At 42.7% G+C, this 61,225-nt stretch overlaps 3 protein-coding genes and 1 long non-coding RNA gene across 7 annotated transcripts in view; all 4 read left to right on the forward strand.

Moving 5' to 3' along the window:
* The window catches only part of runx1 (RUNX family transcription factor 1), a 51,042-nt gene extending 37,044 nt beyond the window's left edge, over positions 1 to 13,998 (forward strand). For all 3 annotated transcript variants that reach the window (XM_034612075.1, XM_034612094.1, XM_034612086.1), the window contains 4 exons: positions 4,081 to 4,185; positions 5,943 to 6,140; positions 11,518 to 11,664; positions 11,753 to 13,998. In XM_034612075.1, the coding sequence (XP_034467966.1) occupies positions 4,081 to 4,185; positions 5,943 to 6,140; positions 11,518 to 11,664; positions 11,753 to 12,300 (998 nt within the window). In that variant the 3' untranslated portion in view covers positions 12,301 to 13,998. The remainder of the gene's footprint in view (positions 1 to 4,080; positions 4,186 to 5,942; positions 6,141 to 11,517; positions 11,665 to 11,752) is intronic.
* A 3,252-nt stretch (positions 13,999 to 17,250) lies between these two features.
* LOC117778036 (protein downstream neighbor of son homolog) lies at positions 17,251 to 24,268 on the forward strand. The gene is made up of 13 exons (XM_034613239.1): positions 17,251 to 17,799; positions 18,695 to 18,769; positions 18,887 to 19,087; positions 19,224 to 19,402; positions 19,985 to 20,060; positions 20,153 to 20,255; positions 21,375 to 21,462; positions 21,979 to 22,131; positions 22,260 to 22,458; positions 22,720 to 22,789; positions 23,214 to 23,341; positions 23,592 to 23,817; positions 23,849 to 24,268. The coding sequence occupies exons 1-12, from the start codon at positions 17,374 to 17,376 to the stop codon at positions 23,730 to 23,732; spliced, it is 1,839 nt and encodes a 612-aa protein (XP_034469130.1). The 5' UTR covers positions 17,251 to 17,373; the 3' UTR covers positions 23,733 to 23,817; positions 23,849 to 24,268.
* A 2,909-nt stretch (positions 24,269 to 27,177) lies between these two features.
* On the forward strand, positions 27,178 to 29,462 carry LOC117778129. Its single transcript, XR_004616743.1, has 4 exons — positions 27,178 to 27,276; positions 27,725 to 27,781; positions 28,765 to 28,876; positions 29,413 to 29,462. It is a non-coding gene; the product is annotated as an uncharacterized LOC117778129 (long non-coding RNA).
* Positions 29,463 to 37,337: 7,875 nt separating this feature from the next.
* anos1a (anosmin 1a) lies at positions 37,338 to 60,509 on the forward strand. Of its 2 annotated transcripts, none has more exons than XM_034613434.1 (14): positions 37,338 to 37,579; positions 42,408 to 42,455; positions 51,073 to 51,138; positions 51,738 to 51,960; positions 52,611 to 52,795; positions 53,405 to 53,534; positions 54,644 to 54,849; positions 55,641 to 55,767; positions 56,607 to 56,714; positions 57,353 to 57,441; positions 57,703 to 57,874; positions 57,962 to 58,188; positions 59,589 to 59,730; positions 60,003 to 60,509. In XM_034613434.1, the coding sequence occupies exons 1-14, from the start codon at positions 37,487 to 37,489 to the stop codon at positions 60,053 to 60,055; spliced, it is 1,869 nt and encodes a 622-aa protein (XP_034469325.1). In that variant the 5' UTR covers positions 37,338 to 37,486; the 3' UTR covers positions 60,056 to 60,509. The 2 variants fall into 2 exon arrangements, with proteins under 2 accessions (XP_034469325.1, XP_034469335.1); XM_034613444.1 differs by having other exon boundaries at positions 57,965 to 58,188.
* Positions 60,510 to 61,225: the final 716 nt, after the last annotated feature.

The following is a 61,225-nucleotide window of genomic DNA, read 5'->3' on the forward strand; positions in this document are numbered from 1 at the left end:
AAGATAAATAAAGGTTCTGGAAACACACATAGCTCCTGTACGATTTGGTTTGGGGTCCTGCACGTGGGATTTATTGATTACAGAAAAATACAGACCCTCATCAGACCTATCTTTTATCTATTGGCCTGATGTGATGGGTGTGATGACATTTTATTTATGGCCACGTTTTTTTGTTTCAAGCGCTTTTCCACCACGATTTGTGTAGCAAACTGTCAATACATTAAAAGTTTATGGTGCTGAGTGATAACCACTCACATCGGCCCTCATGTTGTGCAGAGATTCTACAACCCCGAACTGTCATCAACTGTCCGTGCAGGAAGTGGTTAGTTCAGCAGCCGACACCAATGAGGTGGTTTAGTGGTTTGACTAGTGGTTTCCCTATGTGTTTCTGTGTGTGTGGGTGGGAGTTCTCAAACTTTGTCAGTGTTCCCTTTTTGCAGAGGCACTTGGTTACAACTCTCTCACACACAGGTAGTGAGACACTCGTGATTTGTGCAGTATTTACACAGGGCTGACATGGACGTAGAGCCGCTCTGTGGATTTGCATGTGACTAGCAGTCATTTCAAAGAGTGAGGGTGAATTAATCCAGTGGATTTTTATGAAGTTTACAGGATTAGTACACTACCTGAACTAGTTAACAGCACTAATTAACACCTACATTCCTAAACCCACATAGTCTAGTTTCAAAATATTAACAGTGTGTGTCTCAAACACAAAAGTTAAGCTTTTCTCAGTCTCCAGTCTTTGGACTTAATTGCATGACACAAAGAGGTGTGTCTGTTGTTTCGCCCACACCCTCACTGATTTGAATGAGGTGGACACTGAAACCCACCTGCAGTCTTTTTCAATGCAAACATGCACCAGTCACCAGCTATTTTGTATGTAAATGCAGCTATTTTACTCATCCTTTGGTTGAACATTACTTGTACATTATTTATATTTATTATTTACCCAACTGATTAGAGATAAAAGGCGTTTCAGTCCTGCCTATGTCCCATATATATGGCAGAATTGACAATGAAGTTATATATATACACAATAGGAACACGTGTACATAATGTAGCATCTATCTGTCACATGAAAACATATTTTTATAGTTGTTTTCATGCAAATGTAACAGCAGAGTTGTTGAATAAGAAAAATCAATAATAGCAAATGTGAAGTAAAGGTGATCAAAGGTTTAACCTGAGATTGTGTACACCAGTAGGGACTCGTGTGAGGGTAATAAATCTGCACAGCAGCTGAAAGACAACCTGCCAATGGCCAGTGTAATATGATGGTTCAACCTTTCACATCCATATGCCTGTGCTGTGTCTCTGTGTGTGTGTGTGTGTGTGTGTGTGTGTGTGTGTGTGTGTGTGTGTGTGTGTGTGTGTGTGTGTGTGTGCGTGTGTGTGTGTGTGTGCGTGTGTGTGCAATTTGCAACCGGTTTTCAGTCTCTCTTTTAGTTCCTCTTTTAAACACAGGACCATCATTTTTCTCTTTCACAATATTGTACATGCACATGCACACACGCATACACACACACAAATATACAAACACTAACGTATTGTTCTGGGAACACACACACACACCCACACACACACACACATCGCTTTGTTGAAGAAGTTGTACCCCAATCCAGCAAGCCCTGACATGATGCACACTCTCTCTCTATAACACACACACACACACATACATACAATTCACCTCATGTGTGAAATGCACTCTTATCTACAGGGAGGAAGGGAGACATGGGGGTGACTAGAAAGAAAGTCCCAGGCATATGCCTTGGAGAATTAGTCATCGTGTTTGTGTGTGTATCTGTGTGTGTGCGGGTGTAGGATGCGACCGGCTGGCTGATAGACACAACAGACACAAAGACCTCAGCTGTTCCTTCCCCCCTCTCCCTATCAGCCAAATCTCTCTTACTGTAAACTCTCCGAGTAAACAACCTACACAAAAACACAATCCATCTTCCTCAGCACTATGTGGTATTATACAGTAATGGTTACAAAGTAGTAGTAGTAGTGTATGGAGCAGAATATACAGTATATGGTGGGTATGCATATGTTGAGAAGAATAGAAAGAAAGAAGGACTGAGACAAGAAGGAAGGTTTGAGGTGACCACACACCCTCTAGTGGCTGTCAGTATGGTAGATGGACTTGTCAACTATCAATAACCAGCAGGCACAGTGCCAGTGTCAGTAAAGTGTGGTTTACATTTAATTTTAAGGCAACACCTCATGCCCCAGTTGTGTAAATCTAATATGAGGAAAGTATACAAAGTCACACATGGACCAACAACTGCCAAACAACAGAGAGTAGACTTTCTTGTCAAGGCTCAGTTCAGACTGAAAAGATGGATCTATAATCCAAAGCACTCACAGATTTAACATAACAAATATAAAACTCAAGATTTACCTGTTTCTTAACATCTACCAGCACAGTAATTGGGAATGACACGTGGGATTAGCTGAAAATACAGATGTGGGTTTTGCACTTCAGTGTAGTGCTTGGTAAAACTGGACACTGTTGTATAAAGGTGGCAAAGGTTGAGCAAAAGCAGAATTTATATATTTTCCAATCCTCACCTTGCCAGTGGACTCACCACTGAGTGAGAGAGATGTTTTAATGATCTTCCAAAAAACACCCTCATGCATTTTGATCTGTGTACCGATGGAGGTCATGGAGAGCAGACAGTTTGCAGTGGAGGTGGTGTTTTTGCCAAGTGCCTAAAGGTGCTCTTTGTAAGTTTCTCGTATTGCACAGCAGAGGTAACGCTGCTCAGATTTGCATATAATAACCTCTTGGAGAATGAAAAGTAACATATGGCTTCTTTAAATATTATACTGTCACACTTTTAATTTGGGTTATTACTTGAAAAGGTTTGCACGCTCCAATTTCAGAAAACACTTTCTCAAGCCTCTCAAGCAGTGTTTTCTCTTGGGTTCCTTTTTAAAGGGAACTTCAGGCTTTTATAAATTTGCAGTCTTTTAATGTACAAAAATCTTTCTCACTAGCGGAAAGGGAAACACTAAAAAGCATAAGAACATCATTTTCACTTGCAACAATCTCCACCAGTACTGTGAACTTCACACAAGCAGCCTCTCACATATGTTGTGGTGTCCACATGGTTTCTCCAGAGCCACTATAGCCATGAGCTGTACACGGTAACAGAGGCCAACATCAACTGCATCATAGCCACCGACACACTCTTTTAACTGATGCTAAATGTAGCTCTACCACAATCTGTCCCTTCAGTAGGTAGCCTGCATTCAATTTAAGCAAGTTTCCTTGCCCTTATGTTACAGCTAAGTGGAGCCCAGTTAGTAGTACAGTACAAGCTGTCACAGTCCAAATGCAGTTTGTGGTTATGGTCAGAGAGAGAGAAAAAAGGGAGCAGGGTTAAAGAGAAGTAAGTAACACCTGGCATTACCCCCATATTATGTGTCTGAATCAGACTGTCTGCACGTGGTAACTTCCCTTCAGCCCCGGCAGACAACAGTGGTGGTCTGCAAGTGTGTGTTTACAGCAAGCGCTGTGTTGAGTGAGCGCTACTTCCAAAACTGAGGCTGGCAGTGACCCCCCCCCCCACCAGGGGATAAACGCACACACACGCAACCACACACACCCACATAGTCCAAAACACTTGATACAGTGACCATACATTCTAAGGTGTTGCATTAATATATTAGTATGTACTACTCTACTGCAAAAACTGTTTAATACTACTTTTTTAAGGGCATGTAGCCATTAAAATCATATACTAGGACAACATAATCAAAGCTATGGTCAGGAGAGAGCGATAGAAAGAGTAGTTCCTGGTTTATTCTTGTCTGGGGGTCCATGACTTAGATGACTTAATGCATTAAGCAGACCCAGGGGATATTTAGGGAGCACAGGGGGAGCAGAGGAGAGGATATAGGATAGCAAGAGGAGAGTATGTAGCTCACAAAAGGTTCTCAATACCATCAACCTCTGTTTTTGATTAGGTTTTATTCCCTTGCCTTTTTTATTTGCTCATCATCTCTTTTATTCTGTTCCCATCTCTCTGTCCTCCTCCACTTTCACTCTTTTCCTGTCCTCTCTTCTCTTAGGGAAGAGTTTCAACCTGACCATCACAGTGTTCACCAACCCTCCTCAAGTGGCCACATACCAAAGAGCTATTAAAATTACAGTGGACGGTCCGAGAGAGCCACGACGTGAGTTACACTGACACACACACACACACACACACACACACACACACACACACACACACACACACAAATGTTGACATCTTCCTTCTCAGATGAAAATAACATCTGGAGTTCCACAGGGTCAAGTTGTGGGTCCCGTCTAATTCCCTATTTAAATGGATTGCCACAAACACAGCTACCTACATCCACAGTTTACATTGTCAATGTTACTCCAGAGCTAACCAAAACCGGAACACTGTGATACACCAATGATTAAGGTTTAGGACACCTTCAAAATGAAAGACTGTCATGCTATATGTCCATCTACCACCCCAACCTGTATACCATAACTTTTTACCTGGTTACATAAGGGACACACTAATTGTTGCACTGACGAAGATGTTGTAATTGGAAATACATCACAAGGTGCAGACTTACGTACAGTGGGTCAGAAATAATGACCTGTTGGAGGCAGCTGCTTACTGCAGCCTTTTATCCCTAATGAGTTACACTAATGTTTATATGCACAAGTTATTCTTGCCTCTTTTCATTTGTTCTTTGACTGACCATGAGTTACAGGCTCCTGCATCTAGAATGGATGATACTCAATGTCACTGTTGTGTATTTACTTGTCTGCACAGGCAAATAGGAAGATACCAAATTGAGAATATTTGGGATTGCGGTGATTGCCACCACCACAATCTTTCCCCCGCCTTAACCAGAGCTTATTATCGTTCTCTAACCTTAACCACGCGTGTTATCATGCTCAATGGTATTGTTGCCATTGATATTAATAGTGTTTACAACCTTACCAGCAGAGAAGCTGATAAGGTTGTCAACAATATACATTTTTAAGGACAGTTAAACAGTTTCATCAAGGTCAGCAGTTTGATCTTAATTCACTTTTTATAAGCACAGATAAGAACATGTTATGGCACATACCTGCTTGAGAAAGTCAGAGTATGATAGTTGTTTTTTGGACCTATAAGTTAATAAAGTAACCAACAACATACACAATGAGGACATGAGCTCAAATCCCTACAGACAAAGACTCAGCTGAGTGAGTCAATGAGGAACCTGATGCAACACTGAGTTCCTCTCCCACTCCGTGTGTGATGAAACAAGGGGATTTCTAATGGCAGAATAAAGCGCAGTAAAAAAAGGCACACCGATTTTGTTTTGCTAAAACCCATGTATGTCATACGCATAAAAGTCCTCTTAAATGGAGGTGAAGTGAAGTGAACGACACTGGTCAGCACAGTGAGGAGAGACGGGAGGTGACAGAAAGAGAAGAAGACTCCTGCCAGCTCTGCTCAGCTGTTAATAACCATCACTCGTCTCTAACTCGCCCACACACACACACACACACAAACACACACACACACACACACAGTATAAATACACATTCACGCACACTTCCCCCATTGGGAGGAAGTGCCTGTAACTGGAGCTCAGTCTTAGTGCTTTGAAGTGCAGCCAACACCACAGACAGCGTGACAGACCGCCACACACACACATGTGGGCCTATGCGGCGCCCATCGCCAGATTCACAGCCAGAGCGTGTTATAGTCTGGACATTTATACCCTATTTTGAGTTATAACTGTTGCTGAAATCCTTGGATTATGTAATCAGATTACAAGCAGGGAGTAATCTGCAGGCAAAATATCTCTCCGTTGCTTCGTGTTACACACAAACAGCTCTGGATTGAGTTTGCAGAACTTTGGTGTTGGGGCTGTATATTCAAAGGTGTTGATCAGTCATCATGACAATTTCAACTCAGGTCATCGTCAGAAGATGGACGAGGTCAAACCAGGCACACTGGCGTTCTCTGAGAGGCTAACTGAGCTGGAGCAGCTGAGGCGGAGCTCGATGAGGGTGACGCCGCCTCACCATCATCACCATCAACCCTCCACCAACCCCCGCCAAGCACTCAACTCTGCCACATTCTCCAGTCCCACGCACACGCAGTTAACTGCTGGTAAGAGCCAAAAAAACAATGGTTACATTTATGTCTAATCAGCCTTAATCAGTACAACAAGAGTAGAAACGGCAAAGAAGAAAAGTGTGTCTTCTTTCCTGTCAAACACTTCCTGTATTCTCGGTACAGTCACTTACATTCAACAGGGAAGCTGAAACAAAGAGTCACATTGTTCGGCTCAGTTAACCAAATTCAAACTGTCCATTACCCAAATTAAAGTGAGATGGACATGTTGTATTTATCAGTGTCACTTTAACCCAGTTAGGTTTTAGACATTCCCTTTGACTGTAATAGCTCTGTCAAAGAGCAAATGCCCCTTTTTCTGATTATTCTTTGTAGTGTAATCTTTTTGTTTCTTCATAGTAACACAAAAATCTGAATTTAAGTTAAAAAAAAGGTAAACTGCGATTAAAATGTTGATTCCCATCATTTATAATCTTTCAGCCACATTAGTATTTGTGGCATTTTATCCTAAGCAGCTGTTATACGACAATCAATTTTGGACTTAGTGTCTTTCTCTAGGACACTTCAGCATCTAGACACCCCAGCCACAGCCCTTACTTTCATACTGAGGAACTACTGCTTCAGTTTCACTATGAGCTCAAACGTGATCTAATGCGGCAATCATTCTAGACTACCAAGAACCGTGATACATGTCCTTTCAGAGAACAGGAAAGTCACAGGTCTGTGGTTCTTCAATAGCCATGACATGCTGCAAATGAAAAGTGTAAAGGTACCACTGTAGTCTATGCATGGCCCTACATGGTGGAAATCCTTATTTTAATGAAGTCTGGGCAGGTTTTCTGGTTAGGTTTTACCAACATAAGTCCGAAAGAACAGATCAAACAGGTCTTTTTATCGTCTAATGAGAAACTTCTGTCTGTGGCTCCTGCTCAGAAATGACTTCTGAACTCATTTCGAGGACTAAGGATTACTACATGTACGATGACGCCAGACTACATGTCTACTCAGTGTGTGATTGGGTGGTTGTTGGTGAATCAGTTCAGCCCTAGTCTGAAAGCAGCTTGGTCACAGAGGCCAGAGACGTTTTGGGGTTTGTGTCTTTTATTTGTCACTTCCTGTAGTGAAACAAGATCTCATAGGTGTTGACATTACCAAGTCATTTTACCAAATGATTCAGCAGTGTCTCACATCGTACGAGCTTGTTCCTGTCAGTGCACGGACCGATTTTTACCGAACTTGGTGGGGAGGTCACTTGGGAGAGTGTCTCCTAGTGATTAACTATTGGAGCTGATTAGTCAAAGATCGAGGTTGACCAAAAATACGATCCAGAAAAACACATTTGCCAAGATGTCTCTGTAAATAATAGAGAGACATATGATGTCATGTGATAAGTGACTATGAGACCTAAAGCCTGAATAGATCATCATATAGTCGGATTAACCAATCATTTGTCATCAGATGGTATAGATGATGCCATGATGACGTCATTTTGAAATGGATTTTATACAATGTAAAACTGCAGGTATATAAGGGTATGCATCACCCCTGTGACGCTTTTCATGTTGCTATAGAAACCGAAAGCACTCCCATGCCCTGAAATCTTCTCCCTTTATATTTACATTCATTCATTCATACAGTGGCAATTTGAGTGAGCAACTTTCACCTTTTTAGAAGTGTTTAATGCAGAAGTAGGAATTCAGCCGCACGCTAAACACAATGGGATGAAGCGCTCCTCTTTTATATTCTGTGGAGAAGGACGATTTTTCCGTTTCACCACATTTCTGGAGCTTCAATGCAGATTCATTGTAGTGCAGTGCAGCACACACCATCATCTACTAACAGGCAGAAACAAAAACTGTGTTCCCAAACTTGTGCATTCAGCTTGCATCCAACCTCATTGTTCCTCCTTGTGGTTTTAGTGAGATCTGTTGTGGTCTGTGTGTGTGGGTGTGTATGTGTACATGTGTGCGCGCGCTTGTGTGTTGTACCCGTGAGAGTTTGTGTAACCGTGGATACTCTATTTGGCACCAGAAGACAGTATCTGTTCCTCTTCGGCCTTCAGTGGTAGTGACGATGTGAGTGTTTATGCGTGCAAGTGCGTCTGTTGTAGTACACCTTCGTATCTGTGCATGTGTGTGTCTGTAAGTGAGGAAGCAAGATAGGAGGAAATGAGAGTCACCTGGCAGGAAGTGCTACTATAAGAAAAAAAAAATGTAAATGTCAGAATTTGAAACCAAATCCTTCCTCACAAGACTTCTCGATTGATGTTCATCCGCCATTGGATGATGCATAAATACTATTAATTATACTCTTGTATAAAATATCCCATTTTGGACTGGACGAGGGAATCGAACCACCAACAACCATCTGGTTAGTGGACTACCCGCCCTCTAATTTTCAGAAATGGTATAGAGGCCATTGAAGTTTATTTTTTCATTGGATGTCAATACTAGTCAATATATTGTAATTTTAGTTGTATGAAGTTTTCTTTTGCAGTTTTATAATAAGTCTGAGGAACAGGACTGCGTGGCATCCATGTTGCCGTTGCCTAGCAACATTGTTCACTGGAACAGCAAGCATGACTTCCCATGTTGTAACCACAAGCTCAAAAGTTCCATGTGAAGGCAGCGCAGACTGCTGTGCAGCCAAACCACAGCCTTGGAACACTGTCATTGTTAAGATTCACTGCGTACTGACGCTAACACATGCTACTTTTGAGAAGAGCTGCCACTCTGTCTTCCAGAAATGCTGAGTCTAAACTAAAGGCTAAGATCAACATCAATTTAAACTGAAGCTGGACAGATCCAGATCCAGACAAGTATTGCTATTGCAGTTAGAAAACAGAGTTCTGGAACATAAAATGAACATTTTTATAATTATTTTAGTAATGGAAATGGTAATGTGAGCACATAATTACTGCATAACAGTGCAGAATATCTACAGATCTGTAACTCAAACTGAAACTCTGAGTTCTTACCTATTCCTTATCATAGATGTGAATCTATCAGTGCAATCGTGGATAATATTTTGGTCTATTTTAACTCAGTCTTCAGTCTCTTTCACTGGATGTTGCATGAACTGGATAGCAACCGAACTGTGACTAATATTAAGGCTGTGAAAACAAATACATACCTGATGGAAAGATAAATAGAGAGGTAGCTCTCAGCGCTTCCTGATTTCTGTTTTTTTCAGATGCCTCTCAAAATGAAAACAGCAACAGGAAGCCGTTATGAAGCCATTCAAGACCTTACTATCTTTTTCTTTCTCTTCCTCCCTTGTTACCTTTACTCTAGATAGCTCTCCCCAATCATCAGGCCCTGCTGAACTTTCAATTCTCTTTTAATTCTCGTCACCGCTCACTTCACTTCTCTGGTTATAAATACTGCACATATAGTTTCCGCTGTGCGTGTGTGTAAAGGGCAACTTCGCCAAGTCTTTGTAGACGTAACTAGCAACAGGAGCTGTTACCTCCTTCCATCTTGTGATTCAGTGTCAAGTCCTCTTGAGTCTGAGATTTGTCTTTCGCTTTTGTCTCATCCATAGACCCTCCCTGTACTATTTGATTTGAGTCTTGCTCCGTCTGTGATTTTTTGAGTTTGCTGTGAGGTCTGCAGCATAATTTGCAAAGCACAGTTTCCTGGTTCATGTCCATGCAGCAGAAGTATAGCTCCTACTGTGAGCACCTACTCCTCATTTTGTCTTTAGCTGGTCGGAGTCCTTCTCCTCTGGGTCACGTTCACTCTCCCCATGTTTGTTTGTGTTGAGCTCATGCAAATTCCCCATCTCCATACATGTGTGACATACAATAATAGGTGTTTTTCTGTGTAGCCACATTATATATTGTTATAGCATACAGCCTATGTAAAGCTAAACCCTAATATATACCGACATGATCATTTCCTATACGGTGGATCTGGCTTCATCACCTGATCTGGCACCCCTGACTTTAGGATGGATCTTTTGTAAAAAAAATCTAGCATTAAGAACTTCAAATGCATTTTTCTGAGTTTTAGATTTTACAGTAAACCTGATACCATGCAGTGCAACACAATCCACAAAGAAGGGAGAAACATTAAAGAGGCCCCCCCCCCCAGAAGCTGATTGTTTCATGGTGGTTATGTTCTAAAGTGCGGAGGAGAAAGATGGAGGTGGTTGCTTTTATAGTGTCCCGCCATTGCACACTGTGAGCTGCTATTGGCTGGGGGCTACACACCCACTGTTTTCAGCCCTGATACATCCCCAACATGGCAAAATAAGCATGCATGAATCATATCAGACTTCAGTGATATGGAATGAATGAGTTTTAATAACATTTTTTTGACATCTATGTAGCCGGCTATATGTTTTACTTCAATTTCCACACAGCCCGCCATCTACTGGATGACTTCTGGCCCACATTAGTGCTCTCAGCTTGGGGAGAGGAGCCAGGAAAGGAAGGGGGCCTGGCACGGGGCCTAGGCCTTACCACCACCCAGATACACCACACACACACACACACACACACACACACACCCACACACACACAACACCACATACTTACGTCAGTGCTTGGGAGAGCTCTTGGCAAGACTTGAAAAGCCTTCACTGGCGTCTCGGCTGCTGCGTACAATTTGCTTCCTCGTCTATCCACACATACATACTCACACAAACACACATACATATGCACGCTTGTCTGCAAGTCTGTGGATGATCAGTGCCATTTATTAGACTGTGGGGAAAAAGGCTGGATTGAATGAAAGAACTCACACACACATACACGCACACACACACACACACACACACACACACGCACACAGCCCTCCCCTTCATCCATCCACCCCCACACCAAGTTAATTGCTTCCTCTCCTCCATCTCTCTTTTTTCTTTTTTCTTTCACCGTCAACAGCTTCTGTCTCAAGACCAAGTTCATGTGAATCAGCCTTTTATTTAAACAACATACTCTCCACAAATCGTGTTATCAATAGTTTGTCACTAAGCATACAAAGTTAAAAGCCAAAACGTGGCTTTTTATTTGTCATAAAATATTTTAAAGTTAAGGTTTAATAGCCCATATATTAAAGTTTGTCAAAGTAGAATCAAATAACCAGGACCATTCCAACAATTTGACACACGCCCATCACCTAGCCTGCAAGAACAATTAAATAACGTCTTCTGTGATTTTGGAGACGAGCCTGATGATGTCATCTGCATTATTACCTCACATGTTATAATTCCCCATAAAAACTGACGAGTCCCCCAATTTTATAGGGGTGTGATACTAAACCTCTGAGCTTCCCCATTAGGAAATAAAGATGGTGGATCAACACTACAGTCCAGGCGCCACTGGAAACAGCTATCTCATGAAATGACGGACTGCTCTAAGACTTTAAAAGTGTCAGTTATTAAGCTCTCTCTCCCTCTCTCTCTCTCTCAGATTCCAGACAGATGCAGTCGTCTCCATCTTGGTCCTACGACCAGTCTTATCCCTACCTTGGCCAAATAACCGCACCCACTGTCCATACGGCCAACCCCCTTTCGCCTGGCCGCTCTTCACTCAGCGACTTGTCCTCTCGACTCACAGGTAACACACATGCACACGCCCACAAACGGACAGCAGAACTAAGTGAGTAGATTGGTGGATTGTAACCGTTTCCTCTGCCCTCTCTCAGGCCCTGACCTCACAGCCTTTGGAGACCCCAGGATGACCTTGGAACGATCTTTCTCTTCTCTTCCCTCCTTGCCTGACTCCCGCTTCTCCGACCCCCGCGTGCACTACCCTCCCACAGCGGCTGCCTTCACCTACGCCCCCTCCCACAACTCTGTCTCCAACAGCGCCCTTGGCATCAGCATGGCGACAGCCATGGCGACCACCCCAGCAGGGAGGTACCACACCTACCTGCCTCCTCCCTATCCTGCGAACACGCCGCACCAGGCTCAGAATGGGCATTTCCAGTCCACCTCCTCACCGTACCACCTGTACTACTCCACCGCTGCTGGATCGTACCAGTTCTCCATGATGGCCGGAGGAGGAGGCAGCAGCGACTCACGCTCCCCTCCAAGGATCCTGCCACCGTGCACCAACGCCTCCACAGGCTCCTCCCTCCTGCACCCGTCATTGCCCAATCAGAATGAAGGCGTGGGCGTTGAGGTGGAGTCTAGCCATAGTAGCTCCCCGACAAACATGGCGGCTGCTGAAGCTGTCTGGAGACCGTACTGAAACAGCCAAGGGAGGATGCTCTTAATAAAGTGCAACGGATATCACCCCCTGGTCATGTGATGGCAGACGCTGAACAACACTGAACACATAAATACACACCAATCTGATTACATTACGTGGTTTTCATCTACACATGGGATTTGTTGACAGTAACAAAAATATTGAATATCAACAGACTTATACTCACGGCACATCAGTAGAATTAACAAATTCAAACTTGGGCTTGCTGAGCTCAATTGAAAACACTTTTTGAGTTCTGTTCGAAACTGGGACAGTGGTTACTGGTTTCTATTTATGTGGGAAAACCACATTACTGTGCGTCATCACATGACCAGGTGCCATATGCAGGGTGCGCCCACTTTAACAAAAAAGGCTACTGACAAACACTGTTAGTTCAATGAAGAACAAGCAGGGCGACTGACAGATTTAGCAGTGAGGGGACTGATCACAACCCCAGCCTCACTGCAGGATACAAAGAGAGACACGGGACTGCAGGAGAGAAGAGTTTCTATGAAACGAAAGGATCTAACCATGGACATGAAAAGCAGCAGGGAAACATTTTGGTTCAACACTGACAAGGTGCATGCAGCAGCACTGGACTGATCTCAATTCAGCTTCCCCTTGTACATTAACAGGACTTTCCCCTCATAAATGTTGTTGTTGTGACTCGATGATTTGCTCATCCCGAATATTGTAGTGGCCTGTTTGTGTTTTCCTTCACCCCTCCGTCCATTTTTCTTTCTCCCCCATGCTGTTACCACTCCTCTTTGGTTTATGGTTGAAGAACTGAGCCCATCGCCTTTCAAAGAAAATAATGAAACATGATTACTTCACTCGCTAAAGTAGCTCAAATGGCCTCTGAATCAAATCTGGACAAAAAACAACTGTGACAGTATGCTTCAGCCTCACCCATCAAAACAACTAGTAACTCCGATCTTTAAGACAAGGCTTTGATTATTATGTTTAGCAACTGTAGTCAATTTGAGATTTTCCACATTTTCATTACATTTATTCGGCAGATCCTTTCTTACTCAAGGACTAAAGACCCCGGGTGAAACTGGCAACATTGCGCAAAACTGGCTGAACTGCCCAACGTTGGTTAAGGAGCTTGATTGATTCCATATTTATCATAGATGGCCCCCGGATTCCAGGGAGATTTTTCATCTTCCGAAGGTCTAAATGACGACTCAGATGTTTTTACAGGGGCAACACTTGGTATGAAAATAAAATTTAAACTGTGTTTGTGTTTCATCAGCAGCTTCACTCCGAGATGACTTGTATTCTGGCCTGCAGACCAGTCTCTGCTCGATGTTGAATGACTCATTTCCTCACTGCACTGAGAAGTCATTACAGTATGAAGTTTTGCAATGTGTTAATTTATTCCCACAATGCCATTTTTGGTAGCGTTTCACGTCTTTGTTCTTGTGTGTGAGTATGTGTGTGTGTGTATGTGTGGGTGTGTGTGTGGGTGAGTATGTGTATGTTACTTTTACCCATGATCCACAGCTAATTTGTACTGTATATAGCCATGGCTGTAAATTACACTGCATTTTTAATATGGTTTCGTCATCCCTTGCTCGCTCTGTTTCTCTCTTACACACACACAGACACACACACACACACACGTGTTTTATTTTGAAACTGTTGATAGTTCACATTTGGTTGTGATTTATATAAATATTCTTGAGGAAAATGCAACTGTTGTCCTGTGGTTATTTGTCAGATAATTTGTCTCGTAATTATCTTTCTCTTTATTTCACACACACACACACACACACACACACACACACACACACACACACACACACACACACACACACACACACACACACACACACACACACACACACACACACACACTTCCTGCTCCTGAACAAATTCTACACACAAGCCCCAGCTTGTTCTCTCTGCCAGTTCACACAGACACCGTCATAGAAACCTTCTCCAAAAACTCAGGTGACGCACATGATAAAACATTTTATACAACTCCTGTGGCACCAGTTTAAATAAATAAAGGGTGAGTATGTGGATGACTTGGTGGTGACTGTAAATTTTAACCATCTGAGACAGACAACCTGAGACCAAATTGCATGGAGGTGAGACAGTGGGCTGGCCTTTAACATCCTCTCAAACTGTCTCCATTGTCCTTCACACAACTACAGAGGACTCTAAGTGCAACACTGGGAATTCCTTTCATGCGAGACTGTAATGATGACCCTCCACCCTGAATGAGTCTCTGAATGAGAGCAGGTCTGATGCTGTTTGCCAATCGAATGATCCTTTGTTTGAAGTAGACTGTCACCTTGGTATAAACTAAAAACAGATTGGATTGACGGTCACTGGTTGCTTTGTTTGGATGTGTGCAACCACGATAAACAAAAGATGGTTTATTTACTTCAGTCAGACAAACCGAAGTACACCCATCTTCTGTAATGGGTATGTTTTACTAATATAAAACAACAAAATCTTCAAATCAGCACCCCTCCCCTCAAACGGAGGGAGGCTCCCAAAACCAAAATGGCTCTCACACAGATGTCAGTTCATATTTTCACTAAAATAAGAAAGAGGTGGCTCAGTGTGATGGCCCCTGACATGGACTCTTCTGACCAGCTGCTGAAAGAGGACCATGGCGTCCATGTCCTTGTGTCCCACAGGACGAATGAGGTTAAATAAGTTAAAAACCTTTCCTAAATAGGAAAAAAATTCAAAAAATCAAATCATCTACCCATGTACCCATAGGACTGATAAATGTTAACTGTTTCCTCACAACATCATTGACACTCTGTCAGAAAAGCCATCAGGGGCAGTGATGATTCACAAGGACACTTTGGCATGCCTAGCAACCAGTGACCCAGTGTGTTGATACATTTGTGACTGTTTATGGGATTAAACACCCACGGGCCAGCTGGAATTTTATCAAGCTCTCAAACAGAGATTGAGATTGTCATTATTCTAATATTTTAACCTTGACAGAAAGTGTAGCTCATGGGAAAAACCAAATCCCCTTTGTTTTCTTGGAAATAAATAACTGGGAAATTTATAAATTAATGAAAATGTCTGGAAATTAGGGGGAATTGTGGTAATCAGTCGATTAACTTTGTCCTTAAGGTGACAGCTGCTGACGTTCATTTGCTTTTAAAAGTAAAGAAAATCTTCTTGACATTTCAGTGCATGGTTGTTTGGAGAGGAGAACGGAACAGTCAGTTTGAACGGGACAGCCATGCAGCCTTAGATTGCACTGACATCTAGAGGTCAAACGGCATTCTGGCATCCCAGTGCTTCAAATACCTTTAAATCTTTTTATTCTAGATAAAAAGGTAAAACTGAGAGTTTACACAGATCTCTAATTCAACGTGTGGTCTCGTTTTTTAATTCAGATTTTTAAATGAATTAGTTTTTCGTTCCCATTCTGACAAATCTGGTTAAACCGGCAGTTAAAGAAAATGAATTTGCATTCCTCCGACTAAGTCTTATTAATTGACGGTTCATGAGCTATGATGCAGGTCCATTTGGGGGTCAAAATACTTTCATTCAAACTCATCAGCAATCAAACCGGTCACCGTTTTGATGCTTAAGGCGCTAGTTTTCTGCCTCCAGCCAACCAACGGAGACAGCAATTGATTTCCCAACAGCAGCCACCGTTTGGTGCCTGGCTGAGCTTCAGATGTGATTGATGACCCAGATTATTGACAAATGTGGAAGAAATTAACAGGGAGCAAGAATTTACATAATATCCTATTAATCAATGTGACAGCAGGACAGAGGTGGTGATGGCAAGAAAAGGGGGGCGGCAGCAAACCAGGCCAGTTGTTCAAAAATGATTTATTTATATGTGTGTGATGGTTAAACCGAAGACCTTTGTGTGCAGTCGTGAATCAGGGTGTCCCTGGAGTCTGCAATGGTATGACAAGTTTAGCTGTATTACAAACTTTTTAAGGTTCAGTGTGTAGAATTTAGTGACATCTAGTGATGAAGTTGCATGTTGCAGCTGAATACCCCTCACCTCACCCTCCCCTTCCAAACTCTAAAGTTGTTTAGTTTGTCCAGTCTGGGCTACTGTAAAAAACATGGCGACCTCCGTAGAGAGGACCGGCTCCCGATGTAAATATAAAGTATTTAAATATAAAGGGCCCATTGTCAATCAATCAATCAATCAAATTTTATTTGTATAACCCATATTCACAAATCACAATTTGTCTCATAGGGCTTTAACAAGGTGTGACATCCTCTGCCCTTAACCTTCAACAAGAACGTAGAAACCTCAGAGAGAGCCACATGTGAGGGATCCCTCTCCCAGGACGGACAGAAGTGCAATAGATGCCACATTGTAGGGTAAAGAAAACAACAATTCATACAATTTAGATGATTAGACACAAGTGAAACATCACTAGGATTATTTTATATTCAATTTCTGCAAATAGATCCCTTTCCCCTAAATCTTACTGAGCTTTTATAGTGAACTCTCTCAGCCTCTACTCCAATCACCAGCCACGACCTGAAACTCCACACACAGAACACGGTGAACAGCACCACCCTCAGGCAGGGAGGGAGAACAACAGCATAAATCACACACACTTTGCACACATTATGATGTATGAGTCATAACATACCCATAAACCATAGCCTACAGATAAGAAGAAAGAAGAAGTATTAACTTAAATCGGAAAATAATGAATCAATCAATCAATCAATCAAATTTAATTTGTATAGCCCATATTCACAAATCACAATTTGTCTCATAGGGCTTTAACAGGGTGTGACATCCTCTGCCCTTAACCCTCAACAAGAGTAAGGAAAAACTAGTAAAAAAAAACATTTTAACAGGGTAAAAAGAAGGTAGAAACCTCAGAAACGAAAAAATGATGGCATTTTATTTTTATGTCTGAGGTCTTAAACAGGAAGTTCCGTTTTCCTACGAGCCAATCCGCATCACGCGCGGCTCCTTACGTCAGCACGCTACGCGCCAAATTTGTTTGAGTGCGGAAGGCGCAATAACAAAACGGCAGCTGCTGCCGTCTTCTTCCCGATCAGCCTTTCAGTTTGAGCTACCTTGCTAAACAGCTCCTCGTCAGTATGTCTCAGCAGGCAGGATATTCCCCCAACTTCAAACGACCCGCGGACATTATGCGGAAGAGGTGGAGGAGATCCCGAAGTGACGCCGGTGCCCTGTCCAGCCCGAGCGGACAGGAGTCCACTGGCAGCCCGGGACAAAGCGGCTCATCCGCGGCGTGTGTCCGGCCGTTTTCCCCCGGACCGCTGTTCAGCAACCAGAGCCACTCCGGAGGTGGAACCAAACGCAGAAACCCGTTCTCAAGTATCGAAAACACGTACAGCCCCAAGAAGAAAATACACATTTTTAACGACGACGTGAAAAGCGCCGCTGCAGACGATCACCAGGAGGAGGACGTGTCAACAAAAAGAGAGTGTCGAGGAGTGTCATCCTTCAGTGCAATCCTGACCGAGGCAGAGAGACAGGAGCACCGAGATGTCCCCTCTAAGGTGTGTGGTTATACTACACTTATAATGCATGTGAAGAACACACACACACACACACACACACACACACACACACACACACACACACACACACACACACACACACACACACACACACACACACACCTGTCTATACATATACATACATCCACTTTCCTCAAGTGCATCTCTCTACAAAGGTGTATATCATATACATATTGTCTGTATTTTTATTCAATTTAAATTGTCTTTATTATGTATTGTCCCTGTCAATTGTCTCCCTCATTCTAACTATCTGCTGCTGTAATGAGTGAATCAACCTCGGCCTGGGATCAATAAAGTAGTAGTTACTATCCAACCAAACTCTATATTCAAATCAGTGGCTGATCTAGTAGTAAATAAATAATTTAAATAAAAAAATCTGTCATTTTAGTATAAGTATTGTTAATAAATTACTAGTTTATTTGAAACACAGAAAGGAAGACCTACTGACTAAGACAGGACATTGACACTGCAGTGGCCAATCCGATTGTTGCACCCCTGGCCCCGCCTCTGATTCAAACATATAAAGGTGACCCATTGGTTTGACTATTGACTGATCTACACAGACACACAGCAGAAGTCTCAACCAAAACAATATTGGGGAAACAGTTGTCAAAGTTCATATTTTAATGTTTAATGTACTTCCTCAATCAAATTGAACCATATGTTAAATAGTAATGTGACATTACCTACAATTATCTTAAATTGATCAGTACATTAGATACAATAATCCCATATCCTGTGGTTGTTATTCGACTCCCATATGACAAGACAGATGTGTCTTCACTCTGATTATAGAAACAGGTCATTTGTTTTCTTTATTTCCTGCCATACTTTGTCCCATTTCCCCTTCTCACTCGTCTGTCCTCTGCTCTAGAAGTGTCTCACTGTCTCTGAGGATGTCTCTCTGTTTGAAGAGGAGGAAGAAGATGTTAAAAGTCCACTGCTGAAGGTTGCATATTTTATCCTGCACTTTTCACATTGTTATTTGTAATACATATATACAAAATGTGTGTCTCTTCATCTCTTTGACGTGTTCGTTTAATTGTCCAACCTGTTCTCTCCCCAGAGTCCTCAGGCCATTGCTCCTGCCTCCATAGCGCCCCCCGTCTGCACAGAGTATCCAGCAGACTGGAGCCTGAAGACTCGGCTCCTCTTCACCTCCCCGCTCACCCTGTCGTGGGCCGAGCAGCCCAAAGCCCAGGAGGAAGCTCTGGGGCTCAGCCAGCATTGTAGAGCTCAGTTTACCACCCTGCCTCACACTCTGCAGGTAGCCTTTTTGTGTCATTATTACACGTGACATTACAGTGAGTGACCTTGTGTCTCCCAGGTGATGATTCTCACCCTCTGGTGTCGACGTTTAGTGAGAATCCGTCGCTCAGTGAGTCCCCTCTGTTCCCCCGCAGGATCCCAGGTCCTGCTCGGAGCTTCGCTGTGCCTTCCAGCAGTGTCTGGTCTACTGGCAGCATCCCTCCCTGCCCTGGCTCTCTCTGTTCCCCAGGATCAATGCGGAGAGGCGCTTCACAGGGAAGAGCACCCCCTGGGCACAAAATGCATCACTGCAGCAGAGTCTCATGAGCGAATGGTGAGGCTGGGGATAGTAGTTTTAAGCTCCATCCAAATCACTACTCTAGTGCTTTTTTAGACTTTTTATACAACAGAGAGCAGCTTGGATTACGTTTTTCTTTCTGAACCCGTCCATGCCGATTGTCAGACTCAGAATATGTGCGGGGAGGCTGTTCTCTGACGCCACTGGGCCGTCCCACAAACGGATGATGGAGGACAGTGGCCTCTTAAAGGCTGTTTGTGTCGATTGAGCATTGAGCATGTAATTCATGAACCTTTGATTGCCCCTAAGAAGACTCAAAAGTACAAAATTACAAAACTCACGCAAACATACCCAGACAACCTGGAGGCATTGTTTTTATTCCCTCAAGGAACAGAGACACAGTTGTGTTTTCTGCTTTCCTCAACTATGTGAAAAGTGTTTCAAACAAAAGCCGTTTTGCTCTGCCAACGGCTTCTCTATGATTGACCTTCAACAAGTTCCCAGTGCATGAATAAGAATGAGTGAAAATGTGAACTTGCATATTCTAAATTATACACACACGCACAATTGTCAATCTTTTTTTTCAGTGTTTTCTCTCTGTTCCTCTCTCCTCCACAGGTCAGTCAGTCTGTCATCTCTCTACAGTCTACTGAAGGCCAGACAGTGTCCTTACTTCTACCTCTGCTCCTATCAGGTAGCTCCTTCAGTTTTCGTACGAATCAAATGCTGTCGTTACAAAGGGGTTACAGCAGAACATTTATCCTGTGTTCTTTTCTGTGGTGTCAGTTTACAGTGTTGTTCAGGGCAGCAGGTCTCGGTGGTTCTAGTCCCATCACAGCCTTGATCTCTCCTACAACTCGAGGTCTCAGAGAGGCAATGAAGGCTGAAGGTGAGTCGCTTCTCGACGCACATTAATGCTGTGATACAGTAACTAGGAGCTGCCAGTTAGATATTAGTTAGAAGTGTTCATATCCTACATAAAGGCCCTAAACCTCATATTCACAAAAAATGATTTTTCTACCCTTTTGAAGAATTCATTTTCAGTTTTGTCATCTCATGGCACCCTTGGAAATGTAGGTGGCATCTGTCAAATGTATTCCCTCCTCTTACAACTGTGTCATCGGATATTCATTTATATAAACTACAGATTATAGTGAACAAAATTATCGTTATTAACAGTGTTATTGGGGTATTGTTCAAATGTGCTGAACATTTTCAAAAACTGCTGATACACAAACTAAAGTAATTTCACCAAGTTTTATATTTAAATGATAATTCATATTATATAAATAGAAAGACATAGCAATTAATATCAATACAAATAATATAGCACCAACACCCAATATATAGAGTGATTCTGTAGCCTGCTCTGTAAGATGTTTATTCTACAGTAAAAACTTCCAAATGAATCAAATGTGCATGCAAAAACAACACAACCATTATGAACAAAGTGTGTGTGTGTGTGTGTGTGTGTGTGTGTGTGTGTGTGTGTGTGTGTGTGTGTGTGTGTGTGTGTGTGTGTGTGTGTGTGTGTGTGTGTGTGTGTGTGTGTGTGTGTGTGTGTGTTATAACAATACAACCATATTTGTTAACCTTTGTTAAGCGCATGCAATTTGGTGACAGTGCATGCTAACAAATGCTAACTATGGTCAATGTACCAGAAACCCAGTACCAACCAAATCCCCTCTGTAATTATGGTAATTTAAGATGGAAACGGTACATCGTCATTATACCTCAGTATACTGTGGAACTGTTTCCATCCCTAATGTGGGCATCAGATACACAATCGCATCTGGAGGACACAAATGTGGATATCCAGCTGTCAACACTATCGCCCCATTACTTTTGAAGCCATTCCCCATTATTTATTTAAATAAATACAAACACAAATGTAATAGGAAAAGTACAAGCAAAATGTACTGTTATGCATAATCATGTTTTGTCCTGTATTTTTTTCTTATTTGTTCACTTTTTACTTCAATTTGTCCCTTTTTTAAAATCTGTTTAGGTATAGAGTTCAGTCTCCCTCTAGTGGAGGACAGGAGGAAGAGCAAGGACCCACAGAACCTGGATGGGCAGGATGGGAAATCGGAGGGGTGAGTCTGACTTCCTGTATCTTCTTTATCTCTTCTTAACTCGACACGAATCCAGCTCGACTCTGTTTTCAGCTGTACTGACTTTTAGAATAGGAGCTCACAGACAGGTTTTCATACTGAAACTCAGGAATTTTTATAAGGCTCCATTATTCAGGGAACAGGAAAAACACTGTTTTGGTCTGGACCATACAAAGAATAATGACATGACAGTGCCATAAGTAAACCAAAAAACATCTGTATTGCCCCCTGGTGCTGTAGTAAAGGTCATACACCCCTTCACCTCCATGTTGGCAGATGGGATCTAAAAATAGGGTGTACGGCAACACACCATGACAACAATACTCACTATAGTTGTTAAAACATCTGGTTAATACAATTAAATAAGAGATTGCAAGTGTGGTTTTGATCAATTGAATCAAACTGTATCATATTGGAGTAGGAAAACACCAAATGCATGAGCTGAGGAAGAAGAATATCTGAGTGATTTCAGTATGATTGTGATCATTTCGATTGTAGGTGCTCTGAGCTGAAGGAAGGTGTCGAGTGTCAGGAGGATGAGGAGGGAGGAGAAGACGGATATAACGATGACGAAGACAGCAGCTTCTCCTGGCTGAAGGAGATGGGAATCCAGGACAAAATCAAGAAGCCCGACAGCATCAGCATACAACTGTATCCTCATAGTTTCCCGACACGGACTGTCTGCGTAACTAACGACCCTTAGCGTTGCTCACACCACACTGCACGTCATGTTCAATGTACAGCAATACGAGTCAAAGCTCCTTGACCACTAGTTCTAGCCGTAAGGAGAGTCACACTGTGTCTCTGGACCACAAACCAGAGTCTGTGGTGTGTGTGGAGGGATCTCACACTTTCACCCTCATCAACTTCCTCATCAACTGCAAGAGTGTGGTGGCTGCAGCGGGCTCCCAGGCTGGGTTACCCCCAACCCTGCTGGCCCCCATCGCTTTCAGAGGAGCTACAATGCACACGCTGAAGGTACGGGCAACACACACACACACACACACACACACACACACACACACACACACACACACACACACACACACACACACACACACACACACACACACACACACACACACACACACACACACACACACACACACACACACACACACACACACACACACACACACACACACACACACACACACACACACACACACACACACACACACACACAAACAGATGATGACATATTAACAAGCGTGTGTTTGTGTGTTGTTGTTTTTACAGGCTCGCAGTGTGAACGTGAAGTGCCAGGTTGGTTCCACCTTCCAGAACATCAGCAGTCTGGAGATCACAGGTACACAGCAGCAGTGTCTGATCCATTTATCTAAAATTCATTCCATGGCTTTCAGTTATTTCTTATATTGATACACACAAAAATGAAAAAAAAAGAAAAGAAAGCAAATGTCTCACGGTGAAAAAGCAGAGACTCGCACCTAGAAGACACGGCGAAGAGGTCAAGAGAGTTTGTGGCGATAAAAGCTAACACCGGTGTCTGTGTGCTGTCAAGAAAATGACGCGATCTACGCAGCGGAGTTAATACATCACTTCCTGTCTCTGTCTGCTGCCCCACCTCTCACCCAATTCTTTGGATTTCACTTGCAACGACTGCAAGACTCCAGATCACAAAGAAAATTGTCTTATTCTTATTCTTATTATTATAAGTGATCAAATTTTTATTCTTTAATTGATTGTATTGATTTTTTCTTTGATTCCTCCAGGACCTATCCTCCCCTCGTCTCTCCACACCATCACAAACCTTCTTCGGCCCTCACAGAAAGGAAACTTCTCAGCTACTCTTTACACGCACGCACCTACTGCTGTCATGAACGCATGCACCAAGCAACAGGTAAGACAGCCATATAGTTCTTATGGAGGAATTAAATGAACAACGCCGGTGGTTTGATTCCAGTGCTCCCCATCTACATGAAATGTTCTTGGGCAAAACACTGAACCCTGGATTTCCCCTCATAAATAAAGTATGTATGTAGTGATGCATTATGCCCTTATGAAGCTGAGTGACACTATGTGTCTGCATTCCACCTCCCGGTGGTCACTCACTAAACATCCACTCACTCCAGCTGTCTGTGCGTTCGCAGTGTACCCCCTGCTCCGTGGACCTGTCCGGTTGTGGCCTCCACCCTGCTTCCCTCCAGCAGCTGCAGCGGCCCTCGAGCCTGGGCAAGACCGCCCTGACACACGTCAACTTGAACAACTACAGCTACACCTGGAAAAACTGAAGGGGAGCTGGAATCCCACATGAAATCTGCATCACTAGTGTTGTTTAGTGCTCGTGCTCAGGAAACAATCCTGACTTCTGATCTGCTGCACATGCAAGTTAAACAACTTCTCCCCCATTTTAAGTGTGCTTTTATCTTAAAATGTCTTTTAAAAACAGATTTTATTTCATTACGTTCTTTTAAAGTTGTGTTCTTATGAGTGAATAGTTCGGAATTTATTTTAACGTACATAAATGTATTGTTGTGGCAGCTTATTTTAATTACAATTTTATTTGTGTCTATTATTTGTTTTATTTTAGAGGAAATTGATTGTTCAGCTTGGCTTTTATGAATTAAATACTATTGGTGCACTGTGACATGTCAGGTGTTTGGGTCTGGATTGCTGAGGGAATAAATTCATACTCTGGAATATATTAAATGCTCGGGAATCATTTTTTAGCTTTTTATTCTGAAAACAACCCTAAGAGATGTGTATACTGTTTATGCCTCAGTTGTGTAAGATTCAAACTTTCTGGAAAGCCTGTGTCTGTGAGAATACAACGTAGAAACACCATGCAAAGTTTGAACGATTCAGTTACCGGGTGATGCCTGGCTCGGATCCTCTGTTTTCCTCTTCATGAAATGACAGCACATGTGACAGAATGTTGTAGAACTGTTTTTCAGGAATTGGAAGGAAGGGTCTGGGATGAAAATAATCAAAATATTGAGGGACGACTTATAAATGAATTACTGCTGGACATTTTTGTATGTATACATGTTTCCCAGCAGTGGCTCTGCAGTGCAGCCGATGTCCAGTTGTTGGCAGCTGCACAGTGGAGACCTGCACAAGAGACACACACGTCTGCGCCTGTGTCGTCTCTATATTTCCCCATTTTCAGCTTATTTTGATATATTTTGATAAAGATGAAGCAAACCAGGTTATTGTATTATTGTGGCCATATTGTCTTTTTCAAAGTAATTGTCTCATCATTAAGAAGGACCTGTGCAACTGAGGCGATGATCTGAGACAACATCAAATCTGCAGAAATAATGCCATGACCTCTATTCAAGCCATTGTGATCAAAGTTAAATGCCTGGTGTCTTAGTTCAATAATAGCGTCAGTTATCATATGCGTCAGTTATCATATGGCACATTTGCTTTTTTTGGACAGCAACAAATCCTAACATGCACTAGCTCAAGGCACTTAACATAATGATAGATATAGAGCAACACAACAGTTCTTACAATGAGCAAACACACAGCGGTAAGTAAACGGGGACATTCCTTTCTTGCTTCACTGCAGGAAAGCCAGTGATGTTGCAACCAGTCCTGACCAGTAACTGACAAAAATCACCCTGTAAACAAAGATGTTAAGTATCTGGGCTTTACACAATGGCACAATTTCAATATGTTTACAGAGCTCAGGTGGCATCATTGCATGGCAACAAAACTTAATCTTAAGTAACAGGTTATAAATTAGGATAATTGGTTTGAAAAGGTATGATGTCGGCAACTCGTGTCCCAACATTTACGCAGATTTTCCGAGTTGTTCCCCCGAAAAAAGGCGAATTCAACAGCTGGCTTTGAGAGTGATGACAATGAAATAAGAGTGCAGATTTCCCTGTAGTTCTGAGTGCAGCATATTGACATTAGAGCAAAGCAAACTTATTCTAAAGTGCATTGATCTGTTTAACCAGGTTCGGCTCACAGTGCTGACTCGGGCCGTAGAGAGGAGCGTGTGCAAATACCAAAACTATCCCAGTGGAAGAGACGCCTTCATATCCAGACAGAACAAGAAATAGAACCTTCCTGTAGTATATGTATTACATTTTAAGTACCTTGATTTAAATTAGTGGCAACGTCTGAAGCAATATTGCAACACCTCTGCTGCAAAAGCATGAAAACCTAAAAGGAACTGTAGCTGCAAGTGTCGGTGCAGAAAAAAAGAACCAGCAGCAGTAAAACAGGAACACACAACTTCTTCTTTCAGAGAGATGAGGACATTGACTAGAAATCAAGTTTGTTGAGATCTAAGAGTAGATTCTAAGATTTTTGAGAGGAAGATAATAAAAAAAATACATGTTTACAAAGTGCGTCACAGACATAAAAACAGATCATGCATGCAGTGCAATTACAAGTTCAAACAAGTTATAGCACAAGACGATGGATAAAATAAAGCAAACAAACATCTGGTAAAAAGAAATACAATAACAAAAACTGGTTTGCAGAAGGGAGATTAGGAGCAGAGGTCTGCTAAGTTAATTGGTACAATGCCATTCAGTGATTTGAAAATACGTAATTCAATTTCCAAAATCAATTCTAAGGACCAGTGCAATGAGACGAGAATGGCCGTACTCTCGACTTCTTGTGAGAACCCCAGGTGTCTTTTGCACAAGTTGGCGAATAGTGAATTGCAGTATTTAAAATGGCTGTAGACAAAGGCATGAATGACCATTTGGATATTATTGAATGAAAGGAGTGATCTGATCCGGGCAATACTCCCGATTGGACTGATTGGTGGTTGTAACAATGCCTCTGCGTTACCGTGAGCTCCTCGTCATGAACACAAGGGGAATCAGGGAGGTGTCTTCAATGTCTCTCTTTATTCGCTCCACACACACGTCAACAAACGTACACTTAAATCACACATACAGCAACTAGCTTGGTTACTCTGAGTTTCTAAGTCCGAGGGAGGGATCTCCTGGTTCCTGACATTCACAACTTTATGTCAGTGAGACTAGTTGTCAGTGAGGCAACCGAGGTGAGGCCGGATGGATTTATGGATACGTAGATTTGGGAATAACAATCCAATGGATGGTTTAGCAATGTGCAGCAGGTTCAAAGGTCACCAGTGCTCCGATGGTAAATGGGAGTCTGAGACTCTTTGTTCTTGCGAATGTCGTCGAATTCATATTTTACAATTGGGTATCAAGTTGATGAGGATATATTCGGCCCGATGTGGTGATGTGGATCGGGCGTAAAGGTGGCTTTGGCAAAGCAGGAAGTCCAAGGGCTTCAGGGGGACGGGGAGGGAACTACAAGTCATACAAAGACAGTCAGGGGCTGCCAGATAGAAAACAGTGTGACTAAGGCGGAGAGGAATGTGTCTGCACAAAGTTTATTTCACAACACTCTATTGAACAAAGGTTATATACGAACATTATAATATACACATTTTGAGTTTTGAACGTTTCTTTTTCCTCTCATGCATCAGATGTTACGGCAGTTGGGCCATTGATTTGACTGACAGGCAGATATGACTGCGATTAGCGGTGTGTCGGCTTGTAGTTACACAAATTGACACGGTGTGTGAAAACTGTCCTTTTTATCATTTCATACAAGACACAGCTTGACACAGTAATAAATCAGGCGTGTTTACTCCTCAGATTGGCAAAGGCTCAGTCATGTGATATCAGGCACGTCGCTGCCAGTCCTGACCAATCACAGGAGCAGGTTGTCGTGGTTCCACTTGAGTTAAAAGAAGGAAGAGGAGGGTGTAAAACCAGAACACCTCTGGAGAACACAGGGACAAACCACTAAAGACTGAGCATCTGAGGTAACAAGGTAACAACCCATCTCTGTATGAGTACTGCTTCTGATGTGATGTTTGTGCTGTTTTATTAACTGTCCTTGTTAATGTTGTTTTTACAGTTATGTTCAGCTTCATGCGTCTTTCTGTTTATGTAGAGATGTTTTCACATGTTGAATGCTGGCACCAAAAGGGTTAAGATAAGATAAGATGAGATAAAATAAGATAGACTTTATTAATCCTAAAGAAAGTTCTTGTGCCAGCTTGCTCCAAGATTACAGTAGCACAATATATAATACAGTACAGAGAATAGCACAATAGTATTCAGTCAAAGATATATCAGTAAAAATAAAAGGATCAAGTACATATGGAGTAAACACAGAACCAGTGCCTTCAAAAACCACAATAGAAATAAAAAGTAAAGTAACTGACCCTGATAGACATTTTCCTTCATTGTACATCTGTGCATTGTTTGACTTCCAGATTTCAAAATGAAAGCTGCCGTGTGTGCCGTCCTCCTCTTGCTGACTCTACATCAAGGTATTTCTTATTCTTTCATATATGGAAGAGAAAATACTTCTTTGTCAAGGCAGAAACATGTTACATAAAGAAACATTTAGCGAATAGTATAGTATAGCTGATGTATCAACTGAGAGAGACTTTCCTCTGAGTGTTCAGCTCCGTGTTGACATGACCTCACATCGTCTCTGCACATGCACGCCGCGAATCTCTTGTGCAACCGCGTCGCGAAGCGTCTGGATTCACATCTGGTGACTGCGGAGGTCACCGGAGTTCACCGTCATGCTCATGAAACCAGTGGGAGACTTGTGCTTTGTGACATGGAGAATTATCTTGCTGGGAGTAGCCGTTAGACCAGTGATTCTCTACAAAATTTGAGTCTACTTCTCAGTAGTTGGACTTTTTTATTTCACGTTTGTGCATGACAGCACTGTTGAGTCTGTTAAAAAAAGGCTGAAGTTACTGAATTGTTATGTATGTTGTTTTACCTTGTGTCCTTAAGATGCACTTTTTGGTTTTGAATTAAAATGCAGCTAATTGAGTGTAAAAGGGAATATTTCCCTCTCTAGCATCGCCACCTGCTGGTCGTTTTGGTTTATCATTAAACTTGTTTTTTTGTGTTGGCATACTGTGATATTCTGTACTACCTCAGGTTCAAACTGCACCATCTTTTCATTAAATACATTTGAGAAGTTGAACATTTTCCTCGATTTGGGTCGCGGCTTGTCATTAAGGGGTGATGGTGGGTCCCGAAGCCAGACCAGTTGAGAACCACTGCGTTAGACAATGGTGAGCTGTGGCTATAAATGGATGAACATGATCAGCAGCAATACTCACATAGACTGTGACATTCAAACTATGATTATTCTGTATTAAAGGGTCAAGAAAACCTACTTTAAATAATCAAATCTACTGGTTCTTATAAATTAACTTTTTATGACTTTTTTTTGTGTGCAACTGCTCATAAATATGTGTGTGTGTGTGTGTGTTGTTGTTGTTTCAAGCCGAGGCCCTGAAGTGTAACTAAGGGAAATGATCTCTGCACCACTACCAGCACTCAGACCTGTTCAAGCAGAATGGCCGCGTGTGCTGCCGTCATATTGACGGCCCCACTAAGTGAGTACGCCACTGGATGGATTTTTTTCTGAAGTTGAATTGATTTAAAGTCACTCTCTATGCTTATTAATTTTGATCATATCTGAACTTAAAGGGATAGTTCATCCCCCCCAAAAAAACGAACATGACTCTGTGCAACTTACTTTCTGCCAAAAGCATTTTAGAAGTTTGGAGAAAGACTAAAATGGCTATATGTGTCTATAATGAGAAGCCTGGGATTGTGGTGGGGATTTGCAATTAAAATGTAATACTTTATTACAACTAGAATTGTCTGAAGATCCTAATGATGTGGTTTGGCATTGCGTTCCTACGGGGGGGGGGCTTTGGTTTCCCCAGGTCAGTCTCTTTTGCCTGGGGTCCCCAAAGTCCCTTGAAACGCTCCTGCTCAGAACTTTGTCTTTGGATTTCGTCCCTTCAAGATATTATACTGAAAGTGTATATGAACCATAATGGTATCTCGTTTTAAATACCCGATGAAACATTTAAATGACATCGATACAATATGGACCTAACATAACTTTCTTATATCGTTCCAGACAATTCATTCCGCTCGTGCATGAACATGGCAGTGTGTCAGGGTTACATCTCGACACCGGGCGTGTTCGCCACATGCTGCACCACCGACCTCTGCAACTGAGCCCCTTCACCTCAGCGTGGGGCCATTGGGATGTTGGATGATCCATTTCTACTGTTTATAAAACCAAAAAAGCAGGCGTTGGTCCACAATGTCAGGTCAAATTGAAACCGTTGAGGATCTGTACTGCTTTGCGACACTAGGTGGCAGTAGAGCGCTGTGAAGGTGAGCATACCACTGCCTGTCTGTGTGAGAGTGTTTTTTTTATGTGAATTATTAAAAAAGACAAAGAAATGAAACTAAGTGACATTTTGGTGCATTTTTATCTTCACAATGAATTTGAGTGACAAGTGTTGTGGCTTATCATTTATTAAAGCCAAGTCATTTTCACCTGTGGATTATCTGTGGAGCGGAAACATGTTGTTCCAGTCCCAAGCAAAGATCAGCAGGAACAGAGATAGATGTGTTCTCCTTTGTGCGGGCTGCAGCTCCCTGCTTATGAGCTGATGCTTCGTTTTGTCGCTTGTAAGAGCAATTTAGCATCGTAAGGATATCGTGCGTTAAACCAGATCCGGTGCCAGCCACAGTTAATTAGGGGAAATGCTCTATGCTGTCTGAATGTTTTACAAAGACCGATCCTACTGTGTATTCGAGCATATTAAAGTTGTCAACACATGGGCGTGCATGGAAACACAAATGTTTAACTGAACACATGCAGGTTCTAGACCACCAAGAAACTGTCTAATTAGATCAAATATTAACCAACTGGTTATTCTCAGGAAAAAAATATTCTTAACAATATGTCATTTTAAACATTTTATTTGTTTTTACAATATATATTAGGTAGATACTTGATATTACTTTGTTTGGCCACAGATACATGACTTTAAAATGGAGCTTCACTGCTACCAGCTATAAACGACAACACACTGTTATGTAGATATGTCAACATAGATATGTAAATGAATATAATGCCTGTAAAAAATATTCAACTCAATAATTAATAATGTTATTTATAACAATTATATCTTTTCCACATTTTTTCTCCGCTCGCCCCAACCGGTCGAGGCAGATGGCACATTGAGTCTGGTTCTGCTAATTTAAGCTAATTTAGATTATGAATATTATTACTTGGCGCTATACAAACACTCAATGGTACTGAAGTTTAGAAATGTTGTTTTTAAAGGATAGGGTTGCTCATGATCATTAAGCCAGCTGAGTTTTCTTCTTACCCTGTTCATCTACATGGGACGTTGTTACTGACTGACACAATACGAACACTACAACTACAAGTAGCCACAATGAATCCTCTTTGGCGGGTGAGGGGCCTCATCTTGAGGGACACACTAAGGAGCCTGTTTCGGGAATAGACCGGTTTCTCCTCTAGAATAATAGGAGCCCGTTGCGGTCATTCAAGCATGTGATCAGGACTCTCTGTGCAGGTACACCGAGCACGTCCAGAGGGGGGGGGGGGGGGGGGGGGGGGGGGGGGGGGGGGGGGTGGGGAGACCCCGGGGCAGAGCTGGAGGAGTACATAAATCCCATCTGGCCTGTGAAGGTCTCCCGATTCACCGGGAGCAGACGGAGAGAGTAGCTGGGGAGGATGCACATCTGGAATGTGCTGCTTTGGCTTGCTGCCCCTTGCGACCGGTAGCAGAAGTGAAAGTGTTAGTGGAAAACCTGGAAGCATTTTCACAGAAATTGTAGCCATTTTACCTCTGATGGAGCACATTCAAAGTGCAGTTTTTTTACGTTTTGCTTTTTAAAAGGTGTGAATGGAACAGCTGTTTGTTGTTGACCAGAACGACTCTGTTCAATCTTAAACTTTCCTATCATGTCATGTTAAACTACAGGGGGCACTCGGAGACCAACAATCCTCCGCCAAGGCTGATTGGCCACTTCATCACCATGTCGCATGTTGAGATCAGATCCATGTACAAAGAAATGCTCTGCAAACTACAACATATAAATATAAAATAATGAAATATCAATTCTGATATTCTCTAACAGCTGTAATTGGATTTGCTGTTATCGTACAGTACCTGAAAGATCATCCATTAAAAATCTATTTCGATAATCCGGATCATTATCGGGACCTCACCAAATTGTTCGTAGATATTATCTCTCTACAAATGCCTGACATGTGTCATAAAGATCTCTGCATTATTTGTTGAGAAATTATAAAAAGAATTCAATATAATATGTAAAAGAAGGTGAAAAAAATTGTTCCTCCCTGAATTTGACTGCAACCTCGTACCAACTTTCCACCAGTTTTGTGTGATTGTGCCAACTAAATACAAACAAACAAACCAATGCCAATGGAAATATAACCTCCTTGGTGAAGGTAGTACTTGTCCTAAGGTATTTAATCATGAGCAACCCTAGTAACAGAAAACCACATCATTGTACTGTATACAAACTTCCATGGAGTGTAGCTAGAGAGAAACCCCAGAAGGTGGACTCCCCCCTCCCCGGCACATACTCAGTAAAACCACAGGAAAAATCGCCAACCTCCTCCTTTATGAGGTGCACCCCATTAAGTGGGGCTTCCCTTCAGTAACAAGTGCCTGAGAGCAGTGTGGAAATACCATGCAGCTGTCTGCGTGAAGCCTGGAGGACCCCACACTGAAAAGTGGGATTCCACCAGCACGCATGCAGAGAGGAAGACATGCACGCAAACAAACATGGGCAGAAACAATGGGGGGAAAAAAACGTGATGGGAAATCATGGACACAATCCAATTTTGGGGGTTCAGGAAGAGCAGGAGACGTGCATTCAGTTCACAATGAAAGGTTTATTTAGAAATGGGAGGACATGAATCGAGGCCCCTGCGAAAAGAAAAAAAGATAAGACGCTTATAAGTAAAGCCAGTAACTTTTATTTCCCTAATATTTATAAAAGCTAAAATGATTGAGTTACTGAGGCCACAGAGATACAACACATACCATTACGTGAATAGCGGGGGGCCAGTGTGTCGGCAGCGATCACTACCACTGCAAGGACAAACAACACACTGTTCAAGTGACCACCACCATTCAGGCTTACCACACCGCATGCAAAGTGGTGTGCAACCCACGACTACCCCCCCCCACCCCAGGTCGTCCGGCTGCCTAAAACCAGGGGTCCAGGGTCATAATAAAATATAAAAAGAAACATGCAACACAATAGCGGTAGAGGCAAAGCAGCAGTCTGGCACTTGATCTGCAAAGAGGGGGGTCTATACCTCTCAAGCACGGGGCTGCAGAGAACACTTCAATCTGGGTTGGCACACCCAGCCACAGAACTGAATGTACAAGCAACCTCGTTAGATTTTCACACAGAAAAGTCTAAAACCCGTCTTTTTCTCCCAGTCTCCCTAACCTGCACAAACACAGCAGCATACTATCTACCAGGCGTCAGGCAAAGAGGCAGCAATTGCCTGCACCTGTCCTTATAAAGGCGGGGAGCTCTCTAATCCCTCCCACCAGGCCGGCCCTCACATTGTGTGTCTTTTGTTGATCCATCCTAAAGATAGTTGTCATACAGCATATCAGATGGCTTGTGAATTTTGATTTTTGACACATGTATTGTGTTGTTTGCTGACAATCCGAAGAGTTTAGTACTGGATTACGTTGCTGCACAGAAGAGCTCATTAGCCAGCTACTCGGATACTTTTCCCCAGGCTATATTTATATATGTATATATATATATATATATATATATATCTGATGCAGGTGCCATAAAGCTTGTGTACATTTCCCCCGCATAAACGTCTAATGACTGTGAGTAAAGGAAGTTTGAGTGATTTGTTTATTTCACAGGTCATGTCTGGCAAAACGATAATAATAAAAGCAAAAATATACCAACTCATCACAAATAAAAAGGAGTAACTGATATGAAGCCGGTTTATTACTTTGGGGGTGAACAACAGTCCCAATTTATATACCTGAGGTGTAGATCTTTGATTTCCCCGGTTGACTACCGAAGCACGTGTCGCACTTTAATTATATTCCTCACAGTAACTGGGGGGGGATGTATTATTTAATTTATTTTTTCTATACAAAGGGATATAGTATAAACCATGGGATGTGCTCATATTGGAGTGATAGAGGGCGGTTGTCATGGTGAGCAGGGGGTTTGCAAAGGGTTTCGTAAGATGTGGGTCAGCTGTTGGATAGATAGATAGATAGATAGATAGACAGATAGATAGATAGATAGATAGATAGATAGATAGATAGATAGATAGATGTTTTAATTCCCCTAAATCTAAACAGGGTATTGCACTGTTAATCACTGTTAAACTTCCACGTATAAACTGTAAACAAGCAGTATTGTGTTAGTGCAAGTAGTCAAGTGGAGAGTGGGCCAAGGTCAGTGTCTGCAGCGGCAGTGTTCAGTACACTGACCAATCACAGTTGTTATTGTCCTCATTCAGGAACACCACAGACCTATGGAGCAGGAGTGACCTAACACCACTCTCTCTGTGTTTTCATGAATGGCAGCGGAGAGGTGGAGTCAACACGTCGGTCCAAAACTCTCCTGCAGGGGACCAGTCGATCTGAGGCCCGCTGTGTGTAGGGCTCAGTTTCTTATTGATCTGTCCAAACAACATGGTCAGGGTCAAAGTCATTATCTTATAAAGCTTCTGCATCCATGTAACTCCCGTTGTCTTTGGTAATTGAACTGTATTTGACATTTCGGGGGTGGGGGGGGAGGACGAGTATTAGCCCCAGCAAATTGGCACACGCGGCTGAACACACAATGAGTCAATTACATCGTCATAGTGTGTTGTTTTTATTTGTGAAACAGTAAGTCAAGCTCTCGGCGGGGAGCTCAGAGGGATTTTCTCCTTCCTGTTGTGGGTGGACCACCAGAGCATCAGCTCCCCACAGATCTGAAGAGACTCACTGCATTAACGGCCTATTTTAGGAATACCCCCTCGCAGATGCAAAACAAAACAGAAAACACTTTCGAGATTTGGGTCATTGGCTCCATTTCATTTTTTTTTTTCCTTCCAGTAGGTGTGCTGAGGGGGATTCAGTCAACTGGGTCAAACACAAGACATGCAGTCGACGTCGGAGAACCCTCATTGCCTTTTAGTCTGTGAGATTGTACACATAGCTGGGTAATGAACCTGACTCTCTGGGAATCAGAGGTAAAAACTCTCAGCTGCAAAGGCCCATTAGGCCCATAAAGACACAGTTCTATAAAACCAGGGAGAGAGCACCACAGTAGGAGTGTGTTTGTAAATGCAAAGCGGCTGGGAAATATAGGCATCTTGTTAACACTGCGGGGTTCTCCAGCAGCGCAAGCCGGGGCCCCTTGTGCCAGGCATGAGGGAACCGACAACCCCGAGGTGGATCTCTTCAGAGTTTCCAAAACGTCATGTTTTTCTTCTTTCCCTGGGCGAGGAAACCAGCGGTGCCCTGCCTGCTTACGAGAGATATGTTTGTGGTTACTTTAATAGGGGAGTCCATAAAAATGCTGTTGTTTTGTAGATACCAGTGAACATTACAGCTGGGATTCCCTGGAAAACATATCGCTTGTGTGTCCCCCCCCCCCCCCCCCCTTGGTTGCACTGAGGAGAAAGCACTCTCACTCTCCGGGAAAAGGTTCCACCTGTGTGTAAAATCGCGGATTCTCCAACGTAAATGTTTCCTCTGCATTAAAATAACAGCAAGAGGTGTGAGATAGCTCCAACATCTGGCCCTGCATAAAACCGCTGGAAATATGCCATCAAGCTTACGAAGCATTGTAACATAATAAGTGTCGAGCTAAAATCGTGGCACGCTGTTTTAAATACATTCATATGAATCTTTTGGTTTCATTGTCAAGTTTTTATGGATTTCTAATGGAAACTTTGACTCGGGTTTGGATAAACAACAAAACTGGGAGAAAAGGCTCATGATGCTTGAAATAAATGACCAAACAACAAATCCAATGTGCAGCCAGTCTCAGTCGACGTGGGGCTTGAGGTGGGGTGTACACCCTGGACAGGTTGCCAGCGGTTCGATTCCCAGTCTTCCCCATTCCACGTACCAAAGTGTCCTTGGGCAAGACACTGAGCCATAAATTGCCCCTGACAGCTGTGTGGTGTGTGATAGAGAAAGTGCCGCACATAGATGCACTGTGTGAATTTGTGTGAATGGGTGAATGGCAAAATTGGACTCTAAAGTGCTTTAAGTTGTCATCAGGCTCCATATAAAAACAGACCATTTTCCCATTTAGCCCAGAAACTGAACCACACCAATGCTAACCACTGCACCACCGTCCTGCCCTGAATGTGATGACCTGGTTTTCTGCATCATTAGGTCACAAAATGTGATCTGATCTTCATCGAGTCACAAATGTAGACCAAGTGGGATTTGCTTAAACTAGTAACACACACACACAATGGTGAGGTGTTGTGTCTTTTTTTTGTCTATTAAGCATTTGCAGTGCTGAGGGGGAAATTCATTTCTTGGATATTCTTAAAGATATTCTAAAAGGTCAATCCTCAGTCTGTCGGACTATTCTTCCTTCAGACCTGCTCCAGCTCAGACATATTGTCAGGATGTTTGTCTGAGCTTGTGGGTATGCCGTGTCCTTTTTACACCATGTACAGTGCATCTTGTTTTTCCCAAACCAGTCGTCAAGCTGCTCTTTGGCAAACTTCTGGTGCAAAGCGACATTTGTTTGGGGAGATAATCTGCGTATGTTAGACTCGTAAACACAGACCTTAGCTAGCTTGATTCCTTTAAGCCTTTAGTTGTTGAACTGGGTGTGTTTTCTATCTCGTTGAACAGTCTTTGTTGTGCTTTCGTACTCAGACTGGTGCTCGCGCCCGGGGAGAGTGTAGCCACAGAACTGAGCCGTCTCCGTGCACAGGCAGTTTGTCTGACAGTAGACTGATGCATTTATAAACTCTTCAACAAACAACAACAGTTCCACATCGTACGTCTTCGGGGATCTCGGTCCTGTGAGGCACGGTTCACATCCGCCGATGCTTCATGTTGTGGGTTTTATAAATCACAGCAGCTCTAACACACACGTCTAGTCAGGTTTCATTGATCGGACTCCAGGTTTGCTGACTCCTGACACCAGTTATTGTGTTCTTTTCACAAACAAGATGCTGGAATGGAGGAGGTTGGACTTAAAATAAGGCAAATATAAAATAAGGACATTTTTAACACAAAACTATGGTCACATATAAGATTGTTTCATACTTCACAAATGGTAAATGGACTGTATTGATCTAGCACATTTCTAGATTTCTAGATCACTCTACCCACAAACATACTACTATGCTAATAACGCAAGCCAACCTTCCCTTCATTAGGGAATAAAAGGTGGCACAGATAATGTTAAGATGTAGTGCTATGGATTGGTTTTAGACTACAACTGCATGATTTCAACAAACAACTCTCACGTTAAGCAGTTATAAACTGATCCGTTTAGTTCACTGCTCACCACAAATATGAGCATGTTCATGTGTCATGTAGGTTTTACTGTTATGACATGACAAACCAAAATATACAAACATGGTCACGATATCATGAGATAGCTTCAAAAATCAAGATGAAAACGACCAATTAAAGGATTCGGCTTCCCTTTTGAACTGAATAATTCAAAAGTTAAAATTCTGGCCCAGTATATAAACCCTCATTGGACAGAAAACTGTAACTACAGGTCATGAAACTGAGCAATCTACTCCGTCATATTAGTCTTTGCAGTTCAATTCTGGGTGTTTCACATCAGGTGACATGTATGGCACAGGCTGTGGCTCCAGTGAACTGAGAGCTTCATGCTGGGATGCAAACCGAAGCCTCTCAGCATCCTGACCCCAACTGTGTACGCCTAGATCGTATAGCTCCTCCCTTGGCTATATAATTTCTAGTTTAGCTGGACTTCCATCAGATTGCTTCCCAGCTGCATTCCCTTGTTCCACAGCACCCCCCCTTACTGCAAGCCTGGGACACGAGCAGGAGGGATGCCGGCCAAAAGCAGCGCAGTCCCTGTGGATATTTTCCTCCTGGGCTCCGGTGGTGTGCGCCAGAAGCAGCGCGCCGAGGCGGAGGATGAGGAGTCCTGGCGGAGAGCGTGTCCAGGGCGAGGTGTGCGTCGCGCTGCCTAGCCTGCACAGCGTCGCTGCGCTCTCCACATCGCTCCAGGGTAAGGACGCGGATGGCACCGGAGCGCACGGGGCTTGGAGCTGCCGTGCGCTCCGAAATGACGCGCAAGCAGAGTGACAGGGATTTAGCCAAATATGTATTGTCTTGAAACTCAATAGAAACACAAGGGCCACACAATAAATCTCTGACTATAGTATTTTTAGACAAATGTCATTAGAGCTGTTTTGGAGGGCCACATTCTTTCCTTTTCCTTTTAATTAACTACAAATCTTTAATAAAGACAGGTTCAGTGATATTTTGTGTTTGTGGATGTTGATATGTTCCACTTTTCCTTTTGGTTGGCTGCAAATATCTGGTTTCTGTTCATATGTGTCAAAAGTATGACCTTTGAGACAGGGAAGTGACCAGCATATCGGTACTTGTAGTTACTCTTGTGTACAGTTGTATTACACTGAAATGGTAATTCTCTCCACTTCCATTGTCATACTATATCAATCAATCAATCAATCACATTTTATGTGTATAGCCCATATTCAACAGGTATGACACCAAGCAGGTGACTTCATGTTTGCGTATCTCAAGTAAAAGTGCAGATTTTCGAGTATAACAACACAATGCCTTCAAACGTTAAAGGTTCATTCGGAAGTGAGTGAAATCAATTAATAAGTAAAAGTTCATATATATGTTTGACACGGCAAGAACAATCAGCTTAAACGTGACACTGATTCTGTCGCCCTCCACTCAAATGAACCTGCTACTGCTCGGATCAGACATCACCTCAAGACAATTTTCCTTAAAAATGTGTTTTATGCATGTATGCAAACCTATTTTTAGTTATTCGAGCATCCAGTACTTGACTAGAGATGGCCAATAACGGGCTATGGTAAGGTATTACTGTAGAGCAACAAATATATATCTACTATCATTATATCTTCTTTGTTATGTACCCCAAACCCTGCTCCCTTTTTTAAGGCAATTTAAGTCGTTTCCTTTTAAGATCTTTCTTTATTAGCTCACCTATAGTGGGATGTGGAAACCATGGGCAGCGCGTTGAAGGAAGAAATGCACAGCACGGTGATACAAGTGTTTATCAAAGGAAAGCCTGTTAAAAATAAGATACAATTCTCAGAAGAACGCTGAAATAGTTGCTTAATTTGTGCACTGTCATTACACTCTTTGGATTGTTAGAAAACTAAGACCTAAAAGTCCTATAATTTAAAATAAACAGAGTCTAATGACTTGAATCAAAAACTTCTCATTTCTGAGATCTGCATCCTTAACACGACGCTAACAGTATTTCTGTGAGTGAGTTTACTGCTTTAAAGAGCCAGTTGACTCAAATTAAATTTGAATTAATCAGGCTTTCAGCAGAATCTAAAAATACCTTTTAAAAAGAAGATAAAAAATGCATTATTGGAATATGTAATATTTAGGTCTATACATATTCATAATGGGTAAATTGCACTGCTGCTGCAAAAGTCCTCTAGTGTTATTCAAATTGATAGAGTTGACAGAAACCCTTACATGTTTATAAATAAGACTTGTCATCTTGATTATATTATTCATACAGATCATTTAGTAACAGTCTCTTCTCTGTGCGCACACACACAGGGCAGCACGTCGCTTCTTTTCTCCCGGCTCCCGAGTGATGGTGACAGCATCCCTGCACACACTTAGACCAATGATAACAACACAGAATGATGGTCCAGTCCAGACAACTAGGGGAAATCAGGCTAAATCAGGAACACCCCTGTGATTTTCCGTTGCATTAGAGCTGCATGCTTTTGACTCGACCAAACCCAGAGGTGTACAACTGGCTCAACCCCCAAGTTGTCAAATCGGCACCTCAGATGCAAAAGCGTCTGATGCAACGCTCTTCATTCTTTGCATTCTTTGTCCAACAGTGCCCAGCATTCAGGAGAAGGGAGTCAGTGAGAGGTTCGTTCAGGCCAGATGCCAAATCGATGGCTGCTGGAGTGTGAAACACTCTCACATTGACCTCATGGGTGTGGATGTGTTGGGCTGGGGGGTTGTCTGGGTCAGACCATAACTGGAATCATCCCTCCAACCCTCTGAGTGTTGGGACAGGCAGGGTCAGTGTAGATGTCCAATTGTCCCTCTCTGTCCACTGAACCAACAGGACGGGCTTGTTATGGGCCTTTGCGGCTGTATTTTATTGCTTTGGTCCACTCAGACAAAAGTTGGGACTGTCTCTGTGAGTGTTTTCCAGATTCCGGGGGACCCAGTGCTGGAAAAGGCCCTGAAACATACCACGGCTTATGATTATTTATTGTGTAACAGAGCTGTTGAGCTGTGTGGAGAAACCCCACATTTCCAAAGGCGCCAGAGTCACTATCTAATGCTGCACTTTCAGTTTGAAAGCACATGCTGTTTTTAGGTCCACACAATACCACATTTTTACTGTTGTATCCATCCCAATCCAAAACTCTCGGATTAATGTTGTGATGCCAATCAGCAATTGGTTCCTTTTCTTAAACATTTCTAGTAAGCTCTGCTATAAAAGACCTTGTTAAAGTCACTTCTTATTGGCCGTACTGTTTCCACTTTTAATTCATGAGTCCAATACACACTCTGTGGCCACTTAATACATGGTGTAGTAATTAGTTGTGGTTGTTGGAATTAGGAATCCATTTGGATCCACTGGAGCACTACCCACTCCTGATTTGTGTACATCTTTGTGACTAGCCTTCATCGAAAGTGCATGTCAGGTGGTCAAATGACATTGTAAAGTGTCTCCCTGCCGAATTGACAGTCGACTTATCATTTTTTATACATGATTGCTGTGATTTTACTCCAAGAATTTCAGGAGAGAACATAAAAAGGCGTGAGCCATTATCCACATTTGTTTACGACCGTCACATGGCCCTGCTGGTCTCTACGCGCTCAACACTGGTCTCTAGACGTGGATATACAAACTCATTTGTTTAGTGAAAGTTCAAATCTTAGTGTAACATCAGTGGAATTATTATGATTTATTTCCCTATAATTTGCATCATCATTAGCAAATTAGTCTGCAGTCAGATTGCCACAGACGAACTGCCACACAGGGCACTGGGGGTATAATGAAGTCTTCTGGGCCACAGAGGGAGTTGCCCATTTAATTGGTTGTCAACCAGTCTTGGCTCTTTAGATCACACAGTGAGAAGCCTTTCAGGGTGATATCCACTGGTATTCTTCACCTAATTAGGCCCATGTGGTGTGTTTGGGGATTTTTACAATAAGGAATATTAGCCCACACCAATTGGCGCCCCAATCAGTCACAGTGTCCCGATATAATTATTATTACCGCTGAGAGCTGCCTGGTCAACTTTGTGTGAGCGGCTCCACTGGAGCATCGCGCGGTGATTTGCTGGAGTGCGGCTCAGTCAGACTTGAGGAAGTTGAGCGAGAGGAAGAGACCTTCACTCCACTAATCCCCGGGCCCCAGAGGAGACAATTTAACTCAGCTCTCCATCAATCACGCTCTATTTATTTATTGACAGAGCGAATGTCAGCGTCTGAAAGGCCACATGCTCTCGTGTCCAATCACCAGCACCCGCAGCGGTGTGTAATGCCAGCCTCAGTGTAAGTACATGATGGAGGATGATTCTGTGTTCCCCGTGCACATTTGAGTGCAAACCCAGTAAAGAAAACGGACCAACAATAATTTAACCTTAAATGCAGCTTATTCAGCCCAGTGCCTGGGGAATTACTTTAATATAAGACAATTTTTTGGGGGATTTTTGCCTATATTCATATGTGTATATTTAAGTTAAGTATACTGTTTATAGTTAATGTTTTATGTTTCAACTTCCAATTTGCCTTCGGCATTAATTTGTGTTAGGTTCTGGCTCCGTTTAGGCACCGGGACCGTTTTAATACAGGCCTTGTGTAGGTGTTATAGAGAGAGTTGTTTTCACAGAATATGATGTAGGGTGTTTTTTGGTTCTTTTTGTCCTCCTCCGTTTCTTTCAGCTTTCATTAAAACAAAGCAGTGAGTCGTAGCACCGGATGATATCCTCTTTCATTACCACGGAACACACACACACACACACACACACACACACACACACACACACACACACACACACACTGTTGTTTATTTTGACTGAATCAATTCGACATACGCGATCCTGCTGCCCCCGAACACAATGCAACATTTCTTTATCAACAGCCGGAACCAACAGGCTTGGAAATAAGAGCTACTTCCAGCAAGAATTAAGAACTGGACAAATTGTTGGTCCTGGTTGTGTGTGGGATTTGATGACATTGAATGATATAGAATAATGCCAGTTATATTCTATAATGTGCGAAAACGAATAGATTATATAGAGGATTTAAGACAGGAGGTGAGAGACGGATTTTATATGTATTTTATTAGAATAATATTTTTAGGAATACACTGGTGAGTGTCCATTTCACACACAAACAATCCAAATGATTAGAACACAGCCGTGCTGATGAGACACCAGTTTAGTCATGCTGTAAATAATGAAATAAAATAAAGGAAATCTATTGGGCCACCGTCTCATGTGACCTGATTAATGATCCTGGTTCTGCACTCACTATTTTTTTCAAGCAATGCCCTCCGGCTCGCAGCGGGAGAGCCATGAAGGGCACAGAGTCTCACAAACTGTGCAGGAAAAACAACTCATTTGTCTTTATGCAGAAGAAGAGCACTTCTGTGAACCCTGCAGCTCTGTGATGTTCTCTGAATGAACTGTAATTACGTTGCCTGTCTCTGGGCCCTGACATTGGTAAACTATAATTAAGGAATAATGTATTTCTCTGGCACTTAATTAAACTCCAACAATGTATTTATTTGTGATTCTGTCTTTTGTCTCCCTCTTTTCATTTATCTCTTTAGAATAATGGATCCTTGGGCTGGTGTCAAAATCATAAACAGTGTGCAAAGGTAGGCAACTTGGTTCCTCAAACGTTTTTTGAACTGCAGCATCACTTCCGTCCGGCAGCCGTAGTACTCAATGACTCGTGTTGATTGGAAGCAAAGGAGGAAGTCATGTGAGGGGGTGAAATAAGCGGAAAGTCCACCGAGGGACAAGGTCGGGGAGGATGGAGGGGTCAACAAAACATCAGACTTAAAAGCGGGAGGCCGCTCTTTGTTTCCTGTTTCCTATCAGTAGTAGATGGACAAGGTCGTTTCCTGTAGCTGACTTTAAAGATGGCAAATATGACGGATTTGGTTTGCTCAGATAAGAATATATTTATGGAAGCATCCTCTGATAGTCACTTTCACTAAATCCACACTGGTTTTAAAAAGCATCACTGCCGCTATGTGTATTCCCCGACATACAAACTACTCCAGAGTTCACAGACACCCAAGAGAAGCGATGGAAACGATGAATGGCACTCAGTGGAACGCATACCTCCGCCGAGGTTCAACAGTCCCCTTAAATTCAATGAAGCTGCACCAGATTGTAAACACACATACTGTAAATGTCAGTCTCGTAAATACGCCCTGATTACAGGTTCTTTCTTGAATCATGTCTCATCCAAACCTGCTGACCAACAAACAAGGCAGGCGAAACACAACTTCCTTGGTGGAGGTCGTAAATGCAACAAAAAAAACTGTCAGGCACCCCAGGCTACCCCTAGCTCTCATTTTGTAGCGCTATACACAACGTTGTGGGTTCACTTTTACATACCTGTCGCATCATCTGTGCATTTATATGTGTTTCATTTGGCTGATCAGTGTAAAGACTGAAAGTTGTGTTGGACCGGTGTTTTCCAGTGTAATAAATCACTCTACCTCCATATGCAGGCACATTATGGGTGTGTGTGTGTGTTTGTGGGTGTTTGTGTGTGTGTTTGTGCCTTTTGCTGCAATAAATCACCGCACATGCAAACCAGTGACAATGTGCCTTGTGTGTGTGTGTGTGCGCACGTACAGACCTGTATGTACTGATGCACGCTGGTGCACTGTAGTAGTTATTACCCATTTCTCAGCTCCATCATTCATCGCCAGACTTGGCCCTTTTACTCTCGGACGTGCTATACATCATCGCACTTTCCCAGCCAATACACCAACACTCACGAAAGAGGCAGTCAATAATGGATGGGATACATGCCTGGAAAGCACGATATAATGTTTATATCATAACGCTCCCCCCCCTGGTAACTTTCATGAAATTACCCTCAGATAATCACATTCCGCTCTGGCTGTGCGACTACTTACCCCTGGAGTTTTTTGATATTTAACAGCCCCCACGAGGAATATGGTCTTCTTGTTGAGCAACGCAGATATTAACGCGCCTTAGCAGCCTCTCACTTTGGTAACCATGCGATCCCAGTGATGGGTAATTGTGGTGACATATCAGCGCATTAGACGTCTCTCCAGCTGCATTATTAAGAGCTTGTAAAGAGGCGATACGCCGGCCCCGCTAATGAGCGATCACAGGGAGGAAATCTTTTCATGGCAGCGTGCATTAGTTCCTGGTACCAGGAGCGGCTTCATCCTATCACATGTTAAGGACAGCGGCGTCTTTATCGGTGCATGTTCTTTGGGTGGCTGTTTCAGTGGAGGATCATCGTTACATGGTGAATATTGTTACGTGCAAAACATATGAGGCAGAGGGAAACTATCATCATACTCGTGGTTCATGTGCTTACTTAGTTAAAATAAACACTAATGACAAGGGATAATTCTCAAGTAGCATTACCACAGGTCAGGTAAACAGCCACATTTCAAACAGGCAGGTTTAGAACGGGCTCTGAACAAGTTAAGTAAAAGGGACAGATTTATTGCAGAATCATATGTGTATTTGATGGAGCTGATAAAATAGACGGATGGATGGATGGATGGATGGATGGATGGATGGATAGATAGATATAGAGAGAAGCATCCTTAAACTTACAAATCCTGATTTCTCACTGCACTTTTTAGGAGCTTTGGTTGACTGTGCGCCCTTCAAATTGCCTCCTGTTTAATCATGGCTAATGTGTGAAATGACAGGCTCTTACGTTGTGATGTGAAATCAATTCACTCCTCTTAAATGAATTTACTGCGGAGCAAACGTGGGCCTCTGTGCACTTAGGTTTTCATCAAGCTATACAACAGAGCTTATGATGTAGATGTGGTAAAAATGTGTCAGGGCTGACAGGTGCTCTCTGAAGTATTGGCGACTTCGGCTCACAGCTGTTTTCATCGTGTCTGCAGCGTCTTGATCAAAGGTTGTGTTTTTTGGGGGTTTTGTGGAAGTTGCAGCTCGACTACGTCAGCCGTAGTGGTTTGCTCTGTTCGGAGGCATTGTTTGTTTTGAGTGGTTCTTCAGCAGACTTTGGATTCTCATGATCGTCTGGATGCTGCGGAAGTAAAAACTACTTTGCTTGTATTCAAGGTGCTTTCACCTCAATCACTGTTATTTGCATGCTTAAATGGGCAAACCTTAAATCATTCACTCGTGACAAACTTATTGCATCAATGAAGTGTTGGAGCAAGCAGATACAAAAAGTAATAGCTGTAACAGTCCCTGACCTCCATCCTGCAGCAGGAATTAGGAGGCAGGACATATGGTATGTTTTAGTTTTTTATGTTTATGCTCTCGAATCTCGTTGTCCTTCCAAGTTGACATCTTTGTCAGCATCTTCTACGTGTTTTTTCTTCTTCAGTTTCGCATCTTTCGCGTGTTCGAAATGTCATCAATGATCCGACTCGCTCGCGGTGAATCCTGTGCTCTCCCATGGGCTCACTCGGACATTATAGAGAGTCTTTACTTGAGGGTGGGCAGGAGGAACGTTCCCATTCACAGCCCCTCCAGATAATTAACCAAAGTTCACTGCATGTCTTGAGGCATCTTTATCGTAGACGTTTTTTTGTTGCTTCCCCAGTAATAATATGACTTTTCCTGAGGTTCAAATTTAGGATTTTTGTCACAGTTGTACAGACATTAATGTACGACATAAAGTCCAGTAATTACGGAATAGATCGATAGATCTAAATTTAGTTTTGGAAATATTCCTGGGGCCTTTATTCGGCCTAGAAAATCCCTAATGTGGCAGTCCCAGTGTTGATACGTCCCTCTCCAGCTCCACGGCTCAGAGAGGCCTGATGAGAAGTGTGTTGAGGCTTGTTGCTGTGAGACAGCCCCATCACTTTGGCTCGTGACCGTTTGGCCCCTTGTCTTCCTCATGGACCCTGGTGGTAATGAGTGCTTGTTAATCCTTCTGTCACTATCTCCTCCAGGCAGACAGCCATTTGCAAGTGCCAGTGTTGATTAGCAACACACTCCCACACAGTCCCCTTCAATTGAGCCCTTGAAAGGGACTTAAGATGGAACTACTGTAGCATCAGGGCCGTGAATAGAAATTGTGTGTTTGCACTGACATGGGTCTTTTAGCTCGCAACCGAGACAGTTGGCATTGACCGTGGTATAAAGACCTTCTTTCAGTAGCACTCAGCGGTCATTAGTGGACTTCAATACTCCCAACGGCCTTGTTGTGATGTTTGACTCAGAGCCAGACATCCTTTTCTTCCTCTCCTCCTCGCCTCCAACTCACACTTTCAAACCGAAAAAAAAAATACTTGCAAAATAATTTGCTCGTGGTTCCTTCCTTGGCCTCGTCTGTGGATGTTTAAAGGTCTGGAGCACTTTCAAAGACAATGCAAGTTGTTGAAACAGGAAGCAAGAGACAAACATGGGGCCTATTTCCTCTCTGAGGGGTTTGTCTGGGCGGTGAATCAAACAGAGCACCACAAGAACAGCATTTTGCACGGTCAGCAGAGAAGTTGTTCGCTCCATTATCTCTGGTTGGTCATGGAGGAGTGGTGCACGAGTGCTGCCAAAACGCACACACACACAAACAAATCAGGCACGCACACACACACACACACACATACAAAGAGAGGGCTTCACGCGGCAGCCAAATAAACACAAGCCATGTTCTGTGACCTAAAAGATCAGCTTGGATCCCGAAACCGATTTCAATCTGAAGAAAAAAATTAAATCTCTTGTCTTCCTATAAATGGGAACTGAGGTGCTTTTTCTCAAATCTCTCAACCACATCACAAAGTTCGCCGCAGTCAGCTGTATTTGTGGTAGAGTGGAAGGGAATGCTTGATTTAAGCTTGAAATGGGGCGTAAAACTGACGCAGAGGCCCAATGGGAATGGCACGAGAGTGGGAGCGTCAGTTCGGATTAGTTGACAAGCCCTCCGTTGGAGACAGGGGAGGGGAGATGGGAGATGGCAGGCCTGGCACAGGGATATCAGACATGCTCCAGCACATTCTTCATTGCATTGCAGCAATAGCTGTACTGCACTGTGTCAATTTGGCAGCAACTTTTGTTTCCCCCCTCTTCGCTCTTACCTTGTAGTGGTACACACCATTGGTCTGAGGCTCTGTAGTAACTAGAAAAGGCAAGTGCAGTAAAACACTAAAACACCAGGACAATAATAATGACTAATTATAATAGGAATTGCACATACTGTATGTATTCAAATATTGTTGGTCAAAGTGAGGCGATGTGAAACTGAAAATATAGACACACATTTTTCCTCTTGTACCCCCAGTAGCTTGTGATAACTATAGAGACGATGTACAACCGATGGTATTTGGATTCTATAACACCGTCCAGACCTGGGAAAAAGTTTATAATCACTATAATTTTTTTGATTTTAGATTCATAATGCATTGCCTTGGCTCTTTCTTAAAACCAGGAGAAACAAAAAACTGTTTTAAAAGGTCAGTAGGCCTTACATGGTGATGTCAGAATGAAGTGAAATAAAGCACTGTTATTATGTTATGCTATGTAATGAGAAAGTTAGGTAAAGTAAAGTTACAATGAAATGAATCAAAGCAGAAGCATTAGTGCTTTTATTTTGAAGCACTAACTCAGATCGTGTTAGTGAAGTTACTTTGAACGATGTTTCCCTTAATCATCAAATCTCACCTGGTAGATACCTTTTTAGCAGAGTTGCTTTGTTCTGAGATCAGTCACAACCATAATTTTTCCAATCAATAGCCAATGTATTGTATTTATTTATTTGCATACTTTATCCCAATAACTAGCTTAGCTACATATCACCATTTACCCTGTAGTTCATAGAAAAAGGCGCTGCTCATAGATGCACTGTATGAATGTGTGTGTGTGAATTGGTGAGTGGCAAAAAACTGTACTGTAAAGCTTTGAGTGGACATCAGAACTAGAACGACTCTATATAAATACAGACCATCCACCACTTATTTTGAAGGGGACTCGACATTCTGACCTGCAAATTGGCTGAGTTACATAATCCTTACAAGAAACATTTTTCTGCTTTTACTGTTGGCAGATTTCCATTGCTCCTGTGCAGTGATGAGTCATAAGTGCACATTGACTTATGTAACATGTAACATTACCATTATATTACAGCGATATAACCATTATATCGCATTAGATGCATTTATCTGGCAGAAACTGTCATCCATAGAACAACTGAGAAGCAACACTGGATCTATATCTATATCTAATACTGTCACAGCAGGGATGATGCACATTGACATGATTACAGCTCCAATGTTCCCATGTTAGTAGAGTGCCATGCTATAGTTGACTAAATAGGAAACCACAGATGCGGGGAAGAAATGTAATATAAAAAGAAAATATAAAAATATTGGTTATGCTTCAGTTATAATCCTCATGTCAGAGTCAGTTGAGGGTAACTGAATCATGATTTTAATTAAACGATAATCACAGTGAGCTATTAAATAAAATATTCTTTCGATCAGCCTAATTAATTTTTATTATATCAATTAATGTAAAATAATGGCGCGGGCTTACAGAGTTTATGGAGTCTTGTCACATAGTTTTATGACTATTGAACATACATGTGGGATTTTCCATATGAATACTTTAATGCTCCACTGATTGGGCTCATGAAGGACTTTGGGGGGGGGGGGGTTGTGGTTTATGAAGCTCTCAAACTGGCAATGTTAGCTGCCTGAGGCTAACTCATTAGGATCTTCTGTAGCTTGTGTGTAACAGCAGCCATATTTACAGGACGGCCTTTTTCCTACCAGTTTATTCATAGTTTCCGACAACAATTATATCTTCCACCACACACACACACGCACATAAAACACTGCACAGCCGTCAGGCACGGAGAATTTGGGTTCAGTATCCTGTCCTAAGACACTGCTTATCCACAGTTGATCGTCCACACTATTCCAGAGTGTTAGAGCTGCTTAAACTGAGAAGTTCGAGGACACTGATGGCCCCGTATTATTTTTAAAACTCTGGGGCCACGTTTTAGTCTGGATGGGTGGAGATGTTTGTAAAAAACGACGTAGACACTCACTACCGCTTGGTGATTGGGTCTTTTTAGGCACAGCGTAGACTTTACTCATTTGTCAGGCTCCTATCACGTGACCCTCTTCCGGAAAAAAGCAATTGGCTTTAGCCTCGTGTAACAGTGTAGACAGTGAGACAAGCTATTATTCGAGCTATTTGCGACAATTCCCTTATTAAAACACAGTAGCATAAATGTAGCCACAGTATATAGTCTCTCCAGCGTATTATAGGTCGACTCCAATCTGTAAGATGTGGCTGGAAAACCTCCAGAAAGATGGTGCCCAGAAAATGCCCCGACTGAATCCTTTCAATTTAAAAGGAGCAGTGGCTCTACACTTTGCTCTCTCCTTACAATATCAAATTGAGCCCATCCACTTTAGAGGGCAAAATCCATTTTGGCCTGCTTGTATTCGTGCTCTCGTTCTTTCAATTTCAATTCAATGCTCAAAGCTGATGACCACAGGTGAGGGTTGTAATGCAGTTCAACTGGTAAATCGAAAGCTTTGTTTTCTGCCTCGTTTCCCTCTTCACCACAACGGTCCAGTGCGATGTCCTCATGAGCTGGACACTGCAGCAAACTGCCTGTCAGCCTGACACTCACTCAAAACATAAAAGACCCCAAGATATTTAAACTCCTGCACACGAGGCGGAAACCTGCTCTCAACCGGAAAAGGAGCCATCCAACCGACTCCATGCCGACTCCAATTCCATGTGCTTGCTACACAGCCCCACTCCATGGGAGCACTTTACCTGGGGAGACCCTAACAGACAGATCCCTGACCACACAACTCCCAGGATCACCAAGAACCAGACACTTGCGTTGCTTTGGTTTCTAGAATTTGGCTTTTTTATGATGGGAATATAAATAATTTCACCCATCATATTTCCAAGTTAACACAACATGCATACACTGAGGACACCTAGGAGATCATAGTAGTTGACCCTAGTCGAGACCTATTTTCTTTCCATAAAGGGCGACATCTTCCCTGCAGACCTAAGTAAACAAAAGTTTGTTCAGAGTTTGGGGTGCATCTCTAACTCTCAGACGGCTTGGCATGTCCTTGTGATGCTGCTGTACATCCCTCCCCCCCCCCCCCCCCCCCCCCCACTGTTTCTCACTACAGCATGAAATTACAATCAGTGTACACTCGTTCCCCTCCGCTGCCTCTGCTCACGGTATAGAGGGCAATGCGGTTAACCGTTGACTGGCTCTAGAACAGCCTGAGAACGCAGGACAACATTTCTCAGCCTTCCCTTACTTTTAAGTGTATATGCTTAAACTGTGCCACCAGCTCCTGCTTACATTTATTATCGTATGGTAAAGATAAAAAAGCTAAATTATTCAATACAAAATATTAATTGATAAATCCTATTGCTAATACAGCCTGTATTGTGTTTTTATAACCTGGAATACTATCAGCGATTTTTCTTTTAGAAGGAAGGATGGATGGATGGAAGAAAGAAAGGAAGGCAATAAGGAAGGATGGAAATAAGGAAACAAGGAAGGATATGAGAGGAAAGAAAGAAAGGGAAGAGAAAAAGAATGGAGGTAGAAGAAAGGAAGAAAACAGGGGAAATAAGGAAACAGGGAAGGAAATAAGAAAGGAAGGAAATAAGGAAGGAAGTGAGGAGGGAAGGAAAAAAGAATGGAAGGAAGGACATAAAGCAACAAGTAAGGAATGAAATACCGAAGAAAATTAGGGAAGGAAGGAAGGAAATAGGTAAGGAAAGGGAGGAAAAAGGGAGTCAAGTAAGGAACTAAGAAGGAATGTTGAAATAAGTAGTCAGAGGAGGAAAAGAGTAAGTAAGGAAGGAAGGAAAGGTGGAAGGAATCCAACTGACCAAGAAGAACATTTGCTCAGAAACGATCAAACTAGCTCTATTCTACCTGCGTCTATATTTGTTGTTGTTGATTTAAAAATATATCTCACAAGCAAGCTTTCATCTGGAGATGGCAGGGACAGGTTAAGCTTATCCTCGGTCGGACCTGCTTTGGTCAGTGCTTCAAAACTCTCAGTCTGAGTGATTCCTTTTGGAATGTCGGAGGAGTTATTGTTACCTGAAATAAAGATGTTAGCTGGATTAAATTCTCTTTCAACGCAGTTCAATCAAAGGTAAGAGAAGCTGGCTGGCAGGGGAAATGTTTTGCCTTTGATCAACGAGAAAGTTAGATTCACCTCCAAATCTCCTTATTCAAATGTGATTGTAGCTCATATTAACACTTGTCACTTGTCACTTCCTCAGTGCCTGGAGCCCTGCAAAGATACCTGGGAGATGAAGAGGAGGAGCAATTGCAGGGAGCTTTGCGAGGTACAATGCAACACACAGTCACACACTATGCTGTTGTGTTCATGGAATGGAAAAACAACCTGGGGGTCATTGTGTGGAACCATTGATTTCATATAAAATCTATTAAGCATGAGCTTGTTTTGGCAAAGTAGAGCCGGGACAGAAGGCTACAGACGATAGGGGTCTTATGCAAACACCTCAACATGAATGGATCCAGATTGAACTCAGAATGTTTGTGTTTCTGTCCTGTCAAATGATATTGTCATTAAATCATCTTTTATATTTAATCAGAAATATTATTTCAATCAGATTTACATTTTTTTCATATTATTTCGACTCATGCGTGGATGCTGTATGATAGACTTACTCTGACCAGGACTTTTTAAACATTCAAACCATCAGAAATATTCTCTTTTCTTATTTCAATAAGAAAAAAACATATTCATGTGTCTTCTCTTCAATCCTTCTCATTGAATACATATGAATGCATAATCCAGGAAGCAAAAAGTTGGCCACATTAACATTACAAACTGTTCAAGGCCCAACAGGGTAATACCACTGTAACGTTAAATACGTTACCCAGCCAATGGTGCTAACTCACCTCCCTCCAATCCGTCTAGCGGGTGTTTCCCAAGAACCACTGGGAGTGCGTGACCAGCTGTGAGTTCCTGCAGTCGGTGCTGGCGACCAAGCAGGGCAGCTGTCCGCCTCCGGAGAGAGCCAGTGGCTTCGCGGCGGCCTGCGTGGAGAGCTGTGACCACGACCGGGAGTGCTCGGCTCAGAAGAAATGCTGCTCCAACGGTTGCGGCCACACCTGCCAGGCCCCCAAAGACCTCTACAAAGGTTAGTAGAGACAGAGGGTCTAACGGAGACATATTTATTTAGAGTGCCGTTGATCTACTGAACCGAATCTTGTATTTGCACAGTAGCAGTAAGATGTCATCCCAAGTTCCCTCGGGTTCTGCGCCCAGATCAATGATGTAATTCCCAATTCGCGTGCTCACAACCAGTGCGAGTCAGGTGGAGCTCGCCCTACTTAGGTCCCATTGTCAGAAGAGGGATCAAAGAGAGCTGAGGCTAAACAGACAATGCGAGTTCGCAGCAGCATGTTCGCGCCTCGCTGACGGTGACACATGACAGGCAGGGAGAAAGATGCGGGGAGCGGGGGTTTGCCTTCTCACACTGTGGCACGGTGGAAAGCTGTAAATCCGCACACAACCCAGGGGCCATCGACTAAGCTGACTGGGAGCAGGATATCCTATGTGTTGGGACATAGCTAAGATGTGCAGGATTACAGTGGATAGTGTTATATGGGGGTGGCTGCAGGAAAAGACTTGTATACAGCAAATATATCGGTTTGCTGACTCAGCAGGTTGATTTCGGCTATTTATCAAACATTAACCTCATCCTGGGGTGTGTTGACCATGTTGACCTTTCCCCCCCCAATCCTACACATCATCCCAAGCCCCCATTGTGTGTGGTTTATTCCGCAGGTGCTCCTCTGAAGCCAAGGAAAGAGCTGGGCTTCGAGGAACTCTCCGATGGTCAGATGGTGGTGCGCTGGTCGTCCCGTTTCAACATCTCAGCGGAGCCGGTGGTCTACATCCTGCAGAGGAGGTGGAACTTTGGCATCCAGCCCAGCGAGGACACTGCCACCCCCTGGCAGGGGGCTGCCCAGGTTAGTTCACCGAACCCAATATATGGCCTTTTATCAGATGTGAAAATATAAAGGGTGCAAGTCCTGATGTATGACCACCAGGTTTTGTTGTGGAAGACTTTTTGGTCCTATATGTATTTACCTTGGGTGCCGTCTGCTGGCGGCACTCCACCTTGTAATTGTGCTTTTAGGTTTGATGGCACTGAGTCTCTAAAGCTTTTGCCGTAAAGGAGTGTTTTGATTGAGGGTAAAAGGTAATGATGCTGCACTGATGAAGCGCGGTGATCTCACTCACCTGTGAACGGAATCACACACACAACATCAAACCCTTAATGTCCTCTCTAGACCTCACTGTCCCACCAGGCTCCCACCCAGCACTGGAATACCTTTTGTACCTTGGAACGTGAAGCTTTTGATGTGACTCACCAAGCACTTTATTAGGAACACCATACAAACACTGTTTTGGAAAGCTCACAGATGTTTATCTGGTTGGTTTAACTTTTGTTTTACTAATGTTTTGAAACTCAGCTACGAACTGTATTCGAGTTAGAAAACCTTTTTTTTTTTAAATGCCATGTCTTGTGTTGCTGCATCTTTTCTTTGAACCACCTCCTTCTGATTGCCCCATAGACCACAGAGCAGGGGGTGAGGCTATCTGACACCCGGCCTGGACGCTGGTACCAGTTCAGAGTGGCAGCCGTCAACACCCACGGGACCAGAGGTTTCACCACACCCAGCAGGCACATCCACTCGAGCAGAGGTCAGACACGTGTGTGTGTGTGTGTGTGTGTGTGTGTGTGTGTGTGTGTGTGTGTGTGTGTGTGTGTGTGTGTGATTTGATCAATGATTACATTATAAACAAAAGCAGACATGAATAAGAGGAAATAAGTAAATTATTGAAAGCTTTTAATGTCTGCATAAAAGTAATTTAGAGACTAAAGAAAAGAGGCAGGTCTTCGAATGGATTTTAAAGATATGAATCAGGAATGTTTAGTGGTATTAGACTGTTGGTGTTTAGACATATTTCTTTCATATTTCATATTTTTTACATTTACGCTCCACTGTCCTGCCTTCAACCCCAACCCCAGGAGTTATAAATTTAAACTAGTGCTGAGCCTTGATTTTTGCTTTCCTAACTATGTAAAGGGCAAATCAAGTCAGTAATATTGGCGATAGTGTAATTGAATACTGTAAGCATGCAGCTCCTCTGTGCCCAGAGCCGCAGGGGGTAGCTTTAATGAGAGAAGAGGAGAGGGCATCCGAGAACTGCCTGGCAGGGAGAGGGGGGATGGAGCTGGAAGAGTTCCCTGGCAGACTGGGTGGAGGAGTAAAACATTATGGACCAGTGATCAGAAGAACTGAAATTGTTTAAAAACTGAAATCTACCTGCTAATTCCACAAACGTTTATACCTGGAATGCATATCTCATGGACATCATCTAAGCAGCTTCACCCTTGTGTATTCATAATGGCCCAACAAATTGCAGTGTCCAGTTTGCTGCGATTTGGACACACAATACGTTCAATACTAATACAATATGAATAAACAGGCAAACACTGCCTTGTAGCTATGGGGGCAGGGCTTAACAGCAACTCTGTGGCCATAGTTGAACATGTCTTCATCTACGTTCTCTTTATTTTTACTTCCTGCTTAGCAATTAAAAGTAAAAACACAACACAACACAACAACTTTTGTTTTTTAACATTGGTCTGAAGATTGGCAGACCTCCGAGATAGCCGACATGCAATGTATGAAAAAATAACACCAGTTAGGTAAATCTTTTAAATATATATATATAATATATTGAAATGTTTGTCATACACCATTACTCTGAGCATCTGTAAGCAATATCCTGTGACCCCCCCTCAGACCCCTCCAGTCCTCCTGCTCCCACTGAGCTGAGAGTGGCCAACATGAGCTTCGGCCCTGGCAGGGCGGTGTCGGCCCGGCTCCAGTGGAGCACGCCTGCCGACCTGGACGTCCCCGTCCACCACCACAAGGTCAGCTGGAGCTGGACTGCAGTGGGACAGTCCTCCGCTTCATCCCTGACCAAGAGGAGGAAGACAGTCAGAGGGGTGAGGACAGACAGAACTGTGCTTTGGAAATGTACCGAGGATGCTTGCTACTGTTTTGTCTTTTAACAGCTTGTGAAGGACAGGTCCTATAGATTAAGCTACACATGACCTGCTGCTAAAAATCTACTATGTAACTACTCAAAAAGTGTGTGGCAATATTCAATTCAATTCAATTTTATTTGTTTGCTCTTCTAACCTTTTTTATTTAATATTGCTTTCTGTTCATTGGAGTTTGAGTTGACTTCTGACAATACGAATGACATAATAAATAGAGCCAACTTAAATCAATCTCCTGTTAATGGACCAACCCGTGGTGGAAAATTACAAAAACAAGTCAAAGCCACAAGACTGAACAGAGAAACTTCGCGGGATATGTCCACAACAGTGTGTGTCCCATGGAGCACTGGCAGAAGAAACAAGAAGATCCTTGTTTGATCTGGACCTTCAGGCGTTTCAGTTTAGTCCGAAACCAAAATAGCTGGTGTGAAATGAGCCGTGAATCAAAACGTAGTCCGTCCGTCCACGGTTCGGTTTGTTTCATGCGTGAAAACACTTTTATGCGTAGTTTGGACACATTGCAGGAAGTTGAGAAAGCATTAAACAAGAAGCAGAGTGGGACCAAGAAGCGCAGGAGGCTCACAGGATTGCTTAAAGGCTTCACCTCTGAGGATGTAATGTTTGAAGTGATGTCAAGTACTGTGCCTGAGGTTCTGCGTGTGGAAATCCTCCAAGAAATATAAAATGTAATGGAACTTATGTCTGTGCGTGTGTGTGTGTGTGTGTGTGAGCAGAGCCAAGTGGAGCTGGACAGCATGCGCTCTAACAGGAGCTACAGGGTGGAGGTCCAGGCTGTGTCCTACTGGGGACAAACTCAACTCAAAGGACCCCGAGCCGTCCTGAACTTCAACACGCAGCGCAGTAAGGAGACTTTTTACGTTTTGGATTGTACAGCTTGATGTCTTTGACACGACGTACAAGGAAAGAAAATGTCTTCTGATCTCTTGCAAAGACTGCTTGGTTCAAATAGTTTCTTAAAAACAGCAGCACTCCTGCTCCAAATGTTTCCTCCTAAATGCATTTCTATGATCTTTGAGTTTTTTTCTCACACGTATATGGGAATAGTTTTATGAAAAAACACCTGTGGGGGTTAAAGACAGATTTTTCTGACTTCAAAGTTTACTTGTTTGATCCTTCATATTTCAAAGCTTCGCTACATAGACACATTCTCATCATTCAGCCCTTCCAACTTATCAGAGCGACGGAGCAGAATAATCTTTTAACTTTAATTCAAAATGTCATGGTGCCTTTCAAAATGACAGGCTGACATTATGAAGAAGAAGAAGAAGAAAAAAAAGAAAAGAAATGTTTTCAACAACTACAGACGTGAATGTTCCGGCGGATGCATCATTTTAAATGGTGGAAATGATTTGTTAGTGCCCACTTCTTACTTAGAAGTGTTGGTTAGCCCTGCTCAAGATGAAAAATTAACAATGCAAGGTCATATATTTAAAACTAATATGGAGCATTTCGGGCCATGTTGAAGAAAAAAAGTCGGAGATTTTAATTATAAAGTCATTATATTACAAAGTCGAAGAATGAAACTATTGTGAAACTATGAAACTAAGAATAACTTCATGCAATACTCCATGTTCCTCATTTTAACATAAACAACAGGCTGACAAATCTGGACACAACCTCACAAGGCATTCCGAGTTTCAGAAAACATGAAGGCTGATTGTATTTTGTCTTTCTTGAAGCCACCAGTTCCGCTCCGAGCAAACCCACAGGAGACATTCTGGATGTGGGGACACCGTTCTACCAGGACGGACAGCTCCGGGTTCATGTTTACTGGCAGAGCAGCCCTGGTATGTATGTGCACAGTAAAGGAGGGACGCACGGAAAACATGGATTGACAGAAAAACAAAACTGTTGCTCTGACGTGGTTATGATAAGGTTATGTTGATGTAACAAAGGTGTGATTGACTGCGAGGGTTCAGGGCAGTAGCTGGAGGGTGTACGTACATGTAACACATCCCCTGATGCCAGTAAAGGCAAACGAGCACAAAATATTCTTCGTGGTGTATTTATTTTTCTATCCATCCATTATTTATTTCACTTGTCCTCTAAGGGTCAATCCTAGCTGTTGTAACTATAAGAGCCACATGTCCCAGGATGGACGGAAGGGCAATAGATGCAACTTCGTAACTGAACACTTTACCAAAATAACAGTATGATTACAACATTGATTAGAAGAAACCGTTTGTAACATGAGGGATAATGGAGCTGTATTAATGCCCTATTTTGCCCTGCGGCAGAAGAGAATGATCAATATCATCTGTGTTGAGTGCATAGATAAGTAAAGTCAAGGACATATTTAGCATAAAGAAATAATATACTCGTTTTCTAGTTTTAGTTTGAGGGAAATTAGTCAATTGTTCCTCCTTCACATCCATTCCTTGTCTTAGACCTTTTGTCACAGGATGGTTTGTCCTTTTGTGACTAGATCCTTCAGTTGAGTTCTACAGAATCCAGTGGGGACCAGAGTATTGTGGACACAACCAGACCAGACCCATGGAGAAGACCAGCTCACAGGTAGCATAGAAAGATTGTCCCTGTGCACATGAATGTCAAGAAAATGATGAGCATATGATGCAAATTGTCATATGAAATAAACTTGCAAGGCACTGACAGACTTCATGGACAGAGCAGATCACATTTGTAAATAATTGTTGTTATTGATTGGCCAGAGAGAGCGTCTACATCATTAATGAGCAAACGTGGTCAAACTCTGTGATTTGGGATCTGGCATTTCGGGGACCAGCCATGATGATTTTCTGTCTCCGTCTGCTCCAGGACAACTTTGTCAGCCTGCAGGGTTTGCTCTTCGCCTGCAAGTATAAAGTCCTCCTGCAGCCGGTCAGCAAGAAGGGTCGCCCTCTGGCAGAAAGCACCAGCTTCTTCACTCCTTCCTGTGCCACCGTTCAGGCCAAGAGTCCGAGTCCCATCTCCTGCCCTGGAGAAACATGTGAGGCAATTGGAAACTTTGGTCTTGAAAATGCTGTACATGATGTTTTGGTTTTACCTTGCTCACCATTTAACCCCCGGGGCCCAGCAGCGTCCCCTCAGAAGGTCCTGCTGAAGGCAGCCAACCTGACAGCATCCTTCGAGGTCCGGGTAGGCAACGTGACAGCCATCTTCAGCTGGGATCTGTTAAGGGTCCTGTCCCACCAGCAGCTGACTGGTTACCAAGTGACCTGGACGGAGCTCCTCCCCACTAACCACCACAGCAGCAACAAGCTGCCTCACAGCCTCATCTCCCAGTCCCAGATCCTACCCCCGGTCAGTACCGCTGTAAACTGTAGTGCCATATAAATCTTGATATCTGGATTTACATGTTCATAAACAATCTGTACTGTGGACTGCTCTGATCCTCATGTGTTGCCGTCCCTGTCATGTGTCTCGTGAGATTTATATTTATTTCTGATGCAGTGTGGTTTGTAGCAGGATTGTTGTTAATTGTTGATTCAACTCCTGTTTATATCGATGTAAATGAAGTAAACTTTTTACTATTCAGCAAACAGAAAGGTTTATAGTAACATTATATTTCCCAATGTTTTCCCAGGATGTTTTCAGGAAAGAATTATTTATTTTGGTACAAAATAGAGATTGTGTCATTTGTACACGTCTAAACAGTCAAATAATCTCTAATGAATACACAGCTGATCAACTAAACATTAGAAATATGACATTTGTCACCTTCCCTTATAATGAGTACCAAAAGACACAGTAGTCATAATTTTTAAGAGCCACACGTACAGGTTTATGAGGTTTAGATTACACCTCAGGGATATTTCTCCCAGATATTACATATATTTACATCTGATAGGCCAGAATCATACTCATTGCTTTATTTTGATATTTAATTTGATTTTCGACTTAATGCTTCGAAATATTTACAGACAGTTGGATCATCAAATAAAAGATGAATGAATAAACCCCAACAAACACAATTCAAATACATTTTTCAGACTTTATTTTTGGTTATATTCAGAATGAGTGCAAGGGGTGCACTGGGGGAGCTTGTTTAAATAAATAAAAAATCCTACCCATGGGTTAGAAGTGTAAAGTTGATGTGTGATTTTCACTTTCATGTAATCCACTGTTCTTGAATAGCTGGCACTATTATGCAAAATGATTTCAACTGGAACGACATTGCAAATATGAATATAAATACAAATGGCCACTGGGGAAAAATGCAATAGCCCTATTAAAAAGACAAAATTAAATGTAATGTCACATGAAATTCATTTAATAGCAAACGGAAAATGAAAAAAACGAATTAATCGAACAGCTACACTGAAACTGAAACTGATCTCAGTACCTTTCAGGTTTTTCAATTTCACATCCATTTCAGAATTGTCATCTAATGACATCTATTTGTCATTGTGGTATCAAGTTTCATTTGTGTTCATTTCTTTCCATCCAAGCAATGACGAGCATGGGACTAAAAGAGAAATTTCCTCTTTTTATTTGATTTCTTTGATTTCTAATGCAGGTTCAGATTTGTATTTTCCCTGTGGACAAATCTCAGGGTCCACTGGGCTGGCAAATGCTTGAAATCCCGTTTAATCTTCAGCTTCCTTACGATTCTACCCACCCTGAGCATTTGAAACTCTGTCTTCTTCCTCCTCCTCTTCCTCCTCCACTCACTGCGGGTGTCTTTTTCTCCTCACATTCAGGACGGCAACGTTCTGGTGGTGTCAGACCTACACCCTGCCAGTCTGTACAGGCTGGAGGTGCGCGCCATCACAGGAGAGGGGGAAGGTCCTGCAACCAACCGGACCTTTCAGACTCCTGGATACCAAAACCCGACGAAGCACAGTAAGAGACACGGAAACAACAAAACCTGCCAATGAATTGAATCTGCAACATCCTCTGGTCACTTGGACCATTTATATAGATTGATTTATAGTGTGTAGATTTTGGTGACATTTCCAGAAAAGAGTATCTCTGCCAAAATCTGAACAGGGCTCTAGATAACACCTGTTGGTTTTGTACAAGGCAAGATACATGGGTAAGGATTTAAATGTCATTGATTGGACAATAGTCACCATCAAAGTCTAACCTCATGTCTCTTGTCTGCCATCATTCAGGATCCAGGCTGAGGAAGCATCCCCATAAACTGCCAATCATAGAGAGGCACTGAGTCCAGACAGCCAATCAGCCTGCATGAACCGAGTCTCCCAACATTAGGATGATTAGAAAATCCAGAGAGCGGCGATCGCTGAAGACAAGTGCAGCGTCCCGACTGGCAGCGGTTTGAATCCCTCCCCTCAGTGTCTTACAGTGGACTGGACCAGTCCAGTAACCAGTAACCAACCACCACCCATGGTATTCTTACAGAGGTATCACGGTTAGTGTGATATCCTGATCAATAAATCCAGTTCATCCACTGCATCACTCTGAAACAGCCGTAACATCCCGTGCAACTCGTTAGAGAAGCTGTATTTCCCATTGCCTCCCGTCTGAGAGATGAATCTCAGCACTTGTGTGTGAAATTGAAGTGATATTATTATGAACATCATTATAGCATGTTGATTCAGTAGCTATAGATTTCTATCCACTGTAGGACTGGGTATGGTTCGACCATTTTCTAACATCTGGTAGCGGAAAACATAAAGAATGAAAACAATCGCCAAAGAAAAAAACTGCCTTTCAACATCAGTGATTATAGGGGTTCACACTTCCGAGGTGTGTTGAATTGAATTGGAGGAGACACGTGTGCAGCTCTGGGGTCTGGGACACAGCGAGGAATCAAATTCGGCATCAACAAAAACAGCAGTTGAAATCAAATCGAGTGAGCGCTAAAAGCAAAATTTAAATTTCAACCCGATGAGGGGGAGAGTTGAGCAGCGCTGTGAATCAGCTTATCCGTTTAAAGACAACTCGTCTGTTTGTGCTGTTGCTCCCTCCCGGAGAGGTAATGAGGTTTGATACCCAGCCCTAATCCCCTGCTGTCCTGTAGATGGAATTGCATGCCAACACAATGTTTATTGTCTCGTCCGTGTCACTGAGTGGTTCCTTCATTTTTTTTAAAAACCTGAAAACATTTCCTGCAGCTGATTCACCGTTTCAGCCCCTGTGCTCTGTAAATGCTGTATATACTGTTTGTCTGTATTTATTAGTTGTGGTGTATTTGTGTCTGGATGAGTGTCGCCTGTAAACATAATGCATCTGTACTTTATGTGTGCTCAGCCTTTTGTAAACCTCTAGAGACCCTGTACAAAGATGTTTTTTTTAACTGAAGATAAATTCCTCGTCAATATGAGCACTTGCCTTTTTTAAGATCGCATTATTTGATCCTTTCTTTCCCACC

This window comes from Hippoglossus hippoglossus, chromosome 2 (assembly GCF_009819705.1).
Source record: "Hippoglossus hippoglossus isolate fHipHip1 chromosome 2, fHipHip1.pri, whole genome shotgun sequence".
Lineage (NCBI taxonomy): Eukaryota > Metazoa > Chordata > Actinopteri > Pleuronectiformes > Pleuronectidae > Hippoglossus > Hippoglossus hippoglossus.

Excerpts from the sequence above, each read along its gene's own strand:
- LOC117778036 (XM_034613239.1), top strand. The coding sequence starts at position 17,374 with ATGTCTCAGCAGGCAGGATATTCCCCCAACTTCAAACGACCCGCGGAC. Across the intron at positions 18,770-18,886 it reads TTAAAAGTCCACTGCTGAAG|AGTCCTCAGGCCATTGCTCC; the intron begins GTTGCATATTTT and ends TTCTCTCCCCAG. Across the intron at positions 21,463-21,978 it reads CAGGATGGGAAATCGGAGGG|GTGCTCTGAGCTGAAGGAAG; the intron begins GTGAGTCTGACT and ends TTTCGATTGTAG.
- anos1a (XM_034613434.1), top strand. The coding sequence starts at position 37,487 with ATGAGGAGTCCTGGCGGAGAGCGTGTCCAGGGCGAGGTGTGCGTCGCG. Across the intron at positions 51,139-51,737 it reads ATTGCAGGGAGCTTTGCGAG|CGGGTGTTTCCCAAGAACCA; the intron begins GTACAATGCAAC and ends CAATCCGTCTAG. Across the intron at positions 55,768-56,606 it reads GAACTTCAACACGCAGCGCA|CCACCAGTTCCGCTCCGAGC; the intron begins GTAAGGAGACTT and ends TCTTTCTTGAAG.